Source organism: Lissotriton vulgaris, chromosome 10 (assembly GCF_964263255.1).
Source record: "Lissotriton vulgaris chromosome 10, aLisVul1.2, whole genome shotgun sequence".
In the NCBI taxonomy this organism is placed as follows: Eukaryota; Metazoa; Chordata; class Amphibia; order Caudata; family Salamandridae; genus Lissotriton; species Lissotriton vulgaris.
In genome coordinates this window covers 221305866-221377954 of record NC_141698.1, presented here as the reverse complement: position 1 = coordinate 221377954, position 72089 = coordinate 221305866, and positions in this window count along the sequence as shown.

The following is a 72089-nucleotide window of genomic DNA, read 5'->3' as shown; positions in this document are numbered from 1 at the left end:
ATCATATAGCAGGCCAACTTCTCACATTGGTGTGCAGCGTGTGGGATTACAGCGTGCATTGTTTTACCAAATAATCTCAAGAGTGTCATTTGAAAAATCACATTAAGATACCAATAGGTACATATGAATCAAGACGTATAATACATACGTTCTACTTAACTTAGAAGTTGTCGTTGGTAAGGGCTTAGCACACCCTGACTACAACTCCTAGAGAGATTCTAGTAGAAAAACAAGTAGTGTAGGTAGGTGCACACATCCTACCTCACTAGTCATGGCTTTAAGGGCAGGGCCTATTGTGCCTTTGTAGGTTGACAGCCAAGTGCTGCCAACTAAATATGACACATTCTCTTTCCAAGAGTTAAGAGGTGTGTGTGCCATAAGAAAATTAAAGCAAGGACAGAGTCCCACTACCCAACACCTGATAGATATCTTAGTGGCAGATGACTTAGCAAAAGCATCAGATCCAAATACTCTAGGTAGTAGGGATGGGGGCCATCCATTATAAGAAGAAGATCCTAGTGGGGTTCCTCCCCAGGATTCTGAAGATGATGAGGATGCAGGCCAGAATGAGGTTAATGATCCTAACCTTGGAGGCACAGGGCTACCTGGAAATGAAGAAAGCCAAATGAAGCCTCCTTACATCCCCCCACATAGGCCTACTGGTGAACCTAGAAGGGTAAGATCACCATCGGTGGAATCTAACCATTCTGGTTCCTCAATGGGGTCCTCTGCCTCTGCTCACAGGAGAAGAAGTTCTCCTGAGAGGAGGGAACATGAAGCTAGAATGAAAGAAGTCAAGCTTAGGATCAAGAGGCAAGAAATTGCCTTGGAGAAAGAGACCCTAGCTCTTGAAAGAGAGAGAAAATTAGGTGGACTAGAGTCCCCTGGTAGCAGCAGAATTCCTAGTTGTAGGGATAGGTCTTATGACCATAAAAACCTAAACAAGATTGTCCCTCCCTATCACAGTGGGGATGACATCCACAAATGGATAACTGCTCTGGAAAGGGCCTGCAAAGTATAGCAGGTACCCCCTAAGCAATGGGCAGCAATCTTGTGGCTCTCCTTTGCAGACAAAGGTAGAGACAAGCTCCTCACTGTAAGAGAAGAGAATGCTGACAATTACACTGCTCTGAAGAGTGCTCTAATTGATGGGTTTGGCCTAACCACTGAACAGTATAGGTTGCAGTTCAGAGACACCCAGAAGACACAGACTCAGGACTTGACTGACTTTGCAGATTGTGCTACTAAGGCTCTGGAAGGCTGGTTACTGGGCAGTAAAGTAAGTGCCTATACAGGATTGTATAACCGTATAATAAGAGAACAGATTCTTAGTAACTGTCAGAACCAGTTGTTGCTTCAGCACCTGATTGACTCTGAAAAGACCTCTCCCCAAGAATTGGGAAAGAAGGCAGACAAATGGGTCAGAACCAGGGTGAAGCACAAGGTACAGAACCAAGGTGGTGAGCAGAAGAAGCAAGACCAAAAGAGTGGGGAGAAAGCTAAAGACCAGAAGTCTTCACAAGGTCCCCAAAAAGCTTCTAATGGTGGGGGTCCCCAATCTTCAAAAAAAAAAGAAGGTCCGAAGAAACCATGGTGCAAGATTTGTAAAGTTAATAATCACTGGACCAGTGAATGCACCAAGAAGGAGACAGCTCCAGCCACCATTGCCCCTAAGGCAACTGTTCCCCCTAGTTCAGCTCCAAGTGATGGTTCTCAACGGAAGGGTGTAGTAGTGTTAACCCTGGGAACTGAGATGGGTTCTGGCCTAGTCAGAACACCAACTCAAGCTGTTTTGATCTGTGATGGAGGCATGGATAGGTCCTCCTCTGTAAATCCCAGTAACCTGGGCAAGTACAGACAAACTCCTTTAGTCAATTAGAAAGAGGCTCAGGCCTACAGGGACACAGGGGCCAGTGTCACAATGTTGATACCTGACTTTGTGGACCCTGGACAGATCATACTAGTGACCAATGCTAGCAATGTCACTACCACACATGGTATGGCAGTTGTTAATTTCTCCTGGGGAGGGGTAACTGGCCTTAAGTAGGTTGTTGTTAGTTCAGACCTCCTTGTAGAATGTTTGGCAATGACCTAGAGACTTCAGCCTGGTCTGAAGTGGAGTTTAGGACTCATGCAGAAATGTTAGGAATCTCAGCACATGTCCTTGCAGTGACTAGGTCACAGGTCAAAAAGTCTAACACTGAACAGGCACTGGATTCTGGAATAATGGACCAGTTGCTTACCAGGAAAAGGATCAGTAGGGTTAAGGCAGTGCTTTCTCCCTGCCTCAGGATGAAGATCAGCCTTCTGAGGAAGCTGATTGTGAACCTGAAGAAGGAACTGTCCTAGAAGAACTTGAACCTGATCAGGTTGAGTTTCTTAGGACAGGGGACCTTCCAGGGCATATCTGAGGCAGGCGCAGTTGGACTGCCCTTCTCTTGAACCCGTCAGACAGCAAGCTGCTGCTGAGGCTGCTGGGAATGCTAGTGGTACCCATAAAGTATATTGGGATGAAGGGCTCCTGTATTCAGAGGGTAGAGACCCCAAGCCTGGTGCTTCCAGGAGGTTGGTCATATCTTTGGCATTCAGGGGCTTCCTTTTAACACTAGCCCATGATATTCCCTTAGCAGGACATTTTGGCCAGAACAAAGCCTGGGACAGGCTTGTCCCTCATTTTCACTGGCCCCACATGTCAGAAGACACCAAGGAGTTTTGTCGCTCCTGTTTAACCTGTCAAGCCATTGGCAAAGCAGGTGGCACTACAAAGGCCCCACTTATACCACTACCTGTGGTGGGGGTTCCCTTTGAAAGAGTGGGGATTGATATTGTTGGACCAATGGATCCTCAGACAGCATCTGGGCACATGTTTATCCTGGTGGTAGTGGATCATGCCACCAGGTACCCAAAAGCTATACCACTTAGGACCACTAGAGCACCTGTTGTGGCAAGAGCCCTTTTGGGAGTTTTCTCAAGAGTGGGTTTCCCTAAGGAGGTTGTATCAGACAGAGGTGCAAACTTTATGTCTAGTTACTTGACTACAATGTGGGAGGAGTGTGGAGTGAACTATAAGTTCAGAGAACTTATAACTCTTTGCAAACAACCTCCGAACGAATTCGTTTGTTATAATTTGTATAAATTTCTGAAATCGTTTTTATCCCTGTATTGATAAAATTGAACCTCTTTTATATATGTAACTTGTATAATATATTTTGTGGTCCTCTGTTGAGTACCAGTACAAATAAAACTTTTTGACTTTGACTTTGACTATAAGTTCACCACACCCTATCACCCACAATGCAATGGTCTAGTGGAAAGGTTCAACAAGACCTTAAAGAGTTATGATTAAGGGTCTCCCAGAAAAGCTCAGGTGGAGATGGGATATCCTGCTACCCTGCCTTTTGTTTGAATACAGGAAGGTTCCTCAGAAGGGGGTTGGCTACAGCCCTTTTGAACTTCTGTTTGAGCTACCTGTAAGAGGACCCCTTTGTCTGATGAAGTAAGGATGGGAGTGACCTCTCAAACTTACCAAACAAGACATCGTGGACTATGTACTTGGTCTCCGCTCCAGGATGGCAGAGTACATGAAAAAGGCAACCACAAACCTTGAGGCTAGCCAGGATTTGCAAAAGGCCTGGCATGACCAAAGGTCTGTACTGACCGTTTACCAGCCAGGACAGAAAGTATGGGTGTTGGAGCCTGTGGCCCCAGCAGCTCTCCAAGACAAGTGGAGTGGACCCCACACTATTGTTGAACAGAAGGGAGAGGTTACCTCTTTGGTAGATCTTGGAACTCCCAGGAGCCCCCATGTGAGAAGTTGGCCTGGTATGTGATGTTCACTATTCTAGTGAGCACCTTGCACCAGTCCAAACAACCCTTATGGTGATTGGTTGTAAGTCAACCTTGTAGACCAGCTATCCCATTGATAGCATGTACAAAAGTAGTCTTAGGCTAAACTCAAGAGGGCATGTGAAGCCAGCTGTTTTACCATATGCAATCCCTTTAATACCAAATGAAAGGACACCACACAAGTTATATATTATAAAATATATGTATTTATTACTAGAATAATCCTCTGTACTCTTTATGAGGGCAGAAGCACAAGAGTTAAACAAAGAACTTCATATAACATACAAAAGTTGCACAAATATGGATATGCCCTGGTGGCCCTTAAAACCATATACTAAAATAGTGGTATAAGAACCACGTCACGAACAATGGTAAGGCCTAGGGCCTTGAGAATCTCTGGGGCTACACTGGACTAACAGAAGTTAGGACGTGGGAGGCTCACAGGATGCGGGTGCAGTGTGTAAAGGCACACACGTGCACCAATAGGAGTCAATGGTGCGTAAAAGTTAGAAAGTTGCAGATGTGGAAGTCTTCCGACTGGACTAGAACTTAACCACTTTAAACTAGGGCACTAGGGATGTAAATCTCTACAGGAGCACCGTAGTACTCTCATTACCTCACCCACAGGAAGCGGGTGCATAGGTGTCAAAGTGTGTCGGGTTTCGTCGTGGAGTTCTATGGAGCCTTGGTGAAAAGATGCTGCAGGCGTCCAGGAGAGAAGAGTCCGGTTGGATCCAAGGGTGGATCGAAGATGTATAGTACCTGAAAGCAGAGAGGGCAGAGTCTGGGTCACTAGCCAGTGACCAGGAAGGAACCAGCCGATGTCGGGTTGCGATCAGGTGAGGTTGTGAAGCTAGTCTCCGCTGCCACGTGGACCAGGAAGTATTGACGACGATCAGGAGGTGGACACGGACTGTCCCACGAAGGCTCTCGCTGTCGGCGGTGTCGGTTCATGATTTGGAGTCAACAGGCCTTGGCAACTGCAACCCATACAGGAATCGGAGATGACTTCTGGATCTGACCAGCAAGGTCTGATGGGCTGCTCCTTTTCAGGGAAGCAAGGGCCAGTCTGGAGCAACCAGACCAGCAGTGACAATTCGTAGGTTCATTGTCACAGAGGCCACTAGCCAACGGGCAAGTGACCGGACAGACGCGTCGAGCAGGAAAATGCAAAAGGGCCCCAAGCAGCACTCGTGAGTGTAGAGAGGTGATCTTTGGTGCAAAAGCTGCTCGGGGCTGGGGCTTCTCAATCCCCAATTGTGAGAAGTTGGCCTGATATATGATGTCTCCAATTCTGGGGGCACCTTGTATCAGTCCAAACAATCCCTTATTGTGTTGGTTGTAAGTCAACCTTATAGACAAGCTATCCTAGGGGTAGCATGGACTAAGCAGCCTTAAAGGCTTAACTCAAGAGGTCATGTTAAGCAAGCTGTTTTACCAATCACAATCCTGTAATATCAAATGAAAGGACACCACACGAGTTATATATTATAAAAATATATGTATTTATTACTAGAATAATCCTCTGTACTCTTTATGAGTGCAGAGGCACAAGCGTTTAAACAAAAGCACAGTTAAACATGCAAAATTTGCACAATTATGGATGAGGCCCAGGGGCCACTCAAACCATATACTAAAATAGTGGTATAAGTATCACTAATGGAACAGTGGTCCGGCCTAGGGCCTGGGGAATCGCTGGGAGCAATCGGGACTAGCAATGCTGAAGTCGGGAAAAGCCTGCGGGAATCGGGTGCAGCGCTTAAAGCACACACATGCACCAATGCAAAGTCAATGGTGCGTAAAAGTTATCGAGTTAGTGTTGTAAGAGTCTTCCGACTGACCTAGAAGGACAAAACTTTAGACAGAGACACTAGAGGTGTATACCAGTATAGGGGCACCGGCGTTCATGAGTTACCTCACCCACAGGAAGCGGGTGCACAGGGCAAAGTAGTGTCGGCTTTCGTCGTGTAGATCTATGGAGCCTGGAGATGAAGATGCTGCAGGCGGCCAGAAGAGAAGTGTCCGGTGCGATCCAAGGGTGGATCGAAGATGAGGATGACCTGAAAGCAGAGGGGACAGAGTCTGGGTCACTCAGCAGTGACCAGGGTGGAACCAGGAAGGAACCAGGCAATGTCGGGCGCAATCAGGTCGATGTCGTGAAGCTTGTCTCCGCTTCCACTTGGACTCTGGGGCACTGAGGATGTCCAGGAGTGGATCACGAGCTGTCCCACGAAGGCTCTCGCTGTCGGCGGTGTCGGCTTCCGGATTGGAGCAAACAAACCTTGGCAAGCGCAACCCACGCAGGATTCGAAGATCGCTTCTTACTCGGACCAGGAGGGTCAGAGCGGGTACTCCTTTTCAGGGGAGCGAGGGGAAGTCTGGAGCAACTAGACTCACAAGTTAGATTTAAAGGTTCGTCGGTACTGGGGCCGCTAGCCAACGGGCAAGCGACCGGACCAACGCGTTGAGCCAAATGATGCAGAAGGGCCCCACGCAGCACTCGGTGAGTGTAGAGGGGTGAGCTTCGGTGCAAGAGTGGCTCAGGGCTGGGGCTTCTCAAACCCCAATGCACAGCTTTGAAGGAGCCTCGGGAGCTGCACGGTCAGCGCCTCGTGGTCTTTCCAAGATGGCGGCCCCATGCTTCAGGTCGCCTCCACGGGTCTCAGCTCTGCAGGGACTGTGGATCGGGCTGTTAGAAGGCAGGCACGCTGGGTCTTGTCGATCTCTGTCGCTCGAGTTCCGGCGGGAACTGCAACAAAGCAAACGTCGAGGTGCTGGATGGTGCCTGTTTGCACAGGGTGGTCACTCCTTGACCACAAGGGAGATTCTTCAGTCTTCTACGTCGAGTAGGATGTCGAAGGGTCCAGAGTTTCGTTTCATAAGTTTCAGTCAGGATAATCTGAGTGCGTTGGCACTGCTCCCATTCTTATACCAATCTAGGGGGCTGGATTACCTGCTAGGTCCCTCCTATGGGTGGGACCCAGGAAGGCGGTGGTTACACCCCTTTTCCTTTGTCCAGGGTCGCGCTGGGACTGGGGCTGGTGAGCCCCAGAACCGGTTTGTCTAGTTTCTTTCAGCCCTCCCTGCCCCAATACACTATCTCCTGTCTGGGGTGGTGTAGCACCTCCCTGTGACAGGAAACCCTTTGTCCAGGCCTCCTCTGCCAAGTTTCGGTCAGCAGCAGGAGGTCAGACTTGTGTGGGTGGCAGCAGCATCCATTTTGTGATGCTGAGGCTCTGGTTAGGATTAACCGCGTTTTAGTAAAGTAACATGTCTTCTCCCTCTAGAAGGGTGGAATGCTATCCCCGTCGACAGGACTGTCGAGGGGATAGTATTCCAAATCGTATGACACCTTACACGACATGTTTTGATAAAGCCAAACCAAAGTTAGCACATAACCGCGATGGATTATAATCCACTTACGAGTATATGGTATGGCATTATCCCGGAATAGCTAAGGGAGTTGTTCCCGACAGCTGCAGACAGGCTCAGCTCATGCTAGAGCAGCATCTCACGTAAAACCAAGCACTCTGCTTCCAGGAATGATAAGGCCTGCCATAGGAGTGACTTATAGGTTTATATGTGTACAGATATAGGTTTAGATATAGGTATACTATATCTAAGCAAGAGGTGATTACACCAACTTGCCCCAGCTGAGTGATCAGCCAGTTGTGTCAATTTAAGAACCAGCCAGGGGTGGCAAAAGCTATGCTGCAGCCCCTGGTAGGCCTTGGATGCACCTATGCCCATGGCACCTATAGTGCACTATATAGGGGCTGACAAGGTGTCAAGTATCATTTTGGTTATGCACCTAGGATGCATGGAGTCCATTTTAAGGAGAGAGCAGATAGCCTGGGGCCCTGATTAGCAGGGAGCCAGGCCAACTAAGTCGAAAACCAGCTAAACACAAGGCAAACAATCTGGGGTAACCATAGTCAGGTGTCCACCTTCCTAAACCCCCCCCCCCCCCAAACGAAAGGAGATAAGGCTATCCTTGGCCAGGTAAGCCTATATTACCTGAGTGGCCATATAAGGAAGTACCTGCACTAGCATGGTTACCCCCTGTCTCATGGTCCACTAAGCAATCCCTCACCCTTGGGGTATTAGAGGGTCTCCACCATAGGGAATCACTTCCTTGTGTGTGTTTTTGCAAAGTAAAAGGCGGGTGTTGATATGGAGTATTGAAGTGAGGCTCCACTAGTTTAGGGCTCAGCTTCCTCCAATTATCTTCCACCATGTGTGCCTTTCTTTCTTCAACTGAGTTGCACTGTGCTCTCAGTGTCAACCTCAAAGCTGGAGGCTGGGTCCCTTTTGTTGGCTTACTGGAGGGACAGTTCAGGTTTGGGCCCTTTGGGTCCAAGGTTTGGCTGTGCCCAACATAATCTATCTGTGGGAGGTCCCTAACTACTTTTAAGGGGGATCCCTCTGGAGTTTTTAAAGTTTTCACCTGGCTAGGGCTGCTAGCTTCGGTGCCCCTAATCTGTTGATGGGGGTGCTTTATTTGACAGGGGAGCCTTTGGGGCTCACTGTCCTTCTTGTCCTCTGCAGCCCTGGGCTGACTAAGGCAAGGCAGAGAGGGGCAGGTTACCTGCTCCAGACTGGGTACCACCTGAGAAGGGTCCACTGCCATCAGAGGCTCTGTAAGGCCAGGCCTAACAACCTCTGGGACAGCTCCTTCATCAGGGGTAAGATCAGTTCCCTGAGGAGGCTGATCCTTTCCTAATGTCTGGTGAGGGGGAGATTTCTCTTCCTCCTCCATGCTCTCTGTTTGTGTGGAGTGATCCATCATTTCAGGCTTCACAACACAGGAATCAGTTTGAGTTTGGGCTGTGGCCATCACAGCCCCACCAACCTTTTCAGGAGGAGACTCAGTTTGGGTATGGGCTGTTATCATGACAGCCCTGCTAATCTTTTCAGGAAGGGAGTTAGCTAAAGATGGGGCTGAGAGTTGCTCAGCCCTACCAACCTTTTCAGGAAGGACATCTTGGATTGGGGCTGTAGTCATCACAGCCCCACTAACCTTTCCAGTGGCATTTACCATTTTGGAATGGATTTCCTGTTCAACCTCAGCCCAGGTTGAGATTTCCAAATCATTTCCTAGTAGACAGTCTACAGGCAAGTTTGGTGACACTGCCACTCTCTTTGGGCCAATGACACCTCCCCAGCTGAGACTTACTACTGCCATGGGATGATTGGTTTCTATGCCATCAATGTTTGTCACCTTGTATGTGGCACCAGGTAAAAGTTGCCTTGAGGGGACTAGACATTCAGCCACCATGGTGATGCTAGCCCCTGTGTCTCTAAAGGCCTCGACTTTCAAACCATTGATGAGGGGCTCCTGTCTGTACTTGCTCAAAGTGTTTGGGCAAGCAGTGAAATTGGCAAACCCCATGCCATTCTCATAGACAAGAGTATCTTGTGTTGTTCTTGATCTGTTTAAAAAGCGTAATTACTTTTAAAACGCCGTATTTTAACCTTGAAATGCAACTTTGCCCAACTTTACCTAAAATTGCTTGACTAATTAGCTTTTGTTTGCCAAATCCTTCCGCCCTCCTCCCCGCAGCCCTGGGCCACTCCCAGCCGAGTATCGACGCTGTGGAGTTGGTCCCGGGCACAGAATTGCGGAGGCCATATTGGGTGTAGCTGGGACTCTCCGCGCTCTAGTTGCGCATAAAAGGGGACGTCCATGCCTCCGCGCAGTGGACACGGTCAGCGGACGCGCCGGATCTGTGCCGGAGTCGTGCCAGAGTCCTGCCCGTCTGCGCCCGTCCGCGACCTTCTCGCGGCCTCGACGGTCGACCACCCCCCTGGCTCTATTCTAAACCCCATCTCTTACAGCAGGGAACAATTACTGGGTCTTAACCCTACTCGCTGCAACTTTTCGCACGTAATTTCTTCCGATGTTAACCCCCTTGCCTACCCTTTCACCCACTGTAGTGATGAAACGAGTGCTTGTAATCTCCTGAAACAATCCCCTCTCCATCAGGCACCTAACCAACACCCTTCCACTAGTACAACTATTAATATTAAAGCGGGCCTAATCAACTGCCGTTCCCTAGTTAAACACTCCTTAGACATTGCGCAAACCCTGGAAGACAATAAATGGGATCTCCTTTTCTTAACTGAGACTTGGTTGGGGGACGAATCCAATCCTGCCCTGAACCTAGCTGTTCCCTCCGATTACAGCATATTGTGTGCTAATAGACAGAGCCCTAATCCAGGTGGAGGGGTTGCAATAATCTATAGATCACAATGGACCATCTCATTGTTCCCTTTTGCCCAAATTGGTTCTATTGAGGCATTACCATTCTGTATTCAATTCGCTGCTAACATCACCTGTTCAGGCCTTCTGGTCTACCGTCCTCCCAAATGCAAACTTATGCATCTCCCATCAATTTTGGATTATGTTCTCCAGGCCTGTTCCCGCTATTCGAACTTCACCCTGCTTGGTGACTTCAATCTTTATGTAGATAATGTCCACGATCAAACCAATATAAACTTTCTGCCCACCCTCTCTGATGGCGGCTTGAATCAACTGGTCTCCAACCCTACCCATAAGGCCGGACACATCCTTGACCTGATTTGTACTAATCTGACAGATATCTGTATCAGTGAACCTTACCCGGTGAACTGGTCAGACCATTTCTTTGTCCCTTTTTCCTTCTGCCTACAACATCAGGATAGACCCAGACTCCCGGCTAAAACAGAAGGCCGTAACTGGAGCAAGGTTACCCTTGATAGCGTAACGGCTCATCTCCCCCCGATTGCCCCAACAGAAACCTTAGACCTTGATTCTAAGTTAATCGATCTCAATAACAGAATTTCTTCTGCTATAAACATTATTGCTCCTATCAAACCTATTAAAACTTTTCGAGCTGTTCCTTCTGCACCCTGGTACTCTGATGATCTGCGTAAATGCAAATCAGCTTGTAAAATCTTGGAGAGATGTTGGAGACAAACATATTCCTTGGACAGTAAACAACTTTACAAATAAGCTCTCAAAGATTATAGAAAAAAGATAATTGAGCACAAGAGAGTATATCTGGAGGAGAAAATTAACCGGGCCCAGGGCTCATCCCGAGAAATCTTTAACACTGTTAGAGCCTTTACCGACCCTATGGCCCTTAAACGACAATCCCCAGCGTCCCAATCTCTCTGTGACCGCCTTTCGGACTACTTCGAGGACAAGATTGCTACCATTTATGCCTCCTTCCCAGACAAAAAACCTCCACTGCAAACTGATAACAGCCCAGTCAACTTGGTTTCCACCCCTGACATCTCTCCAGACAAAAAATCCCCACAGCCCACTGATAATAGCCCAGTTAACTCAGTTTCCACCCCTATTTTTACTAATTTCGCAGAAATCTCAATTGAACGTTCTCTGACAGAACTATCAAAATGTAAGTCAGGGTCTCCCACAGACCCTTGGCCGGCCAAGCATTACAAATCCCTGCCCCCACTTCTCAATCCATTTCTTAATGAGATTTGGAATGATTCATTCCGGACGGGTATCTTCCCTGATTCCTGGAAGCATGCCCGCCTGGTTCCTATTCTTAAAAAACCCAACGCTGATCCCAACGAACCATCTAATTATAGGCCAATCTCGCTGTTACCTGCACCTGCAAAGGTACTTGAAAAACTAGCCCATCAACAACTAGCGGACTTCCTTGAATCCAAAGGCTCCTTCCACAACTCCCAACATGGGTTCAGAACCGGTCATAGTACCGAGTCGGCATTAATAGAAATGGCTGACCAGAGCGGTGTTGGTGCTGCTCGACTTGTCGGCAGCATTCGACACCGTCTCCCACTCAGTCCTCCTTGACCGACTTCAATCTAAGAGCATTCAAGGTAAGGCACTGGAATGGCTTACCTCCTTTTTAAAAAACCGAACTCAAGCGCTTTTCACCCCTCCTTACACCTCGGCTAATCGTCCTCTGAAGTGGGGAGTCCCACAGGGCTCCTCACTTCGCCCCCTCCTATTTAATGTTTACTTTTCTCCATTAGCTGAGATCATTGCCCAATCAGGTATAAAATCTACCTCCTATGCTGACGACATTCAGCCACTGTTTGCTTATAATAACCCTAATCAGTCCACCTTCGACCCACTAAAGAACTGCCTCAATAACGTAGCCAGCTGGATGGACGACAATTTCCTTCGGCTTAATGCCGGAAAAACCGAGGTCCTCTTTTTCCACCAATCCTCCCCCCTTGACTCTAATCTCTGGTGGCCCCACGAATTAAACACACCTCCCTTACCCAAAGAATCTGTGAAGAATCTTGGAGTCAGATGGGATACAAGTCTCTCGTTTCATAAACAAATCCAAATGGTATCGGCTGCATGTTTTTCGAAAATCAGAATGATCAAAAAATGTATTAACTTTTTACCCAACAACACCAGAAGAACAATCATTCAGGCATTGATCACGTCCCATTTGGATTATGCCAATGGCCTTTATATCGGACTTTCCTCTGGCCTCTGCCATCGTCTTCAGATGGTCCAAAATGCCGCAGTCCGCCTGGTCTGTGGCATTTCCTTGCGTGACCACATCTCCCCTCACAGACGGCGCCTCCATTGGCTTCCGATCAAACAAAGAGCAGAATTTAAGGCCTTGACTTTGACTCATCGAACTGTAAGGGGCAAGGGCTCTGCATATTTCTCCTCCTCCCTCCGCCCCTACAGCAACACCAGACTCCTCCGCTCCAGTTCTAAAAATTTTCTTGTCATCCCTAAATTTAAAAAGGTACGTTCAGGTGGAAGAACGTTTCAAGTAGGTGCCACCACTCTCTGGAATAACCTTCCCCAACCCATTCGACTCATCCAAGAAGAACTACCATTCCGTAAAGCTGTAAAATCATTTTTATTCTGTTAAACTCCATCAAGAGCCAGTAAACCAATATACTCACATACAACGAGCGCCGGGACACCCCGTTGGGGTAGCCGTGCGCTATACAAGATACACTAAATAAATAAATATCTGTGGTAGGGGACCTGGATAGGCCAGAGTCCACCTGGGCTCCAAAAGTAAACCCACCCAAATTCTTGGGGGTGCTCCCACCACCTGGGGGACCACTGCTAATAGTGACAGGAGGTGTTGGAGCTGTTTTTGGAGGAATATTTTCTTTATTGCCATTCTTTAGACAACAGCTGTCTGATTTCCAATGGCCAGTCTGTTTACAGACATGGCAGTATGGCTTTTTCTGGGTAGATGAAGTGTCTTGGGACCCGCCCCCATCCTTGGAGTTTTGGGGCCCTGGGGAAGTCTTTTCTTTAGATTTATCCCCACCCTTATCTTGAGGCTTGGTAGACTTCTTCTTCTGGTCATTGCCCTGATTCTTAGGCCTAATCCTGGTTCTGACCCATTTGTCTGCCCTCTTACCCAATTCTTGTGGAGAGGTCAGATCTGAGTCCACCAGGTACTGGTGTAAAAGCTGGTTCTGACAATTACTTAGGATCTGCTCCCTCATAATCAAATTATACAATCCTGTAAAGTCATGTACTTTGCTGCAATGTAGCCAACCTTCCAGAGCCTTAGTAGCACAATCTACAAAATCAGTCCAGTCCTGCGTCTGTGTCTTCTGGGTATCTCTGAACTTTAACCTGTATTGTTCAGTAGTTAGGCCAAACCCATCTATCAGAGCACTCTTCAGGACATTGTAATTTTTAGCATCTTCAGGTCTAACTGTGAGGAGCTTATCTCTCCCTTTCTCAGAAAAGGAGTACCAGAAGACAGCTGCCCACTGTTCTTGAGGAACCTGCTGTACCATGCAGGCTCTCTCCAGAGCAGTCATCCATTTGTGGATGTCATCCCCTTCCTTGTAGGGGGGCACAATCTTTGTCAGGTTTCTAGTATCATAGGACCTGTCTTTCTCTTTAGGAATATTGCTGCCACCAGTGGCATCTAAGCCACTCAATTTTTGTTCCCTTGCCAAAGCAAGTTTAGCTTAGGCCAAGGCTACCTCTTCCCTCTCTATCTGGAGTTGGACAGCCCTCATTCTGGCCTTATGCTCTCTTCTCTGCGGGTTAGTCATTCCCCTTTGAGATTCTCTTGAGGCACTAGAAATGTGAGAGTCCCTAGAAGGTGATCTCAATCTTCTATTGCCTGGAACAATTCTGCTTTGTACTCTGGGGAGGTGCTGGCCCTCTCCATTTCCAAGTAGGTCCAAGTTGGCTTGGCTAAGCCTACCCACTTGTACCTGGATATCCCCTTGATCATGATCTGACTCATTACCATCTGACTCTGGGTCCACCTCATCTTCTGGGGTGCTATTCTCATTCTCTGGGGGAGTCACTCCATCTCCTGACCCTAAGGGAGCTGTACTAGCTTTCTCAAGATCATCCTTCTCCAGGATGGCTATCAGGATGGGAATGGTAGGGTTGTGACCCTTTCTCAGCCCCCTTGAAGTGCACAAGGCACTCGGGTCCCTATGGCTGAGGGTGTCATAGCTGGAAGGTGCCTTGGTAAGGTCAACCAACACAGGTGAAGAGCCTGTAGCTCCCTCTGTGCCAGCCATGACTGCTAGTGAGGTGCAAGTGGTGCACTTACCTACACTAAGTGTTTTCCTACTGTATCTTGCTAGTGAGTTGTAGGCAGGGTGTGCTAAGCCCTTTGATCTACAACTACTAAGTTCAGTAGAACTTAAATATGCTAAGCTTTTGTTTATATGTACTTAAGGTACTTGATGTGATCTTTCAATTTGATAAAAAGATTGCAATGGTAAAACAACAGCAAGCTCAAATTCGCACCGCTGCGCACCAATGTGAGAAGTTTACCTGATATATGATGTCTCCAATTCTGGCGGCACCTTTTATCAGTCCAAACAACCCTTATGGTGTCTGGTTGTAAGTCAACCTTATTAGACAAGCTATCCTAATGGTAGCATGGACTAAGCAGCCTTAAAGGCTTAACTTAAGAGGTCGTGTTAAGCGAGCTGTTTTACCAATCACAATCCTGTAATATCAAATGAAAGGACACCACACAAGTTATATATTATAAACATATATGAATTTATTACTAGAATAATCCTCTATACTCTTTATGAGTCTAGAGGCACAAGCGTTTAAACAAAAGCACAGTTAAACATATGAAAGTTGCACAATTATGGATGAGGCCCAGGGGCCACGCAAACCATATATTAAAAAAGTGGTATAAGAGATACCAATCGAACAGTGGTTAGGCCTAGGGCCTAGGGAATCGCTGGGAGCAGTCGGGGCTAGCAATGCTGAAGTCGGGAAAAGCCCGCGGGATTCGGGTGCAGCGCTTAAAGCACACACATGCACCAATGCAAAGTCAATGGTGCGTAAAAGTTATAAAGTTACTGTTAAAGGAGACTTCCGCTCAACCTAGAAGGACGAAACTTTAGACACATACACTAGAGGTGTGCACCAGTGTAGGAACACCGGCGTTACTGAGTTACCTCCCCCACAGGACGCAGGTGCACAGGTGCGAAGTAGTGTCGGGTTTTGTCACGCAGGTTGCTGGTGCTTGGAGCTGAATATGCTGCAGGCGTCGAGAGGAGAAGTGTCCAGTGTGATCCAAGGGTGGATCGAAGATGAAGATGATCTGAAAGCAGAGGGGACAGAGTCTGGGTCACTCAGCAGTGACCAGGGTGGAACCAGGAAGGAACCAGGCAATGTCGGGCGCTTTCAGGTCGCTGTCATGAAGCTTCTCTCCGCTGCCACGTGGACTCTGGGGCACCGAGGATGTCCAGGAGTGGATCCCACCGCTGCCACCAATGTGAGAAGTTGGCCTGATATATGATGTCTCCAATTCTGGGGGCACCTTGTATCAGTACAACCAGACACCATAAGGGTTGTTTGGACTGATACAAGGTGCCCCCAGAATTGGAGACATCATATATCAGGCCAACTTCTCACAACATGTCTGTGAATTTAGAGAGAGAACAGCAGGCTGTGGGTCTGATTAGCAGGCCCACAGCCACATTAAGTCGAAAACCAGTGAAGCAAAAAGCAAAAATTGGGGTGACCATAGGATAGCAGACCCCACTCTCCTACACCAATGCACAGCTTCGAGGGTGCCTCGGCAGCTGCACAGAAAGCACTTCGCTGGCTTTCCAAGATGGCCGGTCCCACGTCTCACGTCACCTCCACGGGTCTCAGCTTTGCTGTGGCTGTGGATCGGGCTGTTGGATGTCTGGAAGTCCGGTTCTTGTCGGTCTCTGTCGTTCGAGCTCCGGCGGGAGCAACAACAAAGAAAACCTTTGAGCGCTGATGGTGCCTGCTTGTGCAGGGTGGTCTCAAAGTTTCAGTCAGGATTATCTAAAGTATAAGGACACAGCTCCTACCTTTATTCCAAATCAAGGGTCTGGATTACCTGCTAGGTCCCTCCTATGGGTGGGACCCAGGAAGGGGGTGGTTACACCCCTTTCCCTTTGTCCAGTTTCGTGCCACAGCTGGGGCTGGAGTGCCCCAGCACCGGTTTGAACTGGGCTATGCATGGGACACCTTGTGTGCCCCAGGCAGTGTCTAGTTTCATTCAGCCCTCCCTGCCCCAATCCACTATCTCTTGTCTGGGGTGGTGCTAGCACCTCCCTGTGACAGGAAACCTTTTGTCCAGACCTCCCCTGCCAGAGTTTTGGTCAGCAGCAGGAGGCCAGGCTTGTGTCTGTGGCAGCAGCATCCATTTTGTGATGCTGAGGCTCTGGTTGATTTTAACCGTGTTTAAGGAAAGTAACATGTCTTCTCCCTCTAGAAGGGTGAATGCTACCCCTGTCGCCAGGACTGGCGAGGGGGTATTATTCCAAATCGTATGACACCTTACTCGACATGTTTTGATAAAGCCAAACCATAGTTAGCATTTAACCGCAAGGTACATAATGTACTTAAGAGTATATGGTATGGCAATATCCCAGAACAGCTATAAGGACATGGTTCCGAATGCTGCAGACAGGCTCAGCTCATGCTAGAGCACCATCTCACATAAAACCAAGCACTCTGCCTCCAGGATTGTTAATGCCTGCCATAGGAGTGACTTATAGGTGTATATGTGTCTAGATATAAGGTTAGATATAGGTATACTATGTCTAAGCAAGGGGTGATTACACCACCTTGCCCCAGCTGAGTGATCAGCCAGTTGTGGCAATTTGAATGGCCAGCCAGAGGTGGCAATAGATATGCTGCAGCCCCTGGTAGGCCTTGGGTGCACCTATGCCCTGGGTACCTATAGTACACTGAACAGGGGCTCATAAGGTAACCCAGTATCCAATTGGAGAAGTACCTAGGGTACATGGAGTTCATTTTAAAGAGAGAGTAGATAGCCTGGGGCCCTCATTAGCAGGATCCCAGGCCAACTAAGTCGAAAACCAGCTAAACACTAGGCAAAAAATCTGGGGTAACCATAGTCAGGTATCCACCTTCCTACACCCCATAGGGTGCTTCATGTCAACAGACTGAAACCATATGTTGCCAGGGCAGACATGGGCTTGCTCAAGGCTACTGGTGAAGGACAAGAGGAAGAGAGTGACCCTTTCCCAGACCTGCTCTCTCAGAACCCTGATGATGGATCAGTTGATGGTGTAGCCTTTGCAGGCAGCCTCACTTGTCAGCAACAACCTGATTGCATACAAGTTCTACATCAGTTTAGACATATGTTTTCACTGACTCCAAGTCAGACTACCTGGTGCACTCATGAAGTGAACACTGGGGACAGTCTGCCAGTTAAAACTAAGATGTACAGGCAACCTGATCATGTCAGGGACTGTATCAGGACAGAAGTCCAGAAGATGATGGAATTGGGAGTTATTGAACCCTCAGAGAGCCCTTGGACCAGTGTGGACTACAGAGGTCTCAATGCTGTCACTAGGACAGATGCCCATACAATACCCAGAGCAGATGAGCTCATAGATAAGTTGGCATCTGCCAAATTTCTGAGCACATTTGATCTGACAACTGGCTACTGGCAGATCAGACTAGCTGATGATGCAAAGCCAAAAACAGCATTTTCAACCCCTAGTGGAAATTATCAGTTTGTGGTAATGCCCTTTGGTCTGAAAAATACACCTGCCACATTTCAAAGGTTGGTGAACCAAGTCCTCACATGACTGGAGGGCTACTGTGCAGCTTATCTTGATTATATTGCTGTCTTTAGCTCCACCTGGGAAGATCACCTGATCCACCTGAAAAATGTTTTGGAGGCCCTGCAGAAGGGAGGCCTAACTATCAAGGCTACTAAGTGCCAGATAGGGCAGAGTCAGGTTGTGTACCTGGGCCACCTTGTAGGTGGAGGCCCGGTTTAACCACTACAGAGCAACATCCAGACCGTAATGGACTGGGTTGCTCCAACCACCCAGATTCAGGTCAGAGCTTTCTTGGGCCTGACTGGGTACTATAGGAGATTTGTCAAGAGGTATGGTTCCATTGTGACACCCCTGAATGACTTAACTTCTAAAAGAATGCCAAAAAAAGTTCAGTGGACAGTCAGCTGTCAAAAGGCATTTTATGACCTGAAGCTGGCCATGTGCACTGCACCAATTCAGCAAAGACCTAACTACTCCAAAGAATTCATTGTTCAAACAGATGCTTCGGAGATGGTGGTAGGGCTTGTGCTATCACAATTGAATGAAGAAGGTCAGGACCAGCCAGTAGCTTTTATTAGCAGAAGGCTGACCCCTAGAGAGAAACGTTGGTCAGCTATTGAGAGGGAGGCCTTTGCTGTGGTTTGGGCACTGAAGAAGTTGAGACCATACTTGTTTGGTACTCACTTCACAGTTCAGACAGACCATAAGCCCCTCTTATGGCTAAAACAGATAAAGGGTGAAAATCCCAAACTACTCAGGTGGTCCATTTCCCTACAGGGGATGGACTATACAGTGCAACATAGACCTGGATGTCATCAGTGATGTCATGAGTGATGTCACTGACCATGTCATGAGTGATGTTATATGTGACGTCAGCAGCAGTGCATTGCGGGCGCGCAAGTTATAGTTTGCTGAGCTAACTATAACGGAGGAATTTCAAAGGTTTTGTATGAGAGAAATGTTCAGCTAACTATAACGTGTGAAAACTAGGGTTTTTTCAATGGATTTGCATAGTTTTTAAAATGCTAATTCCTAACTATAACGTGTGTGAAACCTATGGTTTTTTCAATGAATTTGCAAGGTTTTTTAAATGCTAATTCCTAACTATAACGTTTGTGAAACCTATGGTTTTTTCAGTGAATTTCAAAGGTTTTGTAAATGATAAGTTATAAATATATTAATTATTGTCTTTCTTTTTACACTAATTTCTTATATTTTTAATATGAATATTTATATGTATTTCATTTTTTAGATTATATTTCATATTCCTATTATAAAATAATAACAAAACGAAATTGCAAAGTAATTTTTGGATTAATTATTGCTTGACTTCGGTTGCAAGTATAACACAACTCCAGCAATCTGGGGCCCTATGCTCACAATGCTGTATCAATCCTTACACCTGCTTCAAGCATGTGCAAGGTTTTGACACAGCATAAGCTCCAAAGTGACTGAATGAAATATTGTACATTTCACTCAGTCACTTTTAGGAGGCGTTGCTGCACCCCCTTCTGCACAGGAAAGCCTCTTCTGGTGCACGGCTTCACAATGTAATGCACCCTCCAGATGGGTCACATTGTTAATAGCACACACCGTGGCACATCTTTTGCACCACCACTGTGTCACAAAAGTGATGCAACAGCTGTGTGAAAGAGGCACAAGGGGATTGTAAATCCGCCCCTAACACATACAAATTCACCCGGGCAGTTTCACCAGCAGCGCAAATTGAAGCATAGACTTCTAACATATTTATGTACATATGTTACATTCAACTGCTTTGCACATACTACAGTATACTATAGGTGAACACCTTATAGATTTATGCTGTAGCACTTCCTCATAGTTCTGCACTTTCACATTCTCCCTACACTAGTAATATATTCATTCATTCATTTATGAACTACACATTCATTCTGACAAACTTTTACACACTAACATAGAAATATAGTTCTTTCTTTGACCTGTGAAAGTAGTTCTAAAAAGAACTTTTTTTTTTGTTTTGTATTTTTTTCCTGTTTTCTCAACAAATTCTAAGCGGAACAAAAGAATGAAAAAAAAAAGAACTAATGTCGAGGACAGCAATGATCCTGTATCCTGCGTTTTATCAGGTCGATAGACTGTTACCCATAACACAAAAGTTTATCGCAATAAATGCAAAGAAATTTAACTTTAGCAAAGTCAGAATCAATATGTGGGTGTGGACTGCTTGCTGAAAATGCTCCCGCAGTTGATTTGCTTGGTGTAGCAGCAGGTGGGGTCTCGTGCAACCTCTATCTTTCAGCTCGAGCAAAGTTCTTGGGGTGCAAGTTCTTCACGTGTCGCACCGTATTTGCTGTGCCAAAGGAGTATTTTTTACATGGATCACCACTTGAAAGAGTTGTTTGGCAAATTGTACAGGTTACTTTTGCAGCATTAACCTTTTTTTGACCTTCTGCAAAATTGAAAAACTTCTAAATTAGAGCTTCTTTCCTCTTCTTTGGAGCTTCTTCAGGAATGAAATCTCCCTCTGAAGATATGCTGGAAGATGGCTTCATTGCTCTTATTATGGTAATCCTCCTTCTATTTGAGAAGATTCTCACAACAAATGCTTCTTCTTAGAAAGGCAAAGTCGAATAATTATAATGCGATGGAACTTTCAACACTCGCAATAGAAAAAGTTACGAACCAATCAAATCTCTACTTTTAAAGTCACATGGCTTTGCGTACGCTTATGATGCGCTTGCGCAGCTCTTTCAATACGAGTACGCATGATCTTCTACCACGATTTGTATAATTATTTTTAAAAGTAATATAGGATTATTAAAAGTATTTTTTTTTAAATCATAGTTATCCCAAATGTCTACCCTTAGTTTCTACATTAAATACATAAATAAATGTTTTAAACCAAGTACAAACGTTGCCCCCTTTCGGGTACAGAACGCCGTACATGACATCACACCGAAGCTTTAATGTGACGCGAAACATCATAGCATATTCGTACTGTATGCGTGGGTACACGTTGAGTATGATAAGCAGCACAAACTATGGTGACAAATCACAGCTCAGAGCGCGCTAAGAAGAATGATTAGAAGTGCTGACTCATTGCAGATCCGATTCTGGGCCTGCCTCTGCGCACATGATAACACCGCCCCCATCTCTCTCTGTTGTTAATTGTTGGTGCACACACTCACACTTGCACGTGCACGACGCCCACACTACCCACATGCGACCACGAAGCATGCTTGCTTTCATTAGCCAATGTGATTCCCCCAGGGCCATCATTCTTGCGTCACAAGGCCGTCCCAGGCCTTTATTAACTTATTGATCTTCCTTTGTTTGCAGGAGCTCTCTGCAACAGTCTTAACTACGGAATATTAAGAATCCACATTAAAATTCACTTTTGATAGTAGTTACACAACTCAGTTTCAATGACTAATCAAAATGTCCTTTTGTTTCCTTCACCAAACAGAAGCAACTACGGCCTATCGAGCAACAGCAATGGAATTCTCTGCAACTTATTGAATATACTTTGACGTATAGAAGCAGACTTCAAGTCGAGTGGTAAATTCCGGTGGCCGCACTCTTTATACAAGGTAAGCACAGCAGCCTAGAACTACAAAGCCTGCATAGCAATGCATTTGAAATAAGTCGCCATAACAGGCGTCAGTAATGCAGTAGGCACATCCATATAGACACCACTTGAACGCGGCACTATAACAAGTAAAATGTACCAGGTACACTGCACTCGTAAAACTGAAGAGTAACTTTTATTTATGAAAGGAGGGCCACATTATCAAACCTTGGCAACAGAATTATCGTCCCAGGCCCACTTTATCGTCAGGAAACTGGCGATAAGGGGTTTGATAATATACTCTATGGAATTCCAATCGAAGCTCATGTTAGATGTGAAGGACATCTGACATGAGCTTCGATTGGAATTCCATAGAGCATATTATCAAACCCATTATCGCCACTTTAGCGACACTTTCCTGCCGATAAAGTGGCAATAATTTTTGTCGACCAAGCTTCATATTATGGCCCAGAGTGCGTGGTGTACAGCAGCTTCTCTATAAAATGTATAATTACCTCCGAGCAGTGACAACAGATAGGTTACAACAGTCTGACAAACAGATCATCAACCTAATTACGCCACTTTTGAGTCACTTTTAACATGAGTAAAGTGATGCAAAGGGCTAGTAAATCTACATCTGGTTCAACAAAAAATCTCAACTCCAGACGCTGCGACACAGTTTTAATGTTGTTTTCTCTCTCTCTCTGTGACATCATTTCTCTTTAACTTAGACACTGCTGTCCGCTTGGACGTGTAGAAGATCTGCTAAACTTAAGTCGTGAACTCAACTTCCTAATGTGTTTGGCGTAAAGTTTACACAACGGTAAGCACAGAGGCCTAGATCTACAAATCCTTCATAGGAACGCATTAGAAATAAGACGCCATTACCGGCGTCAGTAACGCAGTAGGCACTTCCATATAGACACCACTTGTACGTGGCACTATAACAAGTAAAATGTACTAGGTACACTGCACTCGTAAACTTGTAGTGTTAGCTTTATTTCTGAACCGAAAGAGGGCCATAATATCAACCCTTGGCGACAAAATTATTGCCACTTTATCGCAGCAAACTTCCGCTAAAGTGGCCATAATAGGTTTGATAATATGCTCTATGGAATTCCAATCGAAGCTCATGTTAGATATGAAGGACATCTGACATAAGCTTTGATTGGAATTCCATAGAGCATATTATCAAACCCATTAGCGACACTTTCCTGCCGATAAAGTGGCAATAATTTTTGTCGCCCAGGCCTGATATTATTGCCCAGAGTGCGTTGTGTACAGCAGCTTCTCTATAAAATATATAATTACCTCCGAGCAATGACAATACATAGTTTACAACAGTCTGACAAACAGATCATCAACCTTATTACACCACTTTTGAGTCACTTTTAACATGGGTAAGGTGATGAAAAGAGCTAGTAAATCTACGTCTGGTTCAATAAAAAATTTCAACTCCAGACTCTGCAACACAGCTTTAATGTTTTCTCTCTCTCTCACTCTATGTGACATCATTTCTCTATCTCCCTTAAACTTAGACACTGCTGTCTGCTTGGACGTCTAGAAGATCAGCCCACCTGAAGTTGTCAATCCAGTGGCTGCAATGGTTGGCCGCAAGCTTTATACAACGGTAAGCACAGAGACTTAGATCTACAAATCCTTCATAGGAACGCATTACAAATAAGTTGCCATAAAGGGCTTCAGTAATGCAGTAGGCACTTCCATATAACCACCACTTGAACGCGGCACTATAACAGAACAGGAATATAACAGTCACACTGAACACGTAAAACTGTAGAGTTACCACAACTTGTAATGCGTCAGCTCATTTACTCACATCTACATAATTCTAATCTCTAATTTTCTTTTTTCTTTCGCAGATTACCAATCGTACACCTTTTGGAATCCATTTCACAATTTCTTTATAACATAGTTTAACTTATTTTGCCAGTTCTAATATAGTTATAATTGAGTTTCGTTTATATTTATTGTTGAATAAAAGTTAATTAAAAAAACGACATACTTCTTTTATTTTGTGGGGGAGGGGTATGACGGTCCACAATAAAACTAATGTTGAAATACTATAGTAAAATAATCAAGACTACAATTGAAAACTACTGAATTCTAAATAACTGATATAATAAATACAACGGTGAGAAACTAGTAAAATGGCGGTGGACGGAGTACGTAATCAACGTTTGGCGCCTCGGTACTACCTTTCAAATAAATATATAAAAAATATGACTATTAATACTGTACAAAAGTACAGCACCGGATGAATCACACGAACCGGGAAAACAAAGCGACAGATTTACTAAGTGATATAAAGAAAGGTTTGCTCGTTGAACTTGAAGAAAAAAACGTGAACTTCAAAACTACGCTGATCATGCGAAGAGAGTACAACTGCTACACCAAAAAAAAGGAAAGCTTTACCTACAGAAGGCGATACATTATCGCCGCTCTTAACAACAGGAAACTGCCCATAAAGCGGCGATAATGTGCTTGATAATAGGTCCTTGTAACTTCCCATTGCAGCCCACGTTCTGATCCTTACCTAGGTTGCTATGGTTATTCACAAGTACATATTATCAAGCCCATTATCTCCTCTTTATCTGCAGTTTCCTGCCATCGCCTTTTGTTGATAATATGGACCATTGCTCTTTTTTTGGACCAGTAAACTTAGGTGCATATTATCAAGGACCGGTGTTAAAATTATCGCCGTTTTATTGTCAAGAAACTGCTGATAAAACGGCAATAATGAGCTTCATAATACGGCCTTGTTATTTCCCATAGAACCCCATGATAGCACCAGAACATAGGCTTCTATGGGACTTAACAAGGATGTATTATCAAGCCCACCCTCCCAACATTAATAAAAAACTCCAGACAATGCAGATACCCATAGCTGAAAGGTCATTTTACATATCACTGGCCCAGAAATGTGGCGTTCCCCCTCGACGTGTACGGGTAGAGAGAGAGAGAGAGAGCTCAAAACATATTTTTTTTTTTAAAAGACCCGAGGGGTGCCGCTCCCCGAGACTGCGGAGACTCGGAGTAGGACCGTAACCCCCCCCCCGCATACTTCTAAATAAAACCAGAGGAGTCCCGTTCCCCAGTGCTCGGGGCACCTTACAAGCCCCCATTATGCAGAAAAATTGCCCCGTAATTTACCCCCGGGACCTAATGAATAAAACGGACTTCTACTTTTTTTTTCACCTTTTCCACCGCGTACAAGTACTGCACAAGTACCCCGCCATTTTTTATTTTAAAAAAAATAAAAATTGACCCTAAAGATCCATGTACCACCCCCTGACCAAGACTATAGGCTCAGAATGTTTCTACCCTGCCCCCTTTCCTTATTTCTCAACTTTGTTTTACTGTTTTCTTTTTACTCTGCTCTTCCGACAAACAACATGGCTGCTAATACTTCCTGGTTTGGAGTATTGACAGCCAATCAGCATGCACCTCCTGCTCGTAATTGTAGGTATTTACATACGCGTATGTCGTGATTTTTCTTTTAAAAAAATAAAATAAAAAATAGAGCCTAAACATCCATTTTACGAGCCTAGAGGGTCAGAATATCTCTAACCTACCCCCTTCCCTCATTTCTCAACTTTGTTTTACTGTTTTCTTGTGACTCGGTTCTAGCGAGGCACAAGATGGCCGCCAACACTTCCTGGTTTCCAGTGTTGACAGACAGTTCACAGCTAATCAGCATGCAGCTCGCGCTCGTAATTGAATAGATTTCAGTACGCGTACTGAACTCCGTCTCTAGATATCGCTATGATTTTACTTGCAATTTTTCTCAGAAACTACTGAACGGATTTACACCATTTAACAAAAAGCACAATCTGCGAACAGAACTCTACCTCGCCAAATTTCCTGTAATTCCGTTCAGCTGTTCGGGCTGTAGCCCTGGCTAAAGGTCCCTATGGAAAATTGCATGGGGAAAACATGTTTTGGGACCCCCCTTTTTTCTCTCCCCCCGCTTGACGAATCACCCCCAAACTTTCAGGGAAGGAGCGGAACTGAGCAGGCCATTTTCTTGGAGAAATTCGCAAAGATTTGTCCACCGACGCCAAAGTTATTCCAAATAGAATGTTGTGGATTTCCTATGGAAACTAGGTCCTAACTATAACTACCTACTGACGACCGCCAGTAGGTAATATATATATATATTATATATATATATATTAGGCCTTAACAATCCTGGAGGCAGAGTTCTTGGTTTGGTTTTGTGTGAGAGGGTGCCCTAGCATGAGCTGAACCCCTCTGCAGCTTTCGGAACCATCACCTTATAGCTGTACTATGATATAGCCATACCATATACTCTTAAGTGCATTATAATCCTCACGGTTAATGCTAACTTTAGTTTGGCTTTATCAAAACATGTTGTGTAAGGTGTCAAAAACTTTGGAATACTACCCCCCCCCCGCCAGTTCTGGCGGCGGGGGTAGCATTCCACCCTTCTAGAGGGAGAAGACATGTAGTTACTGTTAAACCCAGTTAAAGTTAAACAGAGCCCCAGCATCACAAAATGGATGCTGCTGCCACAGACACCGTCTGCCCTCCTGCTGCTGGAAGAATCTCCGGCAGGGGAGGCCTGGACAATAGGTTTCCTGTCCAGGGAGGTGCTGGCACCTCCCCAGACAGGCTTTAGTGTATTGGAGCAGGGTGGGTTGCATTCAGTGAATGCTTTTCAGACACTGCCTGGGGCACACAAGGTGTTCCATGCATTACCTAGTTCAGACCGGTTGCTGGGGCACTCAGCCCCAGCTCTGGTGCGAAATTGGACAAAGGGGAAGGGGTGTAACCACCCCCTCCTCAGGTCCACCCATAGGCGGGACCTTAGAGTTAGCCCAACCCCTAAACTTACTATATGTATAGGATCCCAGTCCCTAGGACTTTAGATTACCCTGGACGAAACTCTGCAACATATATCTTGGACGGAAGAAATCTCCCTTGTGGTCAAGTACTGACCACCCTGTTCAAACAGGCACCAACTGCATCTTTGCCGGTCTGCATTTTCGAGGCTCCCGCCGGATCCCGAAGGATCTGCGACACAGGACATGGACTTCCACACATCTCTGAAGCTGTCCCGAGCTCCCAGCAAAGCTGAGACCCGTAGCTGACACGAGAGACGTTGGACCGGAGCTCCTGGACATCCTGCATTTTGCAAGCTGCACCTACTTCCCGTGGTATCCTGAAGTTGTGCATTGGGGTGTTTAAAGCCCCAGCCCCGAGCACCTTTTGCACGGAAGTTCAGAGGCCCACACTCCACGAGTGTCCCGTGGGCCCGCATTGTGCATTTCAGCTTGACGCCTCTTCGCGGTTCCTAGTCCGTTGGCTAGTGAGCCCCCAAGAAGACCAATCTTTGATTTACTTTGCTTTCCTGGTTGCTCTAAGCTTGCTCCAACATCCCTGCAAAGGAGAAGTTCTTCAGACCTTAATGGTCTGCACCAAAGCCAATCTCGACGTCCTGCATGGATTGCATTTGCCAAGGCTTGTTGGGTCCAATCTGGATACCGACACCGTAGTCTACTAGATCCTTTGTGGGACAGCTCAAATCCAGCATCTGTTCGTCGTCAATGCCTCCTGGACCGCATGACTGAAGATTACACCTGAAATCACCTGACATTGGCTAGCAGCTTCCCATAACCATCCTGGTCACTGGCTAGTGACCCAGACTCTGTCCCTTCTGCTTTCAGGTTCTTCTGATCTTCGATCCACCCTTGGATCCACCCGGACACTTTTCCTCTGGTCGCCTGCAGCACTTCTTCGCAGCTTTCCATTGGAATCAACGACGAAACCCGACACCAAAGGACACCTATGCACCCTGCTTCCGTGGGTGAGGTAACACAAGTACTCCGGTGCTCCCATGGGTCTTGACTCTCGAAGTGTTCTAGTCTAAAAGGGTTCCATTGTAGTTAACCTGGTACTGTCCTTAAATTGTAAATTTGTAACTTGTTTGTTTCCCATAGAAAGTCAAAAGTAACCCGCAGCTGTGTTTAGACACTGAACGCGTCTCCCGTGGGCCTCCTACATCCTAACCTTTGGTTGTTCCTAGAAGTCTCTCGATTCCACAGGCCCTAGGCTTGCTTTCTATTCCATACGTGGTTCTTATACCACTATTTTAGTATATGATGTGTGAGGCCCCTAGGGCATAGCGTATACTGTGCAACTTATCGTGTGCTAATTAAGTTCCTTGTATTGTACTTTTACCTCTGACCTCATAAAGAGTCCAGAGGGGTTGTGTTTAGAATAAATACATATACATTTGATATATACCATGTGTGGTGTGCTTTCATTTGATCATTCAAGAGATTATACATGTTAAAACAACTTGCTTAACTCGCTTCTAAGTCTTAGCCTGAAGGCTGCTCTCCACTGCTACCATTAGGATAGCTTTCTATAAGGTTGACTTTACAACCTACCTCTGAGGTTCCGTGACGATTTGAACCCGTGTTTTCAAGTTTGTCGGAAATACATAATATTAGTATCAGCGAACCGCAAATGATCCATTTAGCATATCCTGGTGTTTTCGCTACGATATGAGCAAGAGCACTCCTGTTATGAACACATTTCTGATCTACCCATGGCATCCATCTTAGATCATGGCAGCCATTTTGTGTTTCTTGCCCTCACATATGCAATAACCTCTGATCACTTCATTTCGATTAAGGACACGTAGCCTTAGCCGGAGATTCACCTCTTTCATGACATGTACACCTTAAACCAGATCACGCTGAAGCTGCATGACTCGACAAAGGCTGCCTCCTCTGCCCGAGGCCAGCCCACCTGAACTGGTTTTCCTGTCCATTGTCCTGATCATGATTAGGCGGCCGAAGCTGGTAGCCTTGCCCATTTTACAACCCACAAACATCTCTTATCCCGTTTTTCTATCTTCTGCACCTGGCTCTGCTCCTTTCCTTCTGGGCCTTTATTAGGGGGAGGTAACGAACTTTACGATGAGGCGGTCCGGCTCTTGAATGCAATATTGACAAGGGATTGTGATGGACTAGTGGGAACCCCTCTTCGTGATGTTTGGCATCAGATATTATCGACAGTTCCTGTGTAACGCCAAATATTTATTGTTTAAGACACAAAGGTTTGGGAATGTACTGACATGTGAAATATTTGCCTGAAGCACAATTTTTGGTATATAAGGAGCAACCCTCAATGTACAAATCGAACAGGCTCCTAGTCTCTGCCCGTGTGTAGATTCTGTGACTTCTGTGTCCCTGCAGTAATAAACCTTTGGTCTTTGACGCCACCATCGAGAAGCCCGTGTTTCTGTTCATTTGCGCACCAAGGCAGGTGGAACTCCGGGGTCTTTGGGTGTTGTTCCCTGACACCTCTGGACGGAACCAAAAAGTCCAGAACTCCAATTGGCGCCCAACGTGGGGCGACGTCATTCGGTACCGGTCCAAAAGCCTGAAGAGTTCGAGAAGCTTCGTGTGAAGATTCCTGAGGGAGGCGCCCCACTTCATCGATCCCGGCATATCGCAAAAGTGGCCCTGAAGTTCTCTTCCACGAGGGTTCCCGTTCAGGACGGCTGCAGTGGGCCGTTGCCTTGACCGTCGCCCTGTCTTGGACCCGAGGTGCAGCCTTAGTACAGCGAAACGTGACGGGTTTCTCCTTGGTGACGTCTTCAGTGCCTCAGTTAAGTATTTAGTGATAGCTAGCTGGTTACTTTGTGAGGATTGTTAAAAATCCTTGATCGGTTCTTGGTTTGGTTTGGTTTCGTAAGATTATCACTAGTTGTTCTGGTTACGATAATCTATTTGGTTCAGTTTGGGTATCGATACATTAGTTTGGTTTTGGTAGGCCTAAGTTCTTGGTTCAAGTGCACATATCTGTTTCGTGTTTTGTTTGTTTTGTGTTCCAGACTGAAAATGGTAAGTCGGAAAATGTTGTCTTGTTTTGGTTGCAACCATGACTCACGATTGGAGGATTCTTGTCTGTTTCCTCCAATTGGGACTCCCCTTTATGACCTATATTGCAAATTTGGAGTGGGTCCTATATCCTATAACGAGGTGTGGGTCCGTTACTGTAAGAAGGATGGTGTCCTTAGTTGGCCACTACATGGTAGTTTTGAACCCGAGATCCTTGATAATTTAGAAGCGAAATTGTTTAGTAAGAAAGCCCGGCCGGCAATGTTTGATTCTTTCCGTTATTGGCGAAAAGAATCTAAACAGAGAGAAATGAAAAGGTTGAAGAAAGAACAAAAAGAGAAAGAAGAGTTAACTCTAGAGCAAGCAACTAAACAACTGCAAGATAATGAGTGCGAAAAGGCTATAGATGTAGCAATTAGAGAGCATAATTTAGCGATTGACAAGTGCTACCCTGCCTTGCCATCGAAAACAGCTAAGATACTGGAGGATCCCGAAAACGATCCTCTGTTGTCTTATCTGTTACGTTCACCTCCACCGTACGCACAAGGTGCTACGGCTCAACTTGTACCGAATGTTCAATTGCCGGTTGCTGGACAACCTGGTGTTCTTGTTCCTCAGAATCTAGTTCCTGTACCTCCTGTGGTTAATGTGAATATTCCTACGGCTCCTCCTCTTCCTGGGTTGCCGACTTCTATACCTGTATCTGTCTCGCTTACACCTACTACTTCACAAACTATTTTCATCGATACTCCTACTGCTTCGCAATCTGTTCCTACCTCTACTGTGTTCTCTACGTCTGCAAGTGTATTAACTCCACTTTCTGTACGTCGAAAAATAACTGATTCTGTTGCTAATATTCTGTCTCCTTTATATAAATCCTTAATTAAGACTCCTACTTCTGATTCAGTTCAGAGACGTAGTCAGCTACCAAGTACTGAAGAACGGGGAGTTTTAGATTCCACGGCTCTCAGATGGATTACGAAAGTTAGAAGATATAATACGAGAGATGTATTAGATACGTTTATGCAGTGGAAGGAACCAACGCAACGATACGTCTTTGATGAGATGTGCTCGTTGTTACGTGAGGAAATAGAGGAAGATGATGTTGAATCAGACTTGGAAGATTTAATTAAGGTGCAAAAAGAGTTTGCTGCAGGAATGATAGTGGGTGATAATATAAAAGAAGCGATGGAACTTATTTTGAGTTTTAGGAATGATCCATCTCTTCGTTCGCCGAGAGATTTAGAGAAAGGTAAAATGAAGCTAAGTCGCCAATATCCTATGAGGGAGGTTCCTCCAATCTGGCGCGAAGCAATACAACGTGATGATAATGCAGGTATTGCAGCTGCTCCAGCACAGTTCCAACGAGTGTGGATACACATTCCATGGAAGCGAGCTGAAGTGCTAGCAGTGAAACAGGCCTTACCAGATCCGCGTAAGAATCCAGCCGGATATTACAAGGAATTGACACAGACAGTTGAAGCTTGTATAATGAACTTAGCAGACATCGATATGTTATTTGGCAATGTAGTTCCACAACCAGTGTGGGCTAAAATTCGTAGAGAGGATCATCAAGCGGCCTTAGGTGGTGATTGGGCAGCTATCACTGCAGCGGATGGTCAGCAAACGGGTGGTGCAAAACCCGAACCCCTAATTGCTAATCTTCCAGGTAGAATAATTGACTTAATGAAGACTCTGATGCCTGCGTTGCGTGTTAATTGGGATAAATTATCCGCATGCAAGCAAAAGAAAGATGAAAGTGTCTCCGACTTCTTCACGAGGTTCGAAGAGACTTTTGTAGACCATAGTGGTCAGGATATGAGCACTGAAGGAGGACAGAGATTGTTTGTCGATAAATTTGTGCATAATTTGTTACCTGAATTATGCAATAAATTAAAGGATTCAGAGAGTGCGTGGGCTGTTTCCACAACTGCGCAAATACTTGCGACTGCGCAGTACTACGAAAATAGGGATAAAGAGGAAAAGGAGAAATCAGAGAAGAAAACGAAAGATTTAAAGACTAAAGTTCTTTTACAGCAGGCGTATCCGCCTCGCACGAACCAGACTAATATGCAACAGAATTCGTATCAAAGGACAGATTATAGTTCAACCAGGCCTCAATATCAGTGGAATCAGTGTGCGTACTGTAAGAAAGAGGGTCACTACAAGAATGAATGTCCGATCTTAGCGCAAAATAATGCAGCAGCAGCTCAGAGAGGTCGTGGTGGTTTTGCGCAGAATTCTAGAGGTCGAGGGCGAGGTGCTATGCCTCCGCAAACGAATGATCGTCCCTCTAATCACTTTGATCAACGAAACGTACAGTCAGCTCAACAGAATAGATCTCAGCAATATCTTGTTGAGGATTATTGTGAAGTTGATGAGGGATTTCAGCAAAATGGGTACTAGGACAGCCATGGACAGAGAGAGGGAGTAGTATCAGTTCCAGTGGATCAGAGTGGGCCTTATGTCGCAGTAGCAACATCAGGTGTAGTCGAACCGTTTCTGTTGGATACTGGTGCCGCAAAAAGTTCTATAATTCATGCGAAACTCCCTGGCGCACCTTTGTCTGGCTCAACAAATGTTTCCGTAGGTTTTTCAGGCGCCCCTGTTTACAACCCGATATCTAATCCTTTGTCTATTTCTGTTGGACCATGCCAATTGAAAGCACCCTTGATTTTGACGACAGGTTGTAATGAAAATCTGCTTGGTTTAGATTTGTTAAAACGACTATATGCGACATTGTACTGTTCTCCGGAAGGGGTACAGCTTACTTTGGGTAAAAGACTCACTTCTCCGATGTACTTGTCAATGGACGCACTCCCGCCAGAGCTGCGCTCACTCCCTGATTCTCTTTGGGCGACTGGTCCTAATGATGTAGGCCTTTTAGAAATACCACCGTATGTAGTAACTTTGAAAGCAAATGTAAAATTTCCCAGAATTCCTCAATATAAAATATCGAGTGAAGGAGAACGTGCACTTTTATTGATTGTGCAAGATTTGATTAAGAAAGGTGTGGTTGAAGAAACTCGAGGAAATGTTTGTAATAGTCCTGTATTGCCAATTCTGAAACGAACTGATCCTACGAAGCCTCCAGTATATAGGTTTGTCATAGACCTTAGAGAAGTTAATAAGATTGTGGTTCCGCAGTTTCCTGTGGTTCCAGACATTACTGCCTTGTTAACATTGATTCCTGCTACAGCCAATTGGTTCTCAGTCATCGACTTGAAGAATGCCTTTTTCAGCATTCCGATAGCCGAGGAAAGCAGGGATATTTTTGGCTTCTGTCTAGGAGGTCGAAGCTTCAGATTTAAACGCGCTCCACAAGGCTACTGTGAGAGTCCATCTATTTACAGTCAAGCATTAAAAAGTCAGTTAGATTCTTTTGTCCTTCCTCCAAGTTCTGCCCTAGTACAGTACGTAGATGATCTTTTAGTGGCTGCCGATGACAAGGAAACTTGCAAAGCAGCTACAGTATCGTTGTTGCATCATTTGTCTGATTTGAATCACAAGGTGTCACCTTCCAAGATGCAATACTGCTGCCAAGAAGTGACCTACTTAGGTCATCTCTTGTCAAAGGAGGGAAGGAAGTTAACCCCAGAAAGAATAAAAGCAATTACGCAAATGAGTGTTCCACGCACACAGAGAGAAGTACGTGCCTTTTTAGGTATTACCTCCTACTGTAGGCAGTGGATTCCAAATTTTTCTCTTTTAGCGAAACCATTGGTAGCTTTGACTGGGAAAAATGTTCCGAGTCCGGTGCCATGGTCTGATGAATGTCAAGAGAGTTTTACCGAATTACGAAAAGCCTTGTGTTCAGCTCCTGTATTGGGTACACCTGATTACAGTAAACCATTCACGCTCTACGTTCACGAGAGAGAAGGTTGCGCGTTGAGTGTCCTGACACAGAAGTTTGGTGATAAACAACGCCCTTGTGCGTATTTCTCATCAACATTAGATCCGGTAGCTAGAGCGTTGCCTAGTTGTTTGAGGGCTACAGCGGCAGCTGCGGCTTCCATTCGGCAATCTGCTGGTTTGGTGATGAACAACATGCTAGTGGTCATGGTTCCTCATGCAGTGGATACACTCATGAACCGAACGAAGACACAACACCTTACCAGTGCGAGATTATCTGGTTACGAACTGACACTACTAGCGAGTCATATTCAGATCAAAAGGTGTAATGTATTGAATCCAGCAACGCTGTTGCCGACTGATCAAGAGTCGAGTGATTCTGAGCCACATGACTGCTGTTTTAAAACGGAGGAAGAGACAAAAGGACGCATCGATTTGAAAGATACTCCGTTACCCGATCCGGATGGTACGCTGTATGTGGACGGGTCATGTTTTAAATTGGAGAATGGTGATGTGACTGCTGCTTATGCAGTAACGACTTTGAAGACGATTGTGGAGACTGCAAGAGTGAGTCAGAATTCTGCCCAAGCTGCAGAATTAATAGCTCTAACGAGAGCATGTGTTTTAGCTGAGGGAAAGAGAGTGAATGTGTTCACAGATAGTCAGTACGCATTTGGCGTGGCCCATAGTTTTGGCCGGTTGTGGAGAGAAAGAGGTTTCATTACGTCCCATGGGACTAAGATTCAACATGGTCAGCTAGTTAACGACTTGTTGGAATCTCTAACCTTGCCAACTGAAGTTGCAATTGTAAAGTGCAGTGCTCATAAAGCAATCACGGATGATGTTGGACGTGGGAATGCTTTTGCTGATGAAATTGCTAAACAGACAGCTAGAGACGTGATGAGTAGAATGTATGTTGCAACGTCTGCAAGATGGATCGCTGAGTCTGGGATGTGTGAAGATACAATGGAAAGTGTGAAGGAGATTCAGAGAGAAGCGACTGAGGAAGAGAAACGTGTATGGAGAATGAGTACGGGCAAGTTGGACTCGAATGGATGTTGGATTGATTTGACAGAGCAGCAACGTTGGATGTTGCCGGATGCGTATGTGCTTGCAGTAGTGACAATGGCGCACGGAGTAGCGCATATAAGTTCTAAAGGTATCTGTAAGATGTTGGCTCCGGTCTGGAAGAATGATGGGATCAGTAAGTGTGCAGAGAGAGTGGTGAAAAATTGTATGGTGTGCTTGATGCATAACCCTGGCAAGGGAACTCCAACTCCAGCTGGTCATTTCGCTCCTCCTTCCTGTCCCTTTGAAGTGATTCAGTTAGATTTCATTCACATGGAACGCTGTAATAATTTGAAATACGTCTTGGTGGTGGTTTGTGCTTTTTCCAGGTGGATAGAAGCATACCCACTAAAGGACAATACTGCCTTATCAACTGCCAAAATTCTTCTCAAAGAATATTTCCCTAGATTCGGTATGCCACGGATTGTATGGTCAGATAACGGAAGTGAGTTTATAGGGAAAGTTATGCAGAGTGTATGTGCAGGCCTAGGTTTGAAACAAAAATTTCATAGTGCGAACCATCCTCAGTCAGCTGGTCTAGTGGAGGGTTATAATGGCACCCTCAAGCTGAAGATAGCTAAGATACAAGCATCCACAGGTTTGGCTTGGCCAGACGCACTTCCTTTGGCTCTGTTATCCACAAGAGCGACTGTACATTCTCGAGTGGGGCTTAGCCCTTACGAGATTGTATTTGGTCGTCCTGCCAATATTTGGGGGGTGCCAAGACCAAGGGAGTTCAGACAGCTGGAATATCCTATGTTGATAGACTACCTTTACGACTTGACTGCTAAATTGAGTCTTATTCATCAACAGGTTTTCGATGCACTACCAAAGCCTCCGGAGAGTCCAGGGCATCAACTGAAACCCGGCGACCAAGTGGTGGTCAGAAATTTTGCGAGGACAAAGAATCTTCAGCCCCGCTACGTCGGCCCCTTCCAGGTCCTACTGACAACGAGGACAGCAGTCCGTGTAGCTGGCCGCAAACACTGGGTACACGCGTCACATGTAAAGCGTGTACCCTTGCCACTACCTTACGACGACTGGGTGAAAAAGGGAATTGGTGCCTCCGAAACTGACAGCACACCAAAGTTTATTCCTTTCAGCGATGCCGAATTGATTACTGATACTCCAAAATCTGACTCTCCTCCTGAAAAGACTCTTTTGAACACTGAACATTTGTCTCCAGCATCAGAAGACACTTTGCTATCTGCGAACTTAAACACTACAACAGCTGCTAATGATACACTATTTTCCGATCAGACGATACCTGCGAAACAGAAATACAATTTGAGAAAACGAAAAACGGACAAATAAAGCAGGCAACTGCATATTGTGATTTTTGATATATTGAACATTTGATATTGAACATTTGCCTTCAGCCAGGAAGTTTGCTATTGTTTGTTTTTTTAATTGCCTTGCCGTCTGGGTAGCCGTAGGGTCGTGGCTGTGTGCCTAGTTTGAATTTTCAGGGGTCTGACACAAGGTCGATCTTTCTGTTGGTTCTGGGAACTCCCAGGGCTGACAGAGGCATTTTCATCTACGTACACATCATCAGTGGTCGCGAGCGGATTGTAGAAGATGGAGCTTCCTGCGCTGCAACAAGAAAATGTGATTTATGTTCGCAGAAACAGACTGTACAGAATTCTTCGTAGCAAATGCTTTTTGATGCAATGTGCCGTTACATTTTTGATTATTTTAACAACACTGGTGGGTGGAATCGTCTTTAGTATAAATCTGATTTTTGTGCCAGTTACTACAGTACCTCCCCTTGATCCTGCTACTTCTACTGTTTCTTCTATACACTCTTTTCACTCGTTTCCTGAACATGAGCAAGCCCGACGCACAGAGTTCATTAACAACACTTTTGTACAGCTCTTGCACCAACACCAACTGGTAGTTAACACTACAGACTGCTGGGTGTGTGGCTTGATACCCCACACTATGGATAAAGGTATTCCCTATCTGGTTTTGCCTTTCAGCTACAATGGATCATTTCAGGCCCTTCAAACCATCTTTGCTTATGCCCTTGAAACCTATCCTCCGCGTCCACCACGTTCCACTAAATATAACTCTGCCAACAAAGCTTTAGTCCAGGGAATTATTGACATGATCAAGGATGTCAATAATACTCCATCATACCCTAGAGACGAACTACGAGTGTATTTGAGTTGGAATACTTCAGAGTATCGCCTTAGTTTAGGAGAAAGCAAGCGTAAAAGCTCAACTCCAATCTGGGTCGTACCTCACCGAGGTCAGGTCTGTTTGCAAGGTAATGGGAGAAATCCGAGAGCTCAGCTAGGGAGGAGTGAGTGCGTTGAGACTTATGTGTTTCCGGCTAACTCTTCCCCTGCCTTCCTTACTGCTAGGGGTACCTATTTCATTTGTCGAGACCGAGCTTATACATGGTTGCCTGCTGACTTTTCAGGTTCATGCTATATTGCTCGATTGCTGCCTCCAACATACACTGCTTCATCTGATTACCACAGAACCAGAATAGCAAGAGGTGTCTTCAGTAAGGAAGATACTGCTGGTCAGGAAGCTGGAGACTTCTTCAAAGGCTTCCTTCCGTTTTGGGGGCCTATGGCCAATAGTAGAAACATACGTCAGCTAACACGGGTAGTTGAATCTACTATTACCGAAACTGCTGGTGCCCTTAGCAATCTGACAGCTGAGCTTCAAGCGGACAGACTCATGACGTTGCAAAACCGTATGGTTTTAGACGTTATCCTTGCAGACCGAGGTGGGGTATGCAGAATGATCCAATCGAGCTGCTGTGTCTTTATTCCTAATAATGCTCCAACAGTCTATGAGGCGATCTCTAAGCTACACAAGATTTCCGACTCTATACACATAGAGAAGGGAAACTGGTCCTTTATGGAGTGGTTTTGGACTATGATCTCAGCGTGGGGATGGAAGGTTCTAATGGTCATCGGTGTCATCTTAGTATTCCTGTTTTCATGCTGCCTGATTATCCAGTGTGGTCCTGCTCTGTGTAGTCTTTGCGCTGCAACTTGTCTCAGAAAACCACCTGCGTTTGGAGAAAAGGCACGAGAAAGGATGATGATACAACAACATGTCACTGACCTGATGAGTATAGAACTAGACTCTGATATAGACTGAGTAATTGCCTATGTAAGGGCAAAAGGAGGGTCTGAGGTTCCGTGACGATTTGAACCCGTGTTTTCAAGTTTGTCGGAAATACATAATATTAGTATCAGCGAACCGCAAATGATCCATTTAGCATATCCTGGTGTTTTCGCTACGATATGAGCAAGAGCACTCCTGTTATGAACACATTTCTGATCTACCCATGGCATCCATCTTAGATCATGGCAGCCATTTTGTGTTTCTTGCCCTCACATATGCAATAACCTCTGATCACTTCATTTCGATTAAGGACACGTAGCCTTAGCCGGAGATTCACCTCTTTCATGACACGTACACCTTAAACCAGATCACGCTGAAGCTGCATGACTCGACAAAGGCTGCCTCCTCTGCCCGAGGCCAGCCCACCTGAACTGGTTTTCCTGTCCATTGTCCTGATCATGATTAGGCGGCCGAAGCTGGTAGCCTTGCCCATTTTACAACCCACAAACATCTCTTATCCCGTTTTTCTATCTTCTGCACCTGGCTCTGCTCCTTTCCTTCTGGGCCTTTATTAGGGGGAGGTAACGAACTTTACGATGAGGCGGTCCGGCTCTTGAATGCAATATTGACAAGGGATTGTGATGGACTAGTGGGAACCCCTCTTCGTGATGTTTGGCATCAGATATTATCGACAGTTCCTGTGTAACGCCAAATATTTATTGTTTAAGACACAAAGGTTTGGGAATGTACTGACATGTGAAATATTTGCCTGAAGCACAATTTTTGGTATATAAGGAGCAACCCTCAATGTACAAATCGAACAGGCTCCTAGTCTCTGCCCGTGTGTAGATTCTGTGACTTCTGTGTCCCTGCAGTAATAAACCTTTGGTCTTTGACGCCACCATCGAGAAGCCCGTGTTTCTGTTCATTTGCGCACCAAGGCAGGTGGAACTCCGGGGTCTTTGGGTGTTGTTCCCTGACACCTCTGGACGGAACCAAAAAGTCCAGAACTCCACCATCAATAAGGGTCGTTTGGACTGGTGCAAGGTGCCCACTAGAATAGTGGACATCATATACCAGGCCAACTTCTCACAATTAATATTAATTATTAAAATTAATTTATACGGCGCACAGCTACCCGGAGGTTGGCGGTAACACCGCTGCAATATCAGGTCCAGAACTTTCGTGCCTCCATGTTTCAGTGAGGAATATTGCATCTGGCTGAGGTTGTGAATTATAAAGAAGATCAAAAATATCCTTATGTTTAGCGAGGGATCTGCAATTTAGGTTAAAAAAAGTAAACTCTTTAGGTTGGGTTTTATTAGTTCTGCTCCCAGCTGATAATTGTTTAATGGTATAGAGCTGAGTGGCAGTATTCTGCAACTATGGTTTCTTGTGTAAAGGAGTGCAGGTGAAATTACAGCAAGGGCATGATAAAATGGGGCGGTCACATTTAAAAGAAATGCAGTTAGCTTCTGGCCTCTTTCGCAGACCATATAGGAGACTGGTGGAATATTTCCTTACCGTTTGAAGAAAAGGGCAGGGGTTGTGGCCCCTAGCCCCGGCCGTACACGGACGGGCGCAGACGGGCTTGCCTTTGGTGCGCCGGCGGCGCACCCGCTGCGCGAAGTGAGAGGCATGAAGTTAAGGCCTCCGAGTCAGCTACCTGCTGACATTAGTGCTCCGCCTCCCTCTGTCCCCTCCCGCTAGATGGCAGACCGCTACTCCCTCCACATCAATCGGGCGAGCCCGTGGTGGACCGGGGAGCAAGGCGGCAAAGAGAACAGGTAGTGAAATCTGTTTTTTAAATTAAAAATGATGCGCCAACGAAAATAAATAATAAAAAATTGCCACAGCTAGCGTTACCGCAAACCTGCAGTCTCGCGTCCGCCACTTGGAACATATAAACATCTGGCTTTCCGTACGATGGGAACTTTTTGTTCAGCCAATTATGCTTCCAAATTTGTTTTTAAATTCCCTTTGTTTTTATATTTTTATATACATTTGGTTTTCTTTATGCTTTGGGCCTCCAATTAGCATGAGTGCCTAGATTTTAATATGATTTTTAAATGATTTTACTATACACAGTTTTTAGCATTTTCTTTTATACTAACGTGTGATTAGTTTACTTTTAATCGCTTTTCATTCACATATGTACGAGGAGTGGGTGTCCTGCCCGAGTTAGGCCCAGTAGGAAATAGTATTATTCTTGCATGTACACGATTCCTTTTCCTAAAGGTGCCTTCTCTTTTCCACACTAATGTTTGACATACATTTTGCGTTCATGACGCTTGGTCTGGTTTCACAGAAATACCGACCTTGCTGACACTTCATGAGAATACTGTCACACTGCCTTGGCTTTAGTGCATGACCTCTCACGTGCGAAATATACGTGTTTATTATTTAATCCGTATGGCGACACCGCTATCTGTAGAACACAACCACTAATTCTCTGATCACAATCTTGGCCCAAGGCAAGGATGCCATTTCCTATATTTAGCCTTTTGTTTCCTAACATAATCAGAGGAGACACTTCTATGGATCTCTATAGGTCCCTGTAAGCTGAAGCTTTCGCCTAGCAGCTGACTTGACATCTCCATTAGGTGTGTCCAGTGTGTGACCAAAACGGGGTCATACACTCTTACCCATCAGGTAAATGGATTAAATCATTCAGAGGAGGTTTTGTTGTCTGTGTTGACACTCATAACTTTTATGTATTTCTGTCCATTAATCACCACAGCCCATATATTCTATACAAGAATCACTCTGCTGCAATACATATTGAAAATGCCCCTTCATGTGTATTTCTCTGAGCAAAAAAGCACACGAGTGACTGGGCAAAGGTTCGAAGTCGGTCACCGCGGTTCCGTAGTGAGTAGAGTTGTCATGTTTCGTGGTTGCCAGAACTGTTAGCTCCCCGTTCAGATCTAGGGGGGCTAGCAGTGGCACTGCAAGTTAGCTGGTCCAAGGGGCAACATATCCTACGGGGGTCCATATAATCAGTCTAGCACCATCCTAAGTTTATGTCGTCTGCAAATGCCCAGTTCCTATTTATCAGTGGAAACTGCACGACAGAGCATGTGATTATTAGATTAGTTTAAAAAAAATCCTTGAATTTAGGAGTAACTTGTAGGTCACCTGCTGATTTTCTCGCTGATAAAGTTACCTGGTATACACCTCCAACTATTGGAATTAATTGCCATAGTAATGTGTACCATTGATCCCAGCACCCATTCAGGTCCTGTCTTTCCTAATACTTTCCGAAATAGAGGGCCAACTTAAATGAGAATAGACTCCTTTTTTCTCCCACAAAACCACATTATGCTGGCTTTTCACAATAAGTTTATCTTGTAGGACATTTGATCATGATCAATGGTTGGGGTGACATTGAAGAGCAAAAGATGTGAGCTTTGTCTGCTCTGCAACTACAACCAATAAAGCCTGTATGAAATATAACATATTAAAGTTCCCAGAGTCAAAAATAACTGGGAAGTATGTAGGTGGTACTGCCTGGTATGGAGACATCAAGGAAACTATGGTCCTCTACCCAAACAGAGTATGTTACATGGCACCCCTAAGACTGCTTAAACAGTGGAATGGAGATGCCCCTCGGTCTTGTGAGATGATTGAGATGATTGAGGTAGACAATAGAGTGCAGAGAAGAAGAGATCCCCACCCTCGGACTCCATGTCAGTCAGCACAATGAGAGTACCTCTCCCTCTGTGGGGATAGTTGTGCTAGGGTCTAGTATCATAGCTCAACTTCCATGTAAAGCATGGAGGTGCGGTAGGGTTAGGGCAAGCATTATACAATAGGTGTTGATTCAGGCAGCATTTTTCTGGTGGGTACTGACATTTACTGGCTTATGCTTGTTGGCAAGAGCCGGGCAAAGTCAGGTCACGCAGTATACATTTTGGGCAACAATCATAAATGGATGATGAAACGAAGAAGAAATTAAGAAGAATGCTACAGTAGTTTGGGGCTGCCGAGGGTTGAAGGAGACGAAAAGGAACAAGAGTGAACAACAACGCCACTCCAACTAACATGGGTACCTTTACATAATCAAAACCTAATGACAGTACAGAGGTAAGAAGGAGCACACTCGGAGTGGACAATCCTGATTCTGTAGAGCAGGCATGATCCAAAAGATAATGCAAGCGATAAATGAGAAACAGGAGATCCATTGAAACAATGATTGGAGTAGCAAAGATGAATGTTTTCTTACTACAGAGTAACATCTTGACAGACTCAGTCATCTAGATGGTGGAAAGTGTTTGAGTTAGACTGAGCACTAACAATATTTAGAATGCAAATAACAGAATTATTGAGCTGACCCAAGATCCTGAGTTTAGAATAGAGATGGCCGCTGAAGATCCTGGAACATTAAAATAGTGAAGAAGGTCAAAACACTGCTGAGCTCCTGGAAAAGTGGTTAAAGGCAGCAATTGGACCATCAGATCTGCCTGTGGTATTTATTGGTACATATTAGAAACCTCGTACAATGGGCCTTGTGGGCAGAATTCTCAGTTTTGGAGACAGACCAAATAGCAGTGCATGTCTGGTCTACTCATCTAAAAACCTTCAAGTGGTTGATTGTCAAAGAGTTTTTTAAACTAATAGATTTTCCTAGACTCAGTGGTGACCAACAAGCTCACATATTAGCTTCTATTACAAGTGATGCAATCGAAGAAGCCATTAAATATTCCCGTAATGGGAAAGCGTGTGGCTGCGATGGATTTCCAGCAGAGTTTTAAAAGATTTTTATACCTCAACTTGTGTGTATTTTACAACTACTATTTAACACAATTCTTGAAGGTTGGCAGATACCTAAATCCTTTTCTGAGGTAGCCATAGTAAACTTTGTGAAAAAAGACAAGCTACCTGATAAACTGGGATCATATCATCCAATCAGCTTGCTCAACTACGATTAAAAACTGTTATGACAAATTATGGCAGCTAGAATAACTCCCTCAGCTCAAAAAGTGGTCAATAGAGATCAGTGTGGTTTTTTGCCAGGAAGAACCTTAGCAATCAGTACCAGTTTCCTAATTCAGGCTATTGATTATTAGGCAACAATTATTATGATAGAAGCTTTGAAAGCTCTTGACTTAGCTCAATTGAATATTTTCTATGCTATTTTATTAAAATTAAATTTTCCTTAGAAATTTCTATATCTACTGCAGACCTTATATAGCAAAGCTGAAGCTAAAATCATAATCAACTCTTGTATTGCAGGGTCATTACAAATTAGACGTGGCACTCGACAATGGTGCCCATTGTCACCAGTGCGTTTTGTACTATTTTTAGAACCACTAGCATCGCTGTTATGGCAAGATTCTCAAATCAAGGTACCTGTTAGGAGCACCTAAGCTCAAACTTTTTGCCAACGATTTAATTCTGTACTTGGCAGCGGATAAAAAAAAACATTTTAAGAGCTTTTAAAAGGATTCAATTGTTTTCAGATCTAGGGGGATATAAAATCAATCACTCTAAATCTGAGATATTTTTGTTTAATTGTACAGATTAAGTTCTTCTCTTTAGTATGCGGAACCAAGTCTGTAGGACAGGCTCAATTAGATTTCTGGGTATGTTTGTATCACATGATCATTCACAATTACATCAGATTAACTATGAGACAAAAATATTTAAGGGCAAGAAACTTTTAAAGCAGTGGCAGTTTCTACCTCTATTACAGGGAGAGTAGGTGTGACAAAAATTATGATTCTCCCTCTTTTTATCTTCTCTAATGTATTAAGGTTTCACAAAGAGCCTTTCATGAGATAGATCAGATGTTGTGTAATTCTGTCTGGGTAGACAAGAAGACGTGCACAAAATTAGAGACGTTCCAGCTACCTATCCAAGAAGTTTGTCTTGCACTCCCTCATTAAAAAAATATTATCAGGCAACATTTATGGACTAGTGCAGGTGATCGGTTGCTAGACGAGAACTCGGAAGCAACTTCTAACTTAAACATTTCTTTTAGAAATGGACTCTCAAATTGTTCTATCCATTAAAATTCTCAAACTTCCAAAACGTACTAGATACAAAACTCCTCATGTCATTCTCGCTAGATTTTCTCAATTGAAAGAATTCCAGTTTATCTCCTTCCACCCCGAAATCTTGATTACGCATAGTAGTAGTTCAGGTCTCCATTTAAAAGAGAAAAGTTGAAAAATTTGGGAAAAGTTTCACCACTTTAGCCACTTTTTAATAGAAGGTGTGATCAAGTATTGGGTCCAATAAAAATTGAGTAACTTGGGACTCCCCTCTTATTTGCTTATTTCTTTTTTCCTAATTCGTAGTTTTTTACGGAAATTATAATTTTCCAAATATGTTTTTCCTAATTTGGTTATACAGTTAGCATGTCATACCTTTAATGCCCAGCTCACAACTGCAACAACAATACTCAATTAAACATGAAACTAAATGCCTTATTATAGAAATTCGAACACAACTTGAATATCCAGGCATAATTGACCTCACATATGAACAATCATTTGTTTCCAGTAGCAAAACCAGATCATTCATACCGCTTACTCTTAGACTACAGACATTTAAACAGTCATACAGCGCAGCACTAACAAACAGCATTGTGTTAAAAATAAAAAAGTAAAATGTAACTTTTCAAATCGCTTTTTCTGCCAAAACATAGCGCCTAGATGATGACTTAAACACACATCTATCCAGAGTAGATCGTATTGTTAGATTAGCTGACAATCGCTACAAATTCAACTTCCAAAAAATAATCTTTGCCTATATCAGTGTCCTGTTCCTGGGATACAAATAATCAAACTAAGGCAAAAGCTTAGCGCTGCATTTCTTAGAGAAATGTGCCCTCCTACAACCACCAAATACAATGAAAAATCTACAATAACTTTTGGGGCTTTTTCAACTTGGGTAAAACATACATGCCAAACTATGCAAACTGGGAAACCATTTTATGATTAAATACGTCCAGACATCTCAAGCACACATTGGACACCAGAACCTACACAGATTCTGATAACATTACAAACTGATATGCTTGTATCTAAACATTTCACAAAGGTTGTGAGTTCCTTCAACGTTGGGCAGTCAATCACTCTATCAATGTTCTTTGCATCCCTTAACCCCTCAACCGGCCTTTTAGTTTCTATATTGGTCGTATCAGGCCCTATTGAGTGGAGAATCAGCTCTTTGTGGGATTTTCGGGTGTGAAGAAAGGGAAAGCTATACAGAAGAGCAACCTGTTGTGATGACTAGTCCTCTGCATCAATAACTGCAATGCACTGGCATCGAAACAGTCTCCTGAAGGGTCGGAAGGTCTGAGGCCAAGGCCGCTATGATGGCTTTGGGGCGAGGAGTGCCTATCTTCGACATCTGCTAGGCTCAGACATTGGGGTCAATGCATAAGATCATGACAGCACTACTGTTTTGACAGCCAGGTCTGGCAAGAAGGACACTAATGACCTTCCTCTTTTGGGAAGTCCTTTTTTGGTCTGTATTCAAAAGGTGAGGAAGCACCCATCAGAATCAGCTGTTGGTAAGAGTGCTCTGTTAACTTGGGAAATATTTTATGCTAAAGAGACCACTCTACCGAACAGAGAGGTGTGTGGGCTGTGATGAATCTGTGGTTAGATAGCGTATTTACCAGAAATAGTGTTACTGATGATAAATAAATTATTATGCATGCACCGCAGTTAGGGTGCAGAATGGGAAAGACAAAAAACATGTTAACGCACAGAAGTTGATATGTGAAGCCACTCGGTCAGATTCGGGGTGGTGTAGGAGCACTGCTGAAAAACTCCGGATCCGGTCTGACACCCTGTTAGGTACTCTGAAGTTGAGGAATCAGTGCTAAGTTTCCACGTGCTATCCAAGTATCAGCAAAGGAAATTCATTATTTCTCTAAACCCACAGCTTCTTCACTCGGACAGTACACATTCTCCATGAGAAAGACGAAACAAAATACCCATAGACTGATTTGGGCATAGACTGGGTTAGGTTTAAGGACTTTCCCCAAGCACAACTATAACCTCACAAAAAATGCTCTTCTGAAGTTCACTGAATCTGTATGGAGCCCATCATTGGCTTACTCCACTAATGTGTCCAGGAATGCATGTTTCAAGCTGTTTAAGCACAGTTTCTTCTACAAACCTTACACCAAGTAGGTCAGGGAGAATATACTCTACCACTGTCACTTCTGCCCCTCGGTGTAGGATTGCTGACGCTAATATGTATGCAGTAAAACTGTGATTGGTAAAAGTGTTTCCCCCTTCTTTCATACCTGCAACTAGAAACAAACTCGTACAACGTATACCACTAGTTAGAAACTGCTATGCACGTCATGTATATTGACCTTGTAAACTTCTTTGGATATAAAAATGTTTTTTTGTTACAGCACAAAATGAATTAGCTACTGAGTATTGTTACCCTGTTTAATATCCGAAATGCATAGGGGCTTTCTCATGCACAATCCGTGAAACATTTTAACATGATTAGACAAAACACTTTACTTTTTGGGGAAAATGGCGTAATTTCCCAATGAAGTAAGATGCAATGTGAGAAAATAAAAACATCAACAGAATATCCCACGTATGCTACGTGATTTATTAATATTTGAAGTTCGGATGCAATGAGTGCAATACACAGATGTGATTACAGGCAGTGGCGTCGTCCCACTGCTTTCAAGCAGTGCTTGAAGAGGAAATATAACATGATAATAACTTTCAGTTTTTATCATGTTATATTTCCTTTGCGGGCGGGGCTGCTCTGCTCACGGAGCAGGGCAGGGTTGTTTGTCCTCTCAAGTGTGCAATGACTGTTTGGTCGGGCCCTCTCGGACCACCCAAAGCAGTTATGCGTGCTTCTCGGTTCTCCATGCAGGCTACATTACAGCCTGCATGGAGAACATGTCCACCCCTAGAGCCCCTGACTGAGTGCCATGGCACGGGGCCCAGACCAACCACAACGCTGCACTGGAGCGTTGTGATTGGCTTAAGGGAGGGAGCCGGGCTGCCTGCTTCCTGTTTCTGGAAGCAGACTCAGGAGAGCAGGAGCACAGAAGACAGGGGACCAGGCCTCGAGGTAAGTTTTATTTTCTTTCAATTTCTAAACCCGCTCCCCCACCTGCGACCCACCCCCGTGACACCCCCGCGACACTCCCACAACCCCCCTCCGCAACACCCTCTTCCGCGACCTTCCCCACGGCCCCCACACCCACCCTCTAACCCATGAGCCATGCCGGCCGCCCCTGCTTTACAGGGACTATATCGATCTCATTCAGAGTTTTTATTAGCTCATCGTACGGAATACTGACCAGTTTACCATGCTTAAAATATTCTTAAACGTAGTTTACTATACCCCAAAAAGTATTTGGATGCGCCTGAATGAACCAATGCATTGATAATGGTGCTGAAGTGTACCACGTGATTTGGGATAGCTCCGAGATGACATTTTATTGGGGGGAAATCACTGGCATTCTGCCTACAATTACAACTGGTCTGCTGAAGTCTGAGACTTAGCTCAGGCTGAAACCCCAGTCTAGTAAGAGTATAAGTTATGGACTGTGTTACTGGTTAAACGTCAGGTAGCAGAGAAATGCAAATCCCCTAATGGACCCAGAGGGGCATATTTACTAAGAAACTGTAGGAGCCCAGCGTTAAGCAAAGATGGATAACATTGTGCTCCGACAGTTTCCAAAGACAAGAATGCGCCATATTCACAAAAATACGGTGCACCCCTGCCTTTCCCTTAGCTCTGGCGCTAAATGTAGCTGCCTAGCGCCAACGCAGTCACTCTTGCAACATTGTACATGGTGCCTGCATTGTAGAAAAATATAGTTTATGTGCAGGAAGGTGTCCCTTCCTGCACATAAACTATCATTAATAGCATTTTGTAACTTCTATGTGTGCTGCAGAATTCAGCACACATAGAAGTTGCAACTTAATGCACATAAACAATCAATGGCGTTTTGCTGTTTGTGTGTGCTGCACAATGCAGCACACATTGAAACAGCAAAAACGTGGAGCTCTGCCCCATATTTAAGCCACTTTTGTAAATATGAGGCAGGATCAAAATCAATGTGACTTAACACGCCTTGTAAATAAGGCCAAGCCTCTATAGCCAGTGGAACACTGGAAAGAGTGACGTTTCTGTGGCTATAGGGGCTTTTAAATATGCATCCTAATATTGGTAGATGCAAAACAGACGTTCAAAAGTGGCAGAGGCTCGACATTACTAAAAGCTGAGCAGAGAAGACATCCAAGAGGGCGGTCGTCCTGCATACCTAGGGGCATATTTACAAGCCAAAGCCCCTATCGCCACCACAACGTAAATTTTTCAGATGTGGTGGCAATAGGGGCTTTGCTTTATTTAAAAGGCAGGGTTAAGCCACTTAATGTGGCTTAACACTGCCTTGTAAATAAGGCACCCTTTCACGCTGCACATAGCGTGAAAGAGAAGGGCAATGGGTGTTGCAGTGGGTGTTCCACCGCAACACCCATTGATTTTGACGCTGCCCCCTATTTATAAGGTTGGCGTGAATAGGAGGCAGCGCCAAAATTAAGACCAGGGAAAACTTGGACTTAAACAGGCATTTGAGCATTTATGTGCAGGAAGGTGTCCCTTCCTGCACTAAAATAATATAAGAAAATGTTTTGAAACTTCTGTGTGCGATGCATGCTCAAAACACCATATAAAGACCTTCCTGCACATAAACAATCTTCCCCTTAACGCAGACACCCTTGCACTATGTTGCAAGGGTGTCTGCCTTGGCACTAGGCTTCTAAATTTAGCGCCAGCGCAGGAGGAAACACAGGGCTGCACCATATTTTTGTAAATACGGTGCAGCCCTGCGTTTCAGAAGTGGCAGAGCATGACATTAAGCCAAGGAGGCTAATGCCCCCAAGACTGAATAACTGAACATATTTATGGATAGAGGAAAATTGTATTGTCACACTGTAGCTAAGGGGAGAGACAGTGGCCCGATTACGATTAATAGAGCTAGGGTGGCACACATGAAACCTTAGAACCCCTGATGTCTATACAGGGAAGGGGGTCTATGTAACAGAAAACAAGAAACCCTGTTTAAGCAATGGTAGGCTAAAGTGGCCAAACAAAATAGTACTAAAAGGGGTATAAGACGGCTGAGTGATTATCCTTATGATAATTTACTCATAGTGATCTATTAAAAAAGGCAGGGACTAAACATTCACACAACAGTATTAGAAAGTATACTCCACAGATCAATTTTATGTTGGTTTGTGAAAAGGTTAAAACAATTTATTACCTCCCATTATGGGTTACAGTCTACAACATGATAAAAAACATTAAGATTAAAAAACCACCAAAGGTGGTAAAGCAATGATTATACAGTGGAACAAAACAGTCGACGCGGCGTTTCGGTGTATTTCTAATTCTTCACACCTTCTTCAGGACTTTTGTAAACATATTCACTCAATATCTATAAAGTTAAAAGATACATTTTACTATATGATTTCATATATATGCAAGAACCAACAACCTTACACTACTACTAACTTGCTCAAACATTACATGACTCATATTATTAAGTGCCCTTTTTTTTGTGTCTACAACCCCCTAGACTAGACATTTCTTAATCAGAAAAACAGTTCATTTATAACATTGTTAATAATATCTCGTAGACATTATTTTCTATTCACTCCATGAAATTAGTGAGCTATCCATATTTGCCCTGCCACATGTGTACATGTAGGCTCTCTTCATTTAAATACGAAGGTAAAATCCCGTACCCAAATGTACAATACCGGCTATTTCGGTAATGTGAAAGTAAGGGGAAAATCACTAAAATAGTACTCTATGTTTATCTCCAAACAGCGTATGACATACTATTGAAAGCAATCCGAGTGTAAAGGAAAGGAAATTTTAAGCCTTGTCTATATTAAACCAGGTAATTTCTCAAATATTGCCCACATGTGGCAGGGCAAATATGGATAGCTCACTAATTTCATGGAGTGAATAGAAAATAATGTCTACGAGATATTATTAACAATGTTATAAATGAACTGTTTTTCTGATTAAGAAATGTCTAGTCTAGGGGGTTGTAGACACAAAAAAAGGGCACTTAATAATATAAGTCATGTAATGTTTGAGCAAGTTAGTAGTAGTGTAAGGTTGTTGGTTCTTGCATATATATGAAATCATATAGTAAAATGTATCTTTTAACTTTATTGATATTGAGTGAATATGTTTACAAAAGTCCTGAAGAAGGTGTGAAGAATTAGAAATACACCGAAACGCCGCGTCGACTGTTTTGTTCCACTGTATAATCATTGCTTTACCACCTTTGGTGGTTTTTTAATCTTAATGTTTTTTATCATGTTGTAGACTGTAACCCATAATGGGAGGTAATAAATTGTTTTAACCTTTTCACAAACCAACATAAAATTGATCTGTGGAGTATACTTTCTAATACTGTTGTGTGAATGTTTAGTCCCTGCCTTTTTTAATAGATCACTATGAGTAAATTATCATAAGGATAATCACTCAGCCGTCTTATACCCCTTTTAGTACTATTTTGTTTGGCCACTTTAGCCTACCATTGCTTAAACAGGGTTTCTTGTTTTCTGTTACACATGAAACCTTTACACGAAACCCATCTATTCTGCCTTTGGTATAGACCAACTGCACGGCTATTGTTGAATAAGTCTGTTATGGATTTTTTTTATTAAAATACAAATCAAATAAAACCGGTGTTAAGAAAAGAACAAGAGGGCTTATTTACAAGCCCCCTGCACTGCCGAAGCGTCACGTTCAATCAATCAATCGACAGGCATTTTTGAAGTGCTCTAGTCACCTGTGAGGACCTCAAGGCACTGTTGGGCGGGGGTGGGGGTGCAAGCACCTCCATAGGTCATCGGAAGAGCCAGGTGTTGAGATCCTTTCTCAATAGGTGCAGTGTCAGGCTTCGTCCAATGCGGAGGGAGAGTTCATTCCAGGGCTTGGCAGCTCTGTAGGAGATGGATCTGCCACCCGCTCTGGCGCTGTGGACTAATTTGCATATAGCCAAGTTCTGAGCTGGGATGGTGCAGTGAGCTAAAAAACGGTGATGGATCAAGCCCTGATCTTTGGACTGGGTAAGAGTGGTCTGCTTAATTCAGACACTCTGTTCATCACCACCCCCTTTTCTGAATCGCATATTTGTATCAGCGCATTGTCTGCTCGCATTGATTTATGTAATTAACTTTATGCGCGATTGAGCCCCAGTCTTGCCCAGTTCCGATTTATTCCTGTGCAGCCATTTTGTTGTTTGTTGTGCTCCGTAGCTCCACCCCGCTCCCGCCTCCCAGCTGACCCTCCCTCGCCCCTCCCCCCCAATACCTACATATGACAGATGTCTTTCCGTGCAGCGTTCACACGCAGCGGTCGCGCCCCATGCGCGCCGAAGGTGCGCCAAAGGTAAGCCCGTCTACGCCTGTCCACGCCTGGACTGCGCCCAGCGCCAGACCCCGTGGCCCCCGCAAACCTCACTCACCCCGCATAACGTATGACGCCGCCACCCTCCTAGCCCTTAACACCGGACGCACATCACAATGCTACGAAGCTGTCCCAGGACGTACCCACGGTCCCTTCGCCTGCCGCTCCTTCAAATTTACCAGCATCAAGACCCATACCACATCCACCAACCCCAAACACAGCTCCGACTCTAACCACCTGAAGTGCCTCCTGCTTAACACCCGCTCGATCCACAGACACGCCACCAAACTCTGGGATCTACTCGACACTACATCACCGGACGTCGCCTTCCTTACTGAAACATGGATGACCGCATCATCAACACCCGACATCGCTATAGCCATCCCGAACAATTACAAGATCATCCGAAAAGACCGCACCGTCCAAACAGGAGGAGGAATCGCCATCGTCCATAAGAACTCCATCAAAATCACGACCAGCTCCGACGATAACCTTGCAACCGCCGAACACCTTCACTTCCAGATCCACACCGACCCTAGGACCACACTCAGAGGCACCCTCATCTACAGGCCTCCAGGAGCCCGTAAACAATTCAACGAAGACATCACTGACTTCCTCAGTCCACATGCCCTCGCCTCCGAGAACTACATTCTACTAGGAGACCTCAACTTCCACCTGGAAAAGAAAAACGACAACAACACCACCACCCTTCTTGACAACCTGGCCAATCTCGGCCTCAAACAACTTGTTGACACCCCCACCCATGTAGCCGGACACACGCTCGACCCAATCTTCACCTCGAGCAAACACATCTCCTTCGACCGCACCACAGCTCCCCATTGGACGGACCACAGCTGTGTTCACTTCAGCTACAAAACCACCTCGACCCACAACCCCCCACAACCTATTCCCCGAAGAAAATGGAACAAAATCACCACCGACCAACTCCTCACATCGCTCAACCAAAACCCACCCGCCCTCTCATCGGACCCAAACCAAGCTGCCATCAAATTCAAACAATGGATCACTCACAGCGCTGACGAATTAGCACCCTTGAAAAACCATCATACCAAACAAGACAGCAAAAAGGCCCCCTGGTTCAACGATGACCTTAAGAATCCAAGAAGCTATGCCGTACTCTCGAGAAAACATGGAGAAAAAACCCAACCACTGCCAACATGACCACCTTCAAGACAGCCACCCGCAAACACGCAAACACCCGCAAAACGTGGAGAAGTGTGGCTCAGGGGTTAGAGGCGGCAGACCCGGAAGCTGAGATCGGCCCTGGACCAGGGTTCAATTCCTCGCCTCGGCGGGTCTTGGGCTCAAAAATTCCACGGACTCGATAATTCTCTCTCCGGTGCCTTCTCAACTCACGGGTTCACACTCTGCGACTCTGGGCAATAGCTTGCTTAATCTCCACAACGGCCCCTCGCGGCGGGATGCCTGGCTTTCACCTTGTGGATACCCTGCCGGGGTTATCTCACAGGGGAATACCAGGACGGGTTCCCTAAGCAAGCGCCGAGAAACCCTTTGTGGGTAGCTGTGCGCTATATAAGCTCAAATACATTTACATTTACATTTACAAACACCACCAGCTGATTCGATCCACCAAGAAATCAGCATTCAAGAATCGACTCGACAACAACGCCCATAACAGCAAGGAACTATTCAACATCGTCACAGAATTCACCAACCCCACCGCAGCCTCAAACGGCATCACTCCCTCCCAAGACCTCTGCGACTCGTTATCCTCCTTCTTCTACAACAAAATTGCCGACATACATAACCGCTTCGAAAACAGTTCCAACAAACAATCCTCTCCACCCCCCTCTGAACCTAAACCGCCCTCTAACAACCTCAGCACCTGGAACCCAATCAACACTGAAGACACTATCTGCCTAATGAATTCCATCCACTCCGGCTCGCCAACCGACCCCTGTCCCCACCACATCTTCAACAAAGCAGACTCCATCATCGCACCCCATCTCTGTGATGTCATCAACTGCTCCTTCAACTCTGCTACCTTCCCAGAAAGCTGGAAACATGCCGAAGTCAGCGCCCTCCTGAAGAAACCCACAGCAGACCCCTCTGAACTTAAAAACTACCGCCCCATATCCCTCATCCCAATCCCCACCAAAGTCATCGACAAAGCCGTTAATAGCCAACTCGCTGCCTTCCTCGAATCCAACAACTCCCTCGATCCCTCACAGTCCGGATTTCGAGCCAAACACAGCACCGAGACCGCCCTCATCGCAGCAACAGACGACATCCGAACACTACTGGACAACGGAGAAACAGTGGCCCTCATTCTACTCGACCTCTCCGCCGCCTTCGACACTGTCTGTCACAGCACCCTCAGCAACATCGGCATAAAAGGAAAAGCCTTGGACTGGATCATCTCGTTCCTAGCTGGGAGAACTCAGAGAGTCTGACTTCCCCCTTTCAAATCAGAGGCCACCGAAGTCATCTGCGGTGTACCACAAGGATCATCACTCAGTCCCACCCTCTTCAACGTCTACATGAGTCCACTCGCTTCCATCGCGCGTCAACACAACCTTAACATCATCTCCTACGCTGACGACACCCAGCTGATCCTTTCCCTCACCAAAGACCCCAACACCGCCAAAACCAATCTTCACAACGGCATGAAAGAAGTAGCCGTATGGATGAAACACAGCCGCCTAAAACTTAACTCAGACAAAACGGAAGTGCTCATCCTAGGATCATCCCCCTCTGCCTGGGACGACTCATGGTGGCCTTCGGATCTGGGCTCAGCACCTATACCCACAGACCACGCACACAACCTTGGCTTTATCCTAGACTCCTCACTCTCGATGACCAAACAAGTCAACGCCGTCTCACCCTCCTGCTTCAACATACTCCGTATGCTCAAAAAAATCTTCCACTGGATCCCCACCGAGACAAGAAAGACTGTCACCCATGCACTGGTTACGAGTCGACTAGACTACGGAAACACCCTCTACGCCGGAATTACAGCCAAATTACAGAAAAAACTCCAACGCATCCAAAACGCATCCGCGAGACTCATTTTGGACATCCCTCGCCAAGATCACATTACCCGCCACCTGAAAGACCTCCACTGGCTTCCCGTCAACAAAAGAATAACATTCCGTCTCGTCACCCACGCACACAAGGCCCTCTACAAACTAGGGCCCAAATGCCTCAACACTCGACTATCCTTCTACACACCCATCCGCCAACTAAGATCCTCCAGTCAAGGCATCGCCGCAGTTCCGCGTATCCAAAGATCCACCATGGGAGGTAGATCCTTCTCCTACTTGGCGGCCAAGACCTGGAACTCCCTCCCCACTCACCTCCACCTTACACAGAACCACATCTCCTTCAGAAAAGAACTTAAAACCTGGCTATTTGATAAATAATGATACCCCTCCCCAAGCGCCTTGAGACCCTCTGGGTGAGTAGTGCGCTATATAAATTCTTGAACTTGAACTTGATGTTGAAGAGCATGGGTCTGAGGGAGGATCCTTGGGGTACTCTTCATCTGATCTTTGTAGGTTCAGAGAGGAAGGGCGGAGTCTTATTCTTTGTGTTTTGCCTGCGAGGAAAGATTGAATCCAGTCTAAGGGATGAGGCGCAGGCAGGAACCTGCGGGTGGAGAAGGGCCTTGAATACCTTACCTGGATAACCAGAAGGGGCTTCGGGAAGTGCCTTAATGGTGGAGCTGTGCGAGGGGGGAGCAGTTACCCCTAACAGGGGGTACAACCTTCTGCGTGATATTTACAAGCACACGTAAGCTACCCTGCATGGCCTTACCTGTGCTTGTAAATATCACCTCTTTTTCCGCAACACTTTGCGTGTTGGGGCGTTACATGGGTGTTGCTGTGGGTGTTCCCACACAACCCCCATGTCCACTGATGCCTTTCCAGATTTACGAGCAATCGTGAATCTGGAAATGCATCAGAATGCTACCCCAACCCCAGGAGTGGTGTAGGGAGGCGCAACAAGGAGTAATGTTTTAATTTCTCCTCGTTTTTTTCCTCTTTAAATGCGTGCTGCATTCTACAGCACACACTGGAAGAGGAAATCCCCTCAATTGATTGGGTTTTTTTTGCAGGAAGGTGGCCCTTTCTGCACTAACAAAATCTCCCTATGACCCAGGCATCCTTGCACCAGTGCAAGGCAGCAGTTTGTGTACCAGTGCAGGGAAATGCACAGAGATGCACCATGTTGTTGTAAATATGTTGCATCCCTCCCTGTGCGTTAAAACGAACGCAGCGTGGCGCAGCAAAATGCCTTGCGGCACCGCAATGCGCTAGTTTCGTGTAAATAGGGCCCAAAGTGTTGCTTAATGGCATAATCATTACAAGCCTATTAAAGACATAATAGCATATTAATTTAGGGAAAACAAGAGAACTCCTTGAAGGGTTCTACGGTGAAAGCATGTAAGTTAGTCCAACAGAGAACATATATATGAAACACCAAAGAGGCAGGTATTAAGGAAGTGCTGGTGGAATCTAAGTAATAGTTTGGGAACACACTTTCAGGCATCTCTGACTTTGGTGATTTAGGCAGCATGATATTGATGATAAAGCTGGTTCTCAAGAGGAAGGGTACATTACCTCCAATCTAATCATTATCAGGGGCCATTAAACAGTACTCTAGTATCCAGAAATACAGTTAGGAAAGACTTTTACCAGTCGGTAGGCTGAGGAAAGAGTGCACAAATATAGGAAAGATTTGAGTTTCTTGACTAGATAACTCTTATTCTTTATGAACAGGGAAATCTGGATCATCTGATCAAAACAGGCAACATGGTGGCAGTAGACCATTAAAGAACGCACGACCCCTGGAAGTTACAAACTTCCAGGCATTTGCAAACAAGTTACAAACAAGGCCTTTAAAAAGTATGCAGTAATGCAACCAGTGCAACACATGGCCAGAACTGTAAATGTTAAACTGAAATAATGTTTTCAGGATTTTTTGTTTAATTAGTTTATTTAAGCTTTTCAGTTACAGACCACATCATCAACATCACCATGAGTATCAATACATCATCATATTACATCAGTTCTCACAGTATATAGAAGTCCTTACTGTGCCCATGAGACGAAGCACTACAGTATATATCATGCGAGAGATTACAGCTAGATGTCAATCTTTACTCTTCTTGTCTGACCAGCAGGATTGTAGTAAGGGGGCTCCATATATGTTTTGGACTCAATGCTTGAGGGAGTTCTTCGGCATAACACTCAAGGTGGGCATGACAGTATGCCATATCTCTCAACCAGTGTTTGTGCTTTGTTACCATTCCCCCCCCCCACCCCACCAATGGATAGACACCCTCCTCGTTGGCAGTAATAATGCAATCGCCACTAGTTTTTGGTTTGGAGGTTACAAAACTTTAATCAGCCTAAGCAAACATATTTGCGGGGTACATTCCACCACCTCGCAACCACCTCAAATAGCGGCTTTTAACCTGATCCCAATATGAATGGATCCGCGGCAGCTCCATGCTAGGTTGAGGAAATCAGCGTCAGTTGCACCACAGCGATAACACTCTGCAGTCTTCCAGGAGTCCATACCTAGACAGTTGCACCAGGTGTAATACATTTGATGTAGGTATTTCAAATGGATAATTCTGAGATTACAGTTAGATGTCAGCTGGCCAGTTAATGCACAGCACACCAGGTCCAGTCTTCCATATTAAGCTGAGTGTCAAGTATAGTATTTAATTTATTTTAGGATCCCTCCAGTGTTGATCATCCATCTATCCAGGGTGCATTAAATAGTCGCGTGATTAGATATTTGTGTGTAGTTGTTGTAAGTAGCAGCTGAAGAGCCCCTAGCGCTGTGGGCTCTGCTGGGACCTGCAGGTATGGAGTATGGAAGGCTGCCCTTAGTCTACTATATGTGAAAAGGAGCATGGGGGACATACTGTTATCCCTGTGGAGATCTGCAGAAGCTATGAAAGTTCCTCCCCGGCAAACATCTCACATGGTATGCAGTCCCGCCGCCCTCAAGATGACCAGTGAACCAGATTCCCTCGCCACCGAGATCGCTGGATTATGCTCAAGCGGCAGGGCTGTGATACAATAAAGAAATGGTCACAGTAACAACAAATCCTTCTCAATAGCAAAATACAAATTAAAGCTGCATTCACCATATCATGTTGGAGATTTGTAAACAAAATGCTATTTATTTTATGCTGTTTAAATCTGGCAATACAATTGCACTTATATCCTTAAATGCTTCTAATATTTCAAAAAGGTGCTCAGGTGTGGGAAAAGTGAGACCGTGAGGAGGGTGGCCAAAGAAGAGAGGTGTGACATATATCCATCACATTATCATGAAGATACTGTTCCGATCTAACAATGGTCAATTGTTCCACAATCACATAGATCTCAAATGACACTGTTGATAATTCACAGTTATCAGTACTTGTGAGCTACATGTAGTCAACGTTTCGACCCCTATGACATTAGCTAGGTGAATCCAGCCTTAGGGTGGGGTCTTCATCAGCACAGTGAGGAAGGGCGGCACCTAAAAGCAAGAATAATACTTTGTGAGTTAGGGGCATGGTATCTAAAGGGGAAGTGAAATGCAGCTGGAAAAAGGTCACGATTACCTAGTAGTGCATCCAGCGTGTGTTAGTCTTCTGGGCATACAAAGATAACAAGCATTTACAATGCAATGCTCTCGGCAATATTATTGGTAGAGCTATTGGTATTGCTCATTATTATTTTTTATTTTTGTATCCCTAAATAAATGGCAATGTTATTTCTATTGGCATATACACAGCTTCCCGCGTGCGGCCATCTTCTGCGCACACTGTATGTTTTCGAAGCCCTCACCGGTTGCCCCCACGGCCTGCCCTGCCCCCGCCACCATGGACACCAGGGCCTGCCCTGCTCCCGGGCCCCCCGCGGTCAGAGTCGTTGTCAGCCAATGGGCCTCTTTTGGCCGCTGAAGCCGCTTCCCCTGCCCCATTATCAGCTCTTCACGCCGCACCCTCTGGCTGTGCGGGGACAAAAGGGACTGGAAGAGCCCCCGCCCGCCCCCAGGGGGCAGCCACTTACCCTGATAGCGGGCACTTACTGGGCAATAGTATCTGCGTCCCCGCGAAGGGGAGGGGGCTCACCCCAGGATTCAATGGCAGATAAGCGTGTGCAGCCTGCCCATTTCCGGTGCAATGGGACATAATAGGACCCAAGCTTTGGCGCATTTTTTATATAACGCGAACTCGACCCGAAGGTATTGGACAGCTTTCCATGAGCACCGGGTTCGTTAAACATGGACATATTCTATTTTTGGATGCAGGAGGAGATAAGTGATTTGCCCAGAATCACAAGATGTTGAGACAACGAGACTTGAACCTGGTTTCCAAAGCTCCAAATGCTGCTGCTCTGGCCCTTTAGCCACACCCACGTGTCACTAGGACCTACCGCACAGGCCATCTCGATATAGGAGGAGACACATTTTCACGTTCGCATCCTGCCCTACTTGCTACGAAAACGTAGCCTCCCTGCCCACGAGAATGTGTAAACATGGTGTGGTTCTCTTGTAAAGCACCGCAATGCCCTCGAGCAAAGTTGGCGCTGCATAACGCATCAATATATAAAAACGAGGTTATGGCGTCCTGTTTGAGAAAATGTAAGTGAACAAAGTAGAACGTTGGAAGTCTAATTGTGCCTCTGTTTATACAGAGACCAGCCAGTGGCGTAGCAAGTTTGGGAGGGGGACGGACCGCCCAGGGTGATGCGAGTTTTGGTGGCGGTGGCCTCTCTGTCCCCCCGCCCCCCTGCGGCCGAGGAATCCGTCAGCACCCCCCCCACCCCGCGCCCTCCAGTTGCCGCCGCGGGTGACCACTGCTCTGCCTACGCCATTGAGACCAGCTCTTCAATGTTATCAAATGCGCATTCTTTGTCAGCTAGCAATTTTTTGCTCTATCCTCAGTTCTCCCCACCACGTGCAGTGTCCCCTGCAATTCGGTCACAGACAGCCGACGGGTGACCTACTATAGCCCTTCGGCCGCCCAAGAAATGCGAAGGACAGCTGCGGGCAGAGGGAAGGGGGGGGGGGGGCGGACAGCGGGGCAGAATGCAAGAAAAACACACACTGATCCAGGTACTTGCACGCGGCTACTCCCACACTCTCTTGATGCTTTATCCCTGACTTGAAGCTCGTCGGGTGACCTACTATAGCCCTGCGGCCGCCCAAGAAAGGCGAAGGAGAGCTGCGGAAAGGGGGGGGGGGGAGACAGCGAGGCAGAAGGCAAGAAAAACACACACTGATCCAGGTCTCTCGGCCCACTATCCAAGTCCTCCCATTGGCTCACATTTCCGGCAGCTCAAGAACACTTAGACATGGGAAAGTGGATGAGGAATCAGACAGTTTCACACGCGAGTTTTAAGACTGACGCAGGTCTGTTATAAGTATTCTGTGCCAACTTGACTTCCTATCATAATTGCAGTTTTCTTTAAAAGCGCAGTTATGTTTTTTAACATGGAAATAAATGGAATTTCCTCAGAAGTCTTAGTTACCTCATGTCCTCGACGAAAAATTAGACGGATTGCTAACACGGAAGAACATGCAAACAACACAGAGGCAGACATAGAAGTACCGTTCGCACGCAGGGAACACACACACACACACACATACACTTCACCCTGAGGAGGGCAGACATCACCCGTTCGCGGGCACTGACACACAAACAAACCTCAGTTAGAAAGAGAAACACTCGCCACTCTCAGACAGGAAAACACATGCACAACACAGAGGTACGCCACTCATAGTGGGAAAGGCATAACATATTTTATAGGCTGAAGCATACTTCACTCGAGGGCAGGCACGCATCTCATTTACAGCGAGACAAGCACACATTCAAAGGCAGGCAGACAGGCAGGCACACACCTGCACCTCATTAGAGCGAGGGAGGCAGACACCCGCCTCACACGGCGAGACGGAGCGGGTGCTTCTCGGCGGAACACTTTGGCAGCTCAGGAGTGAGTTGGGGTCTGGCTGGACTCGCCACGTCCTGCCCCAGGTGAGTGCACGTCCCGTCCTTTCGCCTGCTGTGCTTGGTGTGCCCGCTGAGAGTATGTGCTTGTGGCCGTCCAGGATCGTGAAGTCAGCCCCTGGGGTCACCCTGTATGCGCCCGTAGGACCGAGGCCACGAGCGTGAGCCCCGGACCTCGGCTCTCTCTCCCCTCTTTGAAGTGGCTGCGAGAAGTGCACTGGTCCCCGGAGGACCACTCTCCCTCCCTCTTCTTCCTTCGGACCTGCAGATTGGTAGCCTACGATGTCGCTCTCCCTCTTTCTTTTTTGGAGTTTAAAAGCCTGCCATGAATCAGGGAGCCCTGTGCAAGGGCGGAAAGACAGCGGCGAGGTGACTGAAGAGGCGACCTCACAGGGGACGGGTTGGTGCAGGCTAGACGGGGGAAAAATGGCGACTCAAGCTTCTGATATTTTTCGGATTTGGGGGCGTGGTTTTGCTGTCCTGAGTGACGGACTACGTCACGAGCTAAAGAACAGCAAAAATGACGCCCCCAAATCCGAAAAAGACGGAGCCTATTCGGAGGGGCAGCTCTCTCCTCCAATGGCTGGCCTCCATTTAGGAAGCCAGCCAATGGAGGAGAGACGGGCGAGGGAGGAGGGTTCCAAATCCCTACTAAGAAACATACGATCTCCTCCCGGAAGCTGGCAAGCCAGCATTTCCGGTCCTCGACCGAAAAATGGGCCTGAGCTCCTAAATGTAGAGGAAACACACATAAGAGAAACAGATTAATAAAATTAAATTGAAATCCAGAGCCTATCAAGGATCTGTCGGTAATGAAAGGCAAGATCCGCTGAATGGACACTTACTGTTCACATTGTAGAGAGGTACGGCCCTTTGTGTGCCTACGCGGTAATGTGCTGCCGGTCAGAAGATCCTGGGTTGTTCCCAAATAATTGAATCTAAAAGGACAAGCAGCAGGGCTGGCGCATACAGTGGATCTATCCGCGCCCTTCGTGCCTTCGTCTCCCTGCAAGTCAAGTCAAGTCAAGTCAGAGAATTTATATAGCGGGCTACATACCCATAGGGTCTCAAGGCGCTTGAGGAGGGGTGGGGAATTACTTGTCAAATATCCACGTTTTAAGTTGCTTTCTGAATGCTAGGTGGTTCTGGGTAAGGCGAAGGTAAGTGGGAAGTGAGTTCCAGGTTTTAGCTGCCAGGTAGGAGAAGGATCTACCTCCCATGGTGGTTTTGTTGATGCGAGGTACAGTGGCAAGGGCTTGGTTGGATGATCGTAGCTGGCGGGAGGGGGTGTAGAAGGACAGTCGTGTGTTGAGGCATTCTGGTCAGATTTCGTAGAGTGCTTTGTGTGCGTGGGTTAGGAGCCGGAAAGTGATCCTCTTATTGACGGGAAGCCAGTGGAGGTTTTTCAGGTGACCAGAGATATGTTCTTTACGCGGGATGTCTAATATGAGCCTGGCTGAGGCGTTTTGGATTCGTTTGAGTTTTTTCTGGAGTTTAGCGGTAGTACCGGCGTAGAGGGTGTTTCCATAGTCCAGTCGGCTCGTGACCAGAGCGTGGGTGACCGTTTTCCTAGTTTCGGTGGGGATCCAACTAAATGTTTTTTTGAGCATGCGAAGAATGTTGAAGCAGGATGAAGAGACGGCGTTGACTTGTCTGTTCATCGAAAGTGAGGAATCCAGGATGACGCCCAGGTTCCGTGCGTGGTCTGTCGGGATGGGTGCTTTTCCAAGGGCTTCTGGCCACCAAGAGTCGTCCCATGCAGAGGGGGAGGTACCTAAGATGAGGACTTCTGTTTTATCTGAGTTCAGTTTCAGACGACTGTGTTTCATCCATTCGGCTACTTCTTTCATTCCTTCGTGTAGGTTAGTTTTGGCGGTGCTAGGGTCATTGGTGAGTGATAGGATCAGTTGAGTGTCATCCGCGTAGGAGATGATGTTGAGGTTGTGTTGGCGGGCGATGGCCGCGAGGGGGCTCATGTATACGTTGAAAAGGGTGGGGCTGAGTGAAGATCCTTGTGGTACGCCGCAGATGACTTCAGTGGCCTCTGACTTGAATGGTGGAAGGCGGACTCTCTGGGTTCTTCCGGTGAGGAACGAGGTGATCCACTCTAATGCTTTTCCTTGGATTCCGATGTTTCTGAGGCGCTGTAGAAGGGTGCTATGGCAGACTGTGTCGAAGGCTGCGGAGAGGTCGAGGAGGATGAGGGCGACTGTGTCTCCATTGTCCAGTAGAGTTTGAATGTCGTCTGTTGCTGCGATGAGGGCGGTCTCCGTGCTGTGTTTTGCTCGGAAGCCGGACTGTGAGGAGTCGAGGGATTTGTTGGCTTCGAGGAAGGCGGCGAGCTGGTTGTTGACAGCTTTCTCGATGACTTTGGCCGGGAATGGAAGGAGCGAGATGGGGCGGTAGTTTTTGAGTTCGGTGGGGTCCGCTGTGGGTTTTTTCAGAAGGGCGCTGAGTTCAGCGTGTTTCCAGCTTTCCGGGAAGGTGGCGGAGTTGAGGGAGCAGTTGATGACGTCTCGGAGGTGCGGTGCTATGGTGGAGTCTGCTTTGTTGAAGATGTGGTGAGGGCATGGGTCTGTGGGGGATCCTGAGTGGATGGAGTTCATCAGGCGGATGGTGTCCTCAGTGGAGATTGGGTTCCAGTCATTAAGGATGTTCGAGGGGGGTGAAGGTCCAGCAGATGGTTGGGTGGGTTGGTCTCCGGGTTGGTTGTCGAAGCTGTTGTGGATGTCTGCAATTTTGTTGTGGAAGAATGAGGCTAGGGAGTCGCAGAGGGCTTGAGAGGGGGTGATGTCGTTAGAGTTGGCCGAGGGATTGGTAAATTCCTTGACGATGTTGAAAAGTTCCTTGCTGTTGTGGGCGTTGTTATCTAGTCGGTCCTTGAAGGCGGTTTTCTTGGCCTTTCGGATCAGTTGGTGGTGTATGCGGGTGGCGTTTTTGAAGGCGTCCTTGGTGCTGGTCGTTGGGTCTTTTTTCCAGGCCTTCTCAAGGGAGCGGCAGAGTTTCTTGGATTTCTTAAGATCATCGTTGAACCAGGAGGCCTTCTTGCTGCCAAGTTTGCTCTGTCGTTTTTTCAGTGGTGCTAGGATGTCGGCGCTGTTGGATAACCATAGGGTGAGGTTGGTGGCGGCTTGGTCGGGGTTTGAGGAGTGGGCTGGGGGGTTTAGAAGAAGCGATGAGGAGATCTGGTCGATGGTGATTTTGTTCCAGTTTCTTTGCAGAGTTGGTTGGGGGTGGTTGTTGGGTTTGGGCTTGTTGTAGGTAAAGTGAACGCAGCTGTGGTCAGTCCAGAGGAGAGCCGTAGTGTGGCTGAAGGAGACATGATTGCTGGAGGTGAAGATAGGGTCGAGTGTGTGACCTGCGATGTGGGTGGGGGAAGTGACCAGTTGTTTAAGTCCGAGGTTGGCGAGGTTGTCCAAAAGGGCGGTGGAGTTGTGGTCGTTGTTCTTTTCAAGGTGAAAATTGAGGTCTCCCAGAAGGATGTAATCTTTGGAGGGGAGCGCGTGTGGAATGATGAAGTCCGTGATGTCCTCACTAAATTGTGCGCGGGGTCCTGGAGGTCTGTAAAGGAGGGTGCCTCTGAGTGTGGTCTTGGGGTCGATGTGGATCTGGAAGTGAAGGTGTTCAGAGTTGGCGAGATTGACGTCAGAGCTGGTTGAGATGTGGATGGATTTCTTATGGACGATAGCGATTCCTCCTCCTGTGTGGCCGGTACGGTCCTTGCGTATGATCTTATAATCTTCTGGGATGGCAATGGTGATGTCTGGGGCGGAAGAGGCGTTCATCCATGTTTCTGTTAGGAAGGCGACGTCCGGAGAGATGGTGTCTAGTAGATTCCATAGGTCAATGGCGTGCCTGTGGACCGATCGGGTGTTGAGCAAGATGCATTGTAGGTGGTTGGGGTCGGGAATCTGTGGTGTGATCGTAGCGGAGTTGTTGTCGGTGCCGATGAATTTGCAGGCGTTGCATGAGAAAGGTCCATGGGTGTGTCCAGGAGCGGCTTCGACGCAGTTGGGGGAGCGGCCGGGGTTAAGGGCTAGGAGGGTGGTGGCATCGTATGTAATGCGGGAGGGCTGGGCAATGCGAGGGCCAGGGGGTCTGGCGCTGGGCGCGGTCCAGGCGCGGACGGGCGTAGACGGGCTTACCTTTGGCGCACCTTCGGCGCGAATGGGGCGCGATTGCTGCGCGTGAACGCTGCGCGCGGGAGCAACTGTCATATATGGAAAGTGGAGGGGGAGGGGCGAGGGCGGCTCAGCTGGGAGGCGGGGCGGGCTACAGAGGACGACAACAACAAACAAAATGGAGGCGGAGGGGTGAGCACAGCAGAGCGCTTGGGGGAAAACGCGCAATCAGCGTGAAAGTGACACAGGCAATTCAAAAGTGCATACAAGCAAAGCGGCAACCAAGGCAGACAGCAGGCAATAAATATGAGGCAGTTTAGATTACAAAGCGCTGCACAACGATACCAAATGTCGCCAGGGACACTGGGGAGCGACCACTCAGCCCAAAAGCGAAGAGCGAGTCACAGCGCTTCCAGGTAAGGGAGCGCTGTTTGTAGTCTGTGGGAGGGCGGCTCAGCTGGGAGGCGGGGCGGGCTACAGAGGACGACAACAACAAACAAAATGGAGGCGGAGGGGTGAGCACAGCAGAGCACTTGGGGGAAAACGCGCAATCAGCGTGAAAGTGACACAGGCAATTCAAAAGTGCATACAAGCAAAGCGGCAACCAAGGCAGACAGCAGGCATGGCCCTGATAGGACGGGATACACCACATCACTTTTCACAGCTATGTGAGTAATAAACTGTGGCAGAAAGTGCCAATAATGGGGGAGGTGGGCCTGCATGCATAGGTAATTTAATTGCAAACCAGGGGATGCGAAACCATGTTCCATTTTAATCTCATATGTTTTCCACCCCATGCCAATTTGACCAATAGTGAACGCAGTGTGTTAAAGGAATACTGTGTTAGGCATAAAGAGATATTGGTGAACAAATATAAAAATGTAGGTAACACTACGATTTTCATCAGCACTATTCTACCAGCAAAAGAGAGTGGGAGTCTGATCCATCTCCACACCTAATCTTCAAGGCTCGACATCGCTCTGCCATAGTTATATTGTATGACCACCTTGGGGTATCTATGTATCCATATCCCCAAATACTTGATGGGGTTTTTGCACTATTCCAGAGGATACTCTAGCGTGTGGGGCACAGTGTCTCTTGTTAGGGTAAAATAGTGTACTTCGACCAATTTATACCCAATCCCGAGTGCCACTCATACCGCAGATACTCCTGTATGAGGCATGCTAAATTGGTATTAGGATCTCTTACATAGAGCACCATGTCATCAGTGTACAACTATACAGCCAGCGGGTGCTCTTGAAACCGCAGTGCCGTATTCGCATGCTGCTGCCTCAGTATACACGCCAGTGGCTCCAACACTATCGCAAATAACAGGTGACAGGGGCCGCCACTGCCGTGTGCCTCTAAAAATCAAGGAAGTCTCTGATGTATATCTATTCACCCGCACCAGAGCGACCGGTTGAGTGTATAATAATTTGATCCAGAGTATAAATGCCTGTGGGACACCCATGCGATGCAGCACTTCGAACATGAATCGCCACTGAATAGAAGCAAACGCCATAGCAGCGTACAGAAAAACCACTGCAGCTGGAAGTGTAGGTTCTCAGGAGTACATTCTGTTTTTATGATCCTTTAGACTTGCCCCAGTCCACCAGGTGCATTAACTTGGATGTTGATTGAGTTAGATTGAGGTTTGCCATGAAAGAGATAATTTCAGCGATCCTCTGCAGACTTAATCAGTTTCTGTCAATAAAGCAATGTTATAAAATAGCTTCCTGTGTATCTTGTTTTGTTTAATCCCATGGAGCACGGGACAAGTCCTGTATCCTTATGCTTTAGGTGTTTGAGTTCCTTTGGGGACTACTTTTTTTCTAGTCTGCTCGTGTTTCACTGTGGGAGCATGTTCTCTCCTCTGACTGCCAGCAGCATTTCTCATAAGTATTCTGTTTTGTTTCTCTGGCTCAGTGCAGCGCCCACTTTACCTCTGCTGCGCTTTTTTTGTGTGTTCTGCATGCTCAGTGTGGCACACGCTTCATGTCCGCTGTGCTTTAACATTTTTTTTGTTTGCCTTATCTTTCACATGCTTGTGTTACACTGTGGGTGCGTGCTAAGCTTTTGCCCCTGTTGCAGTTCACTTAATCGCGACTGTGCCGTGCAATCCACCTACCACCACCTCATCCTGCCTGGATTGGATCCAATAAATAGATGGATCCTCTGCACATTTTTTCGGCTTTATCTATCTTTAAGAACATTGGCATCCTTAGTTATTTTGCTATCCTAGCCTTCACTGACTTGGCATGCGCAGGTTTTAGTTTTTACAATATAACGCTGGTTTAGCCACGCCTATCGCGTATGGCCATACTAGGTCAGAATAAAATCATCCCAGCTGCAAAGTGTTTGTGACTTATTTGGAGAACACACTTAACTGTGTGGTCTGCTAATAAAACCGCCATGTTGAAACCGACAATATTCTCTCTTTCGATTAACACTAATGCAGGAACAGTGCATACATTTAAATAATTTCAAATAGGATGTAGACAATCATATTAAAAATGTCTTAGATGAATAAATCCACGTTATGACACATTCCATTTGCATACAATATGCCTGTTACTAAACCAGAAAAAAAGGATTAAAAAAAATAGTTATAAAAATTATTGAAGTATATTTTCAAATCACGCATTGGCAGCAGGCATCAACAACAGCCTTACAGTGAAGGAACAAGGTACTTATCATATTGACTAGACACCAAACGTCAGAATTACATTGGTGGGAGTGCACTTAGGAGGCGGGCTGGGAGTGAGGCCCATTCAGCGGTTTCCTTGTGCTTTTTTGGTGCTGCAGTGCTACAGGAACATACCCTGGGAGCAGCAATTGATCTAGCAGTGTAATGGGGTATGTGGGACCTTTAGGTGCTGCTCAAAACCGAGAAATTCTACAACCTAACTAGTGAGCATCTGGGACTTGTGTTGAAGAGGGCGTGCATTTGTAAAATGCAGGGTGAAGTTTTAAGGTTTGTGTAACTCGTGTGCTTGAAGTAGAATATAGGTAACTTGTTTATAACACTTCTTGCTGCTTGGCGCTCCCTCTTAATGCATCTGTGGCCTGCTCTCCCCTTCTTTCTCTCATTCTCACACACTCTTTCTCCTCCTCTTTCTAGAGTTCACTCACTACTTCGTGCACAACCTACCCATCCCTCTCTATTTTCCTTTCTGTCTATTCTGTACAGCTCTAATCCCATCTATTCACCATGTCACATAAGTCCACTACACAAATACACTACACACCATACAATTCCTCAACTAATAATTCAAATGAAACCCACATAATTCCGCTCATAACCACATACATCCACTCCACTCCTAAGCCTAAACACATCGATAAAAGACACTGGGCCAGATGTAGGTAATTACTATTTACAGATTCTAAAATACCGAATTTTACCGATTCGGTATTTCAGAATCAGTAAATGGTATGTAGATAACAATTCAGTAAATTTTACCGAATCGGTATTATTCAGTATTACCGATTCAGTATTTACCGATTCAGGGCCTGGAGGCCCATAGGAATGTATGGGAATTACTGAATTGGTAAATACCGAATCTGTAAATACTGAATCAGTAATAGGGGGAACATTTCCAAGGGTGGCAGGGTGTCACATTGACACCCTGTTGCACCCCTGAATAGTGAATGGGTGCACATGTAGCACACATACATGCCCTAAGGGCATGTATGTCTGCCACATGGCACTTTTAAAAAAGCAAATATTTACTTTTTTAAAGGTAATCAGTATTTACCACCAACTTGTAGTTGGTGGTAAATAACGAATCCTTAAATGAAAAATGCACTCACTTGAGTGCTCCCTACATTAAGGATTCCTACATCTCAAACCCTAAATACCGGTCGGTAACGGCCAAAATTCGGTTATTGGGCTACCTACATCTGGCCCATTGTCATTTACAATGCCAATAGCTCTAACTCTCGCAAATGTGAGACCTATTGTATTGCAAATGCTTTTTTCTATTTTTTCTATTTATCGTAAGAGTGAAGTGTTGCTGTGCTTTAAGCTAATTTATGTATTTCTTTTTATTAAATATTTTTTTCAGTAATTGAATAGTGAAGCAATTGTAGATAGTTATGATAAAATTACATATTGTAATAGATAAATAGACGGAGAGCCATAAGCATCTAATCAAATAACTTATATGAAAACAATGCAGTGACCTATATACATGTTAAGCATAGAATAATATATATTTATATTAGTCATAAGTAATATGCACATTTGTTAAACAGACCTTAAGAATATCTATATATTTAAAAAACATAGGGCCAGATGTACGATCATTGTTTGCGGTCGTAAACAGGAAATTGTTATGTTATGTTACTGTTTGTTTTGTAGAGCGCTCAGCTGCTCCAAAGAGCGTCCCGGCGCTGTTTACGACCGCAAAATAGGTCTGCCCCATGTACAAACCCTATTTTAGGAGTCAGTAACCTACCGACTCGCAAAATAGTGTTTCCCACTCACTATATGGGAGAGGCGTGCCAAAAGTGACCTGTCCTAATAGCGACTCGCACTTTAAAGTACGATTGTTTTGCGACAGCAATTGCAGTTGCAAAACACTTCCCCTTTGTGAATGGATGTGAAAATATATTTAAGAGCAAGCAGTGCTCCCACATACCACTGCCTACTCTTAAAAAATTAAACTGAAAAATTTCATTTTTCTTTTTTAAATGCATACAGTTTTCCTTTAAGGAAAACAGGCTGCATTTTTTTTAAACCTGCTTTATTTAAAAAGCAGTCACAGACATGGTGGTCTGCTAACCCGAGCAGGCCACCATCCCAGGGAATGCTAGTCATTCCCAATGGGGTCGCAATTTCCACCTGCTTCATGAAGATTAATGAGGCATTCAACTTGCGACCCCGTTAGGAATCGCAAACAGTGTTGAGACACTGTTATAAATTATATTTTGCGAGTCGCAAATTTGGAGTCTCAAAATGACGCAATTTGTGAGTCGCAAATTGTAAAGGTCGTACATCTGGCCTATAATTATTATACATATTGCCTCTCTCTCTCTGCTTTTCTCTGATAGAATGGGGTTGCTTCCAGCTGGTACGTCACAAGCATGTAACAACAATATTGTTTATTGAGTGCAATGCCATCACTAAATCATGCACGTTCATGCTTATTGTCTACCACTAGCCTAGGTGTGATGATTCTAAAACTGCAATGTTGCACTCTGTTCTCCTATGATGTTCATCTTGCATTTCTCCTACAAGACAGATAACTCATCCTACAGATGATTTTCTTAATATAAACTTCTGTGTAAAGCAACTCTGCTTTAGTCGTTTGCTATTTTTTGTGGACACATACCACCAAAACACAAAACATGCCAGACATTCTCCTAATCAGTACTCTATAGAAAGGTCTTAGTGCACACACAAAGCACACATCATATATCCTCTAATTAGGGTTTAATTGGATATACAATTGCCATTTTCACTCACAACTAAGTGAATATCATCATTCCATACACACCTACATATGGTCATCCACAGCAGAGGCTCTGCAGTACTCTTACACCATCGCGCACACAACATGGCACCAAAGACACATAGTTAAAAAAAAGATTTTTTTATTGAGTTTACAGTTTTAAACTTACAAAAACTTCAATTGCTTGCCCTACAGGAGCAAGGTTAGTACATTACAGGTTCAAACATTCAGACATATCATGACGCAATTGACTATACAGATGGTTTGCTATTCGTGGATGGTAAAGCAAAGTCTTATTACTGCGTAAGTGTCTGACACACCCTTCACGGCTACAGTCACGGCATCCTGGCCACACAGCAGTCACATGACCCAGTGAAACCCGCAGTAATCCGTGGGCATACATGTCATCTCCAAGTCACAAGGTCTAGGTGATGCAGTCAATTCTTACAGTGTCATTAATGTGTTATACAAACAGAGGTATGTTCTGCTGATCAGACATTCGCTATGATGCATCACTGGTCAGTGAGGAAGCCAGTGTGTGAATGGGGACCAGATGTCTTTTGAACGGGATCGGGCTGGCATAAGTACCCAGTAGCATGTCAGTTGTTCTTTGGAGTAGGTAACATCTGTTAAGCAGGTTTTTATATTCTGGTGACGTCTTCTCCCAATGTCTGGCCACCCGTCGTTTGGCCAGCAGGAGCAACAGCCCTATGAGCGGCTGGCTTCCTGTTGGGGCATCGCGCACATAGCCCAGAACCGCCACCAGTGGTGATGTTGTATGGAGTTTTAGTTTCCGAATGAAATTTCCCGATTCATGCCCTTATATAGGTATGATTCGTGTCGCCCTTATATAGGCATAGAAATCTAGCCCTTATTTAGGCATAGCCCATGCTACCCAAATACAGGCATGGCTACTTTCATGCGTTCACCAAACGTCACAACGATTTCTTGGAAAACCAGACTCTAAAGCAGAAGGGACTTACCCTTGCCTGGTTATTGATTTCTCCAAGAACTCATTAATTATGCATGAAAATCTATTCCTTAGTGGTTCATTCCTGACTTTCATATGCCTGACTTTACATCAAAGGTGGCATTCCGGGAGGCGCTAGGGGGCGCACAGCGGAATGGCTGGGTAAGACCGCAGCTCCCCCGGACAGCTGAAAACGCAACGTCCCAAGGTCGCTCAGATGCCCGTAATTGCGCTGTTCGAGCGCTGCCCCGTGTATATGAATGCCTCAGGCACACAGCGAGCTAACAACTGACCGCTGAGGACCAGGAATACCCTGCAAAAACGATGAAAACAGCTCCATGTCCGAGAGCGGTCAAGATGGCGGCCATCGCTTTCCCCTCCGGGTCGGGAAACTAGCGGCGGAATGAACACATCTGCAACCTTGGTCGAAGCAGGAAGACAGCCCAGGTACCTTGCCCGCTGTGTGGACAAAGTGCTCCGAGGCCAAGTAGCTGTACCCGCCACGGAGTTGCCGCTTCGTAACTGTTTACCGGAGGGTGGCACGAAACATCATGGCGGAGACGGCATCAGACTGGCGAGGTGAGTGAGACTTGGCAGACACAAGCCGAGACTCGCGGGGGGCCCAGCCGCTAGCTGCATACACCGGAGGTGCGGAGTACTACTGGGGACACATGCACGAAACATAGCGCCGCTTGGTTGCCAGCTGTTGAGACGCGAACCCTGGAGGCGCTGTGACCTCGCAACGTGGTGGGGCCCCGATCCTACGCCGGATCCCCCAAATCAGTGGTCTGTGCGGTGCGCTGCTGCTCGTGGGAGATTCCACTCAATGGGGGCATAAGCTGGTGGTGCAGAGAACTGCGAGGGGCTCATCAGTTACACACAACATCACTTGGATGTCGAAATGCGGCGGATGTCGCCTGAAAGTATGACGCAACCCCTAATGGCGCTGTGACCTAACATTGCAGCAGGGCCCTGACCTGGCATCAATTCCCCGGAATCAGAGATCTGCGCAATGTGCTGCTGCGGCTACGGGCGACGCGCCTGGCGAGCTGAACAAGAGGCTTGCACCCCAGAGGTCAGTGGGGTCTCTGGCTGGGGGCGGCGCGGCTGACTGGCATCCTGTGGCCCTCATCGAGTACAGACCCCCCCTGCCCAGGCCGGCGCCCTGTGCAGGGCGCCAAAACGGCGACGGTCAGCAGAAAGACGAGATCCACCCCACGGGACGAATCGACACTCACCCCCCCCCTTCCTCGACAATGGTAAGGCCAGATAAACAGCAACAGAAGATTTCCTTCGAATAAAAAAAGACGACCAAAATTACAGAAACGACGCCCGTTACTATGAGTGGATCGCCGGGCGAGCCCACCGCCGGTAGCAATATGGAGAAGATACTGCTAGCTATCCAATCCAACCTGCAAGACATCAATGGTAAATTGGACAACCTCACGTGCAGAATGGACGGCATGGCTGCCAAGTTGGAGAAGCACAGGGAAAGGCTGGAGACGGCGGAAACACGTATCTCGGCGGTGGAAGACGAGTCGCATGCCACCACTAACAAGTGCACGTCCATGGAGCGGATTCTGGAGGTGATTAAGGCGAAGGAGGAGGAATTGGAATCGCGCTCCAGACGCAATAATGTACGCATCACGGGGCTGCCGGAGTCGACCAACACCGGACGCATGGAGCAGTATGTCGAGAAACTATGCAAGGACATATTTGGAGATGACTCACTGTCGCAAATTTTTGTCATAGAAAGAGCGCACAGGTCCCTT